Raw genomic sequence first — 66,838 nt, forward strand, 5'->3', positions numbered from 1 at the left:
ACTCTTCCAGAGCCATGGACAGGACTCTCTCCTGTGGAGATAGGTTGGTATTACTGGTTATAATGACACTACCAGAGCCATGGACAGGACTCTCTCCTGTGGAGATAGGTTGGTATTACTGGTTATAATGACACTACCAGAGCCATGGACAGGACTCTCTCCTGTGGAGACTCTGGTTACTCCCGAGTGGCACAGTGGTCTAAGGCGCTGCACTCGCAGTGCCTAGCGCTGTGCCGCTAAGGTCCTGAGTTCGTATCAGGCTCTGTCGTGAGCCGGCCGCGACCGGGGGACCCATGGGGTGGCGCTGCAGGTCGGCCCAGCGTCGTCCCAGGGTGGGGGAGGGATTTGGCCGGCAGGGGATGTAGCTCAGTTGGTAGAGCATGGCGTTTACAACGCCAGGGTTGTGGGTTCGATAAAATAATGCTATGCACTAACTGTAAGTCGCTCTGGATAAGGCGTCTGCTAAATGAATAAAATGTACAAAATGTAAAAATCGAGATAGGTTGGTATTACTGGTTATATTGACACTACCGGAGCCATGGACAGAACTCTCTCCTGTGGGGATAGGTTGGTATTACTGGTTATATGACACTACCCGGAGCCATGGACAGGACTCTCTCCTGTGGAGATAGGTTGGTATTACTGCTATAATGACACTACCGGAGCCATGGACAGACCTCTCCTGTGGAGATGGTTGGTATTACTGGTTATATGGCACTACCAGAGCCATGGACAGGATCTCCTGTGGAATAGGTTGGTATTACTGGTTATAATGACACTACCAGAACACATGGACAGGACTCTCTCCTGTGGAGATGGGTTGGTATTCCTGGTTATAATGACACTACCAGAGCCATGGACAGGACTCTCTCTGGAGATGTTGGTATTACTGGTTATAATGACACTACCAGAGCCTGGACAAGGACTCTCTCCTGTGGAGATAGGTTGGTATTACTGGTTATAATGACCTACCGGAGCCATAGACAGGACTCTCTCCTGTGGAGATAGGTTGGTATTACTGGTTATAATACACTACCAGAGCCATACAGACTCTCTCTCCTGTGGAGATAGGTTGGATTACTGGTTATAATGACACTACCAGATCCATGGACAGGACTCTCTTCCTTGTGGTGCCATAGGTTGGTATTACTGGTTTATAGCGACACTACCAGAGCAAGACTCTCCTGAGATGTTGGTATTACTGGTTATAATGGCGCTTTACTCGGAGCCATAGACAGACTCTCTCCTGTGGAGGTGGGTTGGTATTACTGGTTATATTGGCTCTACCAGAGCCCATGGACAGGACTCTCTCCTGTGGAGATAGGTTTGGTATTACTGGTTATAAAGACACTACCAGAGCCATGGAAGGACTCTCTCCTGTGGAGATTGTTGGTATTACTGGTTATAACGACACTACCAGAGCCATGGACAGGACTCTCTCCTGTGGAGATAGGTTGGTATTACTGGTTATAATGACACTACCAGAGCCATGGACAGGACTCTCTCCTGTGGAGATAGGTTGGTATTACTGGTTATAATGACACTACCAGAGCCATGGACAGGACTCTCTCCTGTGGAGATAGGTTGGTATTACTGGTTATAATGACACTACCAGAGCCATGGACAGGACTCTCTCCTGTGGAGATAGGTTGGTATTACTGGTTATAATGACACTACCAGAGCCATGGACAGGACTCTCTCCTGTGGAGATAGGTTGGTATTACTGGTTATAATGACACTACCAGAGCCATGGACAGGACTCTCTCCTGTGGAGATAGGTTGGTATTACTGGTTATAATGACACTACCAGAGCCGTGGACAGGACTCTCTCCTGTGGAGATAGGTTGGTATTACTGGTTATAATGACACTACCGGAGCCATGGACAGGGACTCTCTCCTGTGGAGATAGGTTGGTATTACTGGTTATAATGACACTACCAGAGCCATGGACAGGACTCTCTCCTGTGGAGATAGGTTGGTATTACTGGTTATAATGACACTCAGAGCCATGGACAGGACTCTCTCCTGTGGAGATAGGTTGGTATTACTGGTTATAATGACATTACCAGAGCCATGGACAGGACTCTCTCCTGTGGGAGAGATAGGTTGGTATTACTGGTTATAATGACACTACCAGAGCCATGGACAGGACTCTCTCTGTGGAGATAGGTTGGTATTACTGGTTATAATGACACTACCAGAGCCATGGACAGGACTCTCTCCTGTGGAGATAGGTTGGTATTACTGGTTATAATGACACTACCAGAGCCATGGAACAGGACTCTCTCCTGTGGAGATAGGTTGGTATTACTGGTTATAATGACACTACCAGAGCCATGGACAGGACTCTCTCCTGTGGAGATAGGTTGGTATTACTGGTTATAATGACACTACCAGAGCCATGGACAGGACTCTCTCCTGTGGAGATAGGTTGGTATTACTGGTTATAATGACATTACCAGAGCCATGGACAGGACTCTCTCCTGTGGAGATAGGTTGGTATTACTGGTTATAATGACACTACCAGAGCCATGGACAGGACTCTCTCCTGTGGAGATAGGTTGGTATTACTGGTTATAATGACACTACCAGAGCCATGGACAGGACTCTCTCCTGTGGAGATAGGTTGGTATTACTGGTTATAATGACACTACCAGAGCCATGGACAGGACTCTCTCCTGTGGAGATAGGTTGGTATTACTGGTTATAATGACACTACCAGAGCCATGGACAGGACTCTCTCCTGTGGAGATAGGTTGGTATTACTGGTTATAATGACACTACCAGAGCCATGGACAGGACTCTCTCCTGTGGAGATAGGTTGGTATTACTGGTTATAATGACACTACCAGAGCCATGGACAGGACTCTCTCCTGTGGAGATAGGTTGGTATTACTGGTTATAATGACACTACCAGAGCCATGGACAGGACTCTCTCCTGTGGTGATAGGTTGGTATTACTGGTTATAATGACACTACCAGAGCCATGGACAGGACTCTCTCCTGTGGAGATAGGTTGGTATTACTGGTTATAATGACACTACCAGAGCCATGGACAGGACTCTCTCCTGTGGAGATAGGTTGGTATTACTGGTTATAATGACACTACCAGAGCCATGGACAGGACTCTCTCCTGTGGAGATAGGTTGGTATTACTGGTTATAATGACACTACCAGAGCCATGGACAGGACTCTCTCCTGTGGAGATAGGTTGGTATTACTGGTTATAATGAGCACTACCAGAGCCATGGACAGGACCTCTCCTGTGGAGATAGGTTGGTATTACTGGTTATAATGACACTACCAGAGCCATGGACAGGACTCTCTCCTGTGGAGATAGGTTGGTATTACTGGTTATAATGACACTACAGAGCCATGGACAGGACTCTCTCCTGTGGAGATAGGTTGGTATTACTGGTTATAATGACACTACCAGAGCCATGGACAGGACTCTCTCCTGTGGAGATAGGTTGGTATTACTGGTTATAATGACACTACCAGAGCCATGGACAGGACTCTCTCCTGTGGAGATAGGTTGGTATTACTGGTTATAATGACACTACCAGAGCCATGGACAGGACTCTCTCCTGTGGAGATAGGTTGGTATTACTGGTTATAATGACACTACCAGAGCCATGGACAGGACTCTCTCCTGTGGAGATAGGTTGGTATTACTGGTTATAATGACACTACCAGAGCCATGGACAGGACTCTCTCCTGTGGAGATAGGCTGGTATTACTGGTTATAATGACACTACCAGAGCCATGGACAGGACTCTCTCCTGTGGAGATAGGTTGGTATTACTGGTTATAATGACACTACCAGAGCCATGGACAGGACTCTCTCCTGTGGAGATAGGTTGGTATTACTGGTTATAATGACACTACCAGAGCCATGGACAGGACTCTCTCCTGTGGAGATAGGTTGGTATTACTGGTTATAATGACACTACCAGAGCCATGGACAGGACCTCTCTCCTGTGGAGATAGTACTGGTATTACTGGTTATAATGACACTACCAGAGCCATGGACAGGACTCTCTCCTGTGGAGATAGGTTGGTATTACTGGTTATAATGACACTACCAGGAGCCATGGACAGGACTCTCTCCTGTGGAGATAGGTTGGTATTACTGGTTATAATGACACTACCAGAGCCATGGACAGGACTCTCTCCTGTGGAGATAGGTTGGTATTACTGGTTATAATGACACTACCAGAGCCATGGACAGGACTCTCTCCTGTGGAGATAGGTTGGTATTACTGGTTATAATGACACTACCAGAGCCATGGACAGGACTCTCTCCTGTGGAGATAGGTTGGTATTACTGGTTATAAGACACTACCAGAGCCATGGACAGGACTCTCTCCTGTGGAGATAGGTTGGTATTACTGGTTATAATGACACTACCAGAGCCATGGACAGGACTCTCTCCTGTGGAGATAGGTTGGTATTACTGGTTATAATGACACTACCAGAGCCATGGACAGGACTCTCTCCTGTGGAGATAGGTTGGTATTACTGGTTATAACGACACTACCAGAGCCATGGACAGGACTCTCTCCTGTGGAGATAGGTTGGTATTACTGGTTATAATGACACTACCAGAGCCATGGACAGGACTCTCCTGTGGAGATAGGTTGGTATTACTGGTTATAATGACACTACCAGAGCCATGGACAGGACTCTCTCCTGTGGAGATAGGTTGGTATTACTGGTTATAATGACACTACCAGAGCCATGGACAGGACTCTCTCCTGTGGAGATAGGTTGGTATTACTGGTTATAATGACACTACCAGAGCCATGGACAGGACTCTCTCCTGTGGAGATAGGTTGGTATTACTGGTTATAATGACACTACCAGAGCCATGGACAGGACTCTCTCCTGTGGAGATAGGTTGGTATTACTGGTTATAATGACACTACCAGAGCCATGGACAGGACTCTCTCCTGTGGAGATGGGTTGGTATTACTGGTTATAATGACACTACCAGAGCCATGGACAGGACTCTCTCCTGTGGAGATAGGTTGGTATTACTGGTTATAATGACACTACCAGAGCCATGGACAGGACTCTCTCCTGTGGAGATAGGTTGGTATTACTGGTTATAATGACACTACCAGAGCCATGGACAGGACTCTCTCCTGTGGGAAGGGTTGGTATTACTGGTTATAATGACACTACCAGAGCCATGGACAGGACTCTCTCCTGTGGAGATAGGTTGGTATTACTGGTTATAATGACACTACCAGAGCCATGGACAGGACTCTCTCCTGTGGAGATAGGTTGGTATTACTGGTTATAATGACACTACCAGAGCCATGGACAGGACTCTCTCCTGTGGAGATAGGTTGGTATTACTGGTTATAATGACACTACCAGAGCCATGGACAGGACTCTCTCCTGTGGAGATAGGTTGGTATTACTGGTTATAATGACACTACCAGAGCCATGGACAGGACTCTCTCCTGTGGAGATAGGTTGGTATTACTGGTTATAATGACACTACCAGAGCCATGGACAGGACTCTCTCTCCTGTGGAGATAGGTTGGTATTACTGGTTATAATGACACTACCAGAGCCATGGACAGGACTCTCTCCTGTGGAGATAGGTTGGTATTACTGGTTATAATGACACTACCAGAGCCATGGACAGGACTCTCTCCTGTGGAGATAGGTTGGTATTACTGGTTATAATGACACTACCAGAGCCATGGACAGGACTCTCTCCTGTGGAGATAGGTTGGTATTACTGGTTATAATGACACTACCAGAGCCATGGACAGGACTCTCTCCTGTGGAGATAGGTTGGTATTACTGGTTATAATGACACTACCAGAGCCATGGACAGGACTCTCTCCTGTGGAGATAGGTTGGTATTACTGGTTATAATGACACTACCAGAGCCATGGACAGGACTCTCTCCTGTGGAGATAGGTTGGTATTACTGGTTATAATGACACTACCAGAGCCATGGACAGACTCTCTCCTGTGGAGATAGGTTGGTATTACTGGTTATAATGACACTACCAGAGCCATGGACAGGACTCTCTCCTGTGGAGATAGGTTGGTATTACTGGTTATAATGACACTACCAGAGCCATGGACAGGACTCTCTCCTGTGGAGATAGGTTGGTATTACTGGTTATAATGACACTACCAGAGCCATGGACAGGACTCTCTCCTGTGGAGATAGGTTGGTATTACTGGTTAATGACACTACCAGAGCCATGGACAGGACTCTCTCCTGTGGAGATAGGTTGGTATTACTGGTTATAATGACACTACCAGAGCCATGGACAGGACTCTCTCCTGTGGAGATAGGTTGGTATTACTGGTTATAATGACACTACCAGAGCCATGGACAGGACTCTCTCCTGTGGAGATAGGTTGGTATTACTGGTTATAATGACACTACCAGAGCCATGGACAGGACTCTCTCCTGTGAGATAGGTTGGTATTACTGGTTATAATGACACTACCAGAGCCATGGACAGGACTCTCTCCTGTGGAGATAGGTTGGTATTACTGGTTATAATGACACTACCAGAGCCATGGACAGGACTCTCTCCTGTGGAGATAGGTTGGTATTACTGGTTATAATGACACTACCAGAGCCATGGACAGGACTCTCTCCTGTGGAGATAGGTTGGTATTACTGGTTATAATGACACTACCAGAGCCATGGACAGGACTCTCTCCTGTGGAGATAGGTTGGTATTACTGGTTATAATGACACTACCAGAGCCATGGACAGGACTCTCTCCTGTGGAGATAGGTTGGTATTACTGGTTATAATGACACTACCAGAGCCATGGACAGGACTCTCTCCTGTGGAGATAGGTTGGTATTACTAGTTATAATGACACTACCAGAGCCATGGACAGGACTCTCTCCTGTGGAGATAGGTTGGTATTACTGGTTATAATGACACTACCAGAGCCATGGACAGGACTCTCCTGTGGAGATAGGTTGGTATTACTGGTTATAATGACACTACCAGAGCCATGGACAGGACTCTCTCCTGTGGAGATAGGTTGGTATTACTGGTTATAATGACACTACCAGAGCCATGGACAGGACTCTCTCCTGTGGAGACTCTGGTTTGGTAGCACTGGTCTAGGCACTGCATCGCAGTGACTGGCTGCTGCCACTAGAGATCAGGTTGGTATCCAGGCTCTGTCTGACACTACCAGAGCCATGGTGAAATTGGCCTTCCGTGGGGAGATTTGAGGTGGATGTAGCTCAGTTGGTAGAAATGGCGTTTGCAGCGCCAGGGTTGTGGGATTAGATCCAAAATAATGTATGCACTAACTTGTAAGTACGCTCTGGATGAGAGCGTCTGATAAATAAACTAAAATGTACAAAATGTAAAAATGAGATAGGTTGGTATTACTGGTTATAATGACACTACCGGAGCCATGGACAGGACTCTCTCCTGTGGAGATAGGTTGGTATTACTGGTTATAATGACACTACCAGAGCCATGGACAGGACTCTCTCCTGTGGAGATAGGTTGGTATTACTGGTTATAATGACACTACCGGAGCCATGGACAGGACTCTCTCCTGTGGAGATAGGTTGGTATTACTGGTTATAATGACACTACCAGAGCCATGGACAGGACTCTCTCCTGTGGAGATAGGTTGGTATTACTGGTTATAATGACACTACCAGAGCCATGGACGGGACTCTCTCCTGTGGAGATAGGTTGGTATTACTGGTTATAATGACACTACCAGAGCCATGGACAGGACTCTCTCCTGTGGAGATAGGTTGGTATTACTGGTTATAATGACACTACCAGAGCCATGGACAGGACTCTCTCCTGTGGAGATAGGTTGGTATTACTGGTTATAATGACACTACCAGAGCCATGGACAGGACTCTCTCCTGTGGAGATAGGTTGGTATTACTGGTTATATGACACATACCAGAGCCATGGACAGGACTCTCTCCTGTGGAGATAGGTTGGTATTACTGGTTATAATGACACTACCAGAGCCATGGACAGGACTCTCTCCTGTGGAGATAGGTTGGTATTACTGGTTATAATGACACTACCAGAGCCATGGACAGGACTCTCTCCCTGTGGAGATAGGTTGGTATTACTGGTTATAATGACACTACCCAGAGCCATGGACAGGACTCTCCTGTGGAGATAGGTTGGTATTACTGGTTATAATGACACTACCAGAGCCATGGACAGGACTCTCTCCTGTGGAGATAGGTTGGTATTACTGGTTATAATGACACTACCAGAGCCATGGACAGGACTCTCTCCTGTGGAGAGATAGGTTGGTATTACTGGTTATAATGACACTACCAGAGCCATGGACAGGACTCTCTCCTGTGGAGATAGGTTGGTATTACTGGTTATAATGACACTACCAGAGCCATGGACAGGACTCTCTCCCTGTGGAGATAGGTTGGTATTACTGGTTATAATGACACTACCAGAGCCATGGACAGGACTCTCTCCTGTGGAGATAGGTTGGTATTACTGGTTATAATGACACTACCAGAGCCATGGACAGAGACTCTCTCCTGTGGAGATAGGTTGGTATTACTGGTTATAATGACACTACCAGAGCCATGGACAGGACTCTCTCCTGTGGAGATAGGTTGGTATTACTGGTTATAATGACACTACCAGAGCCATGGACAGGACTCTCTCCTGTGGAGATAGGTTGGTATTACTGGTTATAGATGACACTACCAGAGCCATGGACAGGACTCTCTCCTGTGAGAGATAGGTTGGTATTACTGGTTATAATGACACTACCAGAGCCATGGACAGGACTCTCTACCTGTGGAGATAGGTTGGTATTACTGGTTATAATGACACTACAGAGCCATGGACAGGAATCTCCTGTGGAGATAGGTTGGTATTACTGGTTATAATGACACTACCAGAGCCATGGACAGGACTCTCTCCTGTGGAGATAGGTTGGTATTACTGGTTATAATGACACTACCAGAGCCATGGACAGGACTCTCTCCTGTGGAGATAGGTTGGTATTACTGGTTATAATGACACTACCAGAGCCATGGACAGGACCTCTCCTGTGGAGATAGGTTGGTATTACTGGTTATAATGACACTACCAGAGCCATGGACAGGACTCTCTCCTGTGGAGATAGGTTGGTATTACTGGTTATAATGACACACCAGAGCCATGGACAGGACTCTCCTGTGAGATAGGTTGGTATTACTGGTTATAATGACACTACCAGAGCCATGGACAGGACTCTCTCCTGTGGAGATAGGTTGGTATTACTGGTTATAATGACACTACCAGAGCCATGGACAGGACTCTCTCCTGTGGAGATAGGTTGGTATTACTGGTTATAATGACACTACCAGAGCCATGGACAGGACTCTCTCCTGTGGAGATAGGTTGGTATTACTGGTTATAAATGACAATACCAGAGCCATGGACAGGACTCTCTCCTGTGGAGATAGGTTGGTATTACTGGTTATAATGACACTACCAGAGCCATGGACAGGACTCTCTCCTGTGGAGATAGGTTGGTATTACTGGTTATAATGACACTACCAGAGCCATGGACAGGACTCTCTCCTGTGGAGATAGGTTGGTATTACTGGTTATAATGACACTACCATGAGCATGGACAGGACTCTCTCCTGTGGAGATAGGTTGGTATTACTGGTTATAATGACACTACCAGAGCCATGGACAGGACTCTCTCCTGTGGAGATAGGTTGGTACCTTACTGGTTATAATGACACTACCAGAGCCATGGACAGGACTCTCTCCTGTGGAGATAGGTTGGTATTACTGGTTATAATGACACTACCAGAGCCATGGACAGGACTCTCTCCTGTGGAGATAGGTTGGTATTACTGGTTATAATGACACTACCAGAGCCATGGACAGACTCTCTCCTGTGGGGAGATAGGTTGGTATTACTGGTTATAATGACACTACCAGAGCCATGGACAGGACTCTCTCCTGTGGAGAGATAGGTTGGTATTACTGGTTATAATGACACTACCAGAGCCATGGACAGGACTCTCTCCTGTGGAGATAGGTTGGTATTACTGGTTATAATGACACTACCAGAGCCATGGACAGGACTCTCTCCTGTGGAGATAGGTTGGTATTACTGGTTATAATGACACTACCAGAGCCATGGACAGGACTCTCTCCTGTGGAGATAGGTTGGTATTACTGGTTATAATGACACTACCAGATCCATGGACAGGACTCTCTCCTGTGGTGATAGGTTGGTATTACTGGTTATAATGACACTACCAGAGCCATGGACAGGACTCTCTCCTGTGGAGATAGGTTGGTATTACTGGTTATAATGACACTACCAGAGCCATGGACAGGATCTCTCCTGTGGAGATAGGTTGGTATTACTGGTTATAATGACACTACCAGAGCCATGGACAGGACTCTCTCCTGTGGAGATAGGTTGGTATTACTGGTTATAATGACACTACCAGAGCCATGGACAGGACTCTCTCCTGTGGAGATAGGTTGGTATTACTGGTTATAATGACACTACCAGAGCCATGGACAGGACTCTCTCCCTGTGGAGATAGGTTGGTATTACTGGTTATAATGACACTACCAGAGCCATGGATAGGACTCTCTCCTGTGGAGATAGGTTGGTATTACTGGTTATAATGACACTACCAGAGCCATGGACAGGACTCTCTCCTGTGGAGATAGGTTGGTATTACTGGTTATAATGACAATACCAGAGCCATGGACAGGACTCTCTCCTGTGGAGATAGGTTGGTATTACTGGTTATAATGACACTACCAGAGCCATGGACAGGACTATCTCCTGTGGAGATAGGTTGGTATTACTGGTTATAATGACAATACCAGAGCCATGGACAGGACTCTCTCCTGTGGAGATAGGTTGGTATTACTGGTTATAATGACACTACCAGAGCCATGGACAGGACTCTCTCCTGTGGAGATAGGTTGGTATTACTGGTTATAATGACACTACCAGAGCCATGGACAGGACTCTCTCCTGTGGAGATAGGTTGGTGGGTATTACTGGTTATAATGACACTACCAGAGCCATGGACAGGACTCTCTCCTGTGGAGATAGGTTGGTATTACTGGTTATAATGGACACTACCAGAGCCATGGACAGGACTCTCTCCTGTGGAGATAGGTTGGTATTACTGGTTATAATGACACTACCAGAGCCATGGACAGGACTCTCTCCTGTGGAGATAGGTTGGTATTACTGTTTATAATGACACTACCAGAGCCATGGACAGGACTCTCTCCTGTGGAGATAGGTTGGTATTACTGGTTATAATGACACTACCAGAGCCATGGACAGGACTCTCTCCTGTGGAGATAGGTTGGTATTACTGGTTATAATGACACTACCAGAGCCATGGACAGGACTCTCTCCTGTGGAGATAGGTTGGTATTACTGGTTATAATGACACTACCAGAGCCATGGACAGGACTCTCTCCTGTGGAGATAGGTTGGTATTACTGGTTATAATGACACTACCAGAGCCATGGACAGGACTCTCTCTGTGGAGATAGGTTGGTATTACTGGAGTTATAATGACACTACCAGAGCCATGGACAGGACTCTCTCCTGTGGAGATAGGTTGGTATTACTGGTTATAATGACACTACCAGAGCCATGGACAGGACTCTCTCCTGTGGAGATAGGTTGGTATTACTGGTTATAATGACACTACCAGAGCCATGGACAGGACTCTCTCCTGTGAGAGATAGGTTGGTATTACTGGTTATAATGACACTACCAGAGCCATGGACAGGACTCTCTCCTGTGGAGATAGGTTGGTATTACTGGTTATAATGACACTACCAGAGCCATGGACAGGACTCTCTCCTGTGGAGATAGGTTGGTATTACTGGTTATAATGACACTACCAGAGCCATGGACAGGACTCTCTCCTGTGGAGATAGGTTGGTATTACTGGTTATAATGACACTACCAGAGCCATGGACAGGACTCTCTCCTGTGGAGATAGGTTGGTATTACTGGTTATAATGACACTACCAGAGCCATGGACAGGACTCTCTCCTGTGGAGATAGGCTGGTATTACTGGTTATAATGACACTACCAGAGCCATGGACAGGACTCTCTCCTGTGGTAGCTGGACAGACTCTCTCCTGGGGAGATAGGTTGGTATTACTGGTTATAATGACACTACCAGAGCCATGGACAGGACTCTCTCCTGTGGAGATAGGTTGGTATTACTGGTTATAATGACACTACCAGAGCCATGGACAGGACTCTCTCCTGTGGAGATAGGTTGGTATTACTGGTTATAATGACAATACCAGAGCCATGGACAGGACTCTCTCCTGTGGAGATAGGTTGGTATTACTGGTTATAATGACACTACCAGAGCCATGGACAGGACTATCTCCTGTGGAGATAGGTTGAAGTATTACTGGTTATAATGACACTACCAGAGCCATGGACAGGACTCTCTCCTGTGGAGATAGGTTGGTATTACTGGTTATAATGACACTACCAGAGCCATGGACAGGACTCTCTCCTGTGGAGATAGGTTGGTATTACTGGTTATAATGACACTACCAGAGCCATGGACAGGACTCTCTCCCTGTGTGGAGATAGGTTGGTATTACTGGTTGATAATGACACTACCAGAGCCATGGACAGGACTCTCTCCTGTGGAGATAGGTTGGTATTACTGGTTATAATGACACTACCAGAGCCATGGACAGGACTCTCTCCTGTGGAGATAGGTTGGTATTACTGGTTATAATGACACTACCAGAGCCATGGACAGGACTCTCTCCTGTGGAGATAGGTTGGTATTACTGGTTATAATGACACTACCAGAGCCATGGACAGGACTCTCTCCTGTGGTGATAGGTTGGTATTACTGGTTATAATGACACTACCAGAGCCATGGACAGGACTCTCTCCTGTGGAGATAGGTTGGTATTACTGGTTATAATGACACTACCAGAGCCATGGACAGGACTCTCCTGTGGAGATAGGTTGGTATTACTGGTTATAATGACACTACCAGAGCCATGGACAGGACTCTCTCCTGTGGAGATAGGTTGGTATTACTGGTTATAATGACACTACCAGAGCCATGGACAGGACTCTCTCCTGTGGAGATAGGTTGGTATTAGCTGGTTATAATGACACTACCAGAGCCATGGACAGGACTCTCTCCTGTGGAGATAGGTTGGTATTACTGGTTATAATGACACTACCAGAGCCATGGACAGGACTCTCTCCTGTGGAGATAGGTTGGTATTACTGGTTATAATGACACTACCAGAGCCATGGACAGGACCTCTCCTGTGGAGATAGGTTGGTATTACTGGTTATAATGACACTACCAGAGCCATGGACAGGACTCTCTCCTGTGGAGATAGGTTGGTATTACTGGTTATAATGACACTACCAGAGCCATGGACAGGACTCTCTCCTGTGGAGATAGGTTGGTATTACTGGTTATAATGACACTACCAGAGCCATGGACAGGACTCTCTCCTGTGGAGATAGGTTGGTATTACTGGTTGTAATGACACTACCAGAGCCATGGACAGGACTCTCTCCTGTGGAGATAGGTTGGTATTACTGGTTATAATGACACTACCAGAGCCATGGACAGGACTCTCTCCTGTGGAGATAGGTTGGTATTACTGGTTATAATGACACTACCAGAGCCATGGACAGGACTCTCTCCTGTGGAGATAGGCTGGTATTACTGGTTATAATGACACTACCAGAGCCATGGACAGGACTCTCTCCTGTGTGGAGATAGGTTGGTATTACTGGTTATAATGACACTACCAGAGCCATGGACAGGACTCTCTCCTGTGGAGATAGGTTGGTATTACTGGTTATAATGACACTACCAGAGCCATGGACAGGACTCTCTCCTGTGGAGATAGGTTGGTATTACTGGTTATAATGACACTACCAGAGCCATGGACAGGACTCTCTCCTGTGGAGATAGGTTGGTATTACTGGTTATAATGACACTACCAGAGCCATGGACAGGACTCTCTCCTGTGGAGATAGGTTGGTATTACTGGTTATAATGACACTACCAGAGCCATGGACAGGACTCTCTCCTGTGGAGATAGGTTGGTATTACTGGTTATAATGACACTACCAGAGCCATGGACAGGACTCTCTCCTGTGGAGATAGGTTGGTATTACTGGTTATAATGACACTACAGAGCCATGGACAGGACTCTCTCCTGTGGAGATAGGTTGGTATTACTGGTTATAATGACACTACCAGAGCCATGGACAGGACTATCTCCTGTGGAGATAGGTTGGTATTACTGGTTATAATGACACTACCAGAGCCATGGACAGGACTCTCTCCTGTGGAGATAGGTTGGTATTACTGGTTATAATGACACTACCAGAGCCATGGACAGGACTCTCTCCTGTGGAGATAGGTTGGTATTACTCGGTTATAATGACACTACCAGAGCCATGGACAGGACTCTCTCCTGTGGAGATAGGTTGGTATTACTGGTTATAATGACACTACCAGAGCCATGGACAGGACTCTCTCCTGTGGAGATAGGTTGGTATTACTGGTTATAATGACACTACCAGAGCCATGGACAGGACCTCTCTCCTGTGGAGATAGGTTGGTATTACTGGTTATAATGACACTACCAGAGCCATGGACAGGACTCTCTCCTGTGGAGATAGGTTGGTATTACTGGTTATAATGACACTACCAGAGCCATGGACAGGACTCTCTCCTGTGGAGATAGGTTGGTATTACTGGTTATAATGACACTACCAGAGCCATGGACAGGACTCTCTCCTGTGGAGATAGGTTGGTATTACTGGTTATAATGACACTACCAGAGCCATGGACAGGACTCTCTCCTGTGGAGATAGGTTGGTATTACTGGTTATAATGACACTACCAGAGCCATGGACAGGACTCTCTCCTGTGGAGATAGGTTGGTATTACTGGTTATAATGACACTACCAGAGCCATGGACAGGACTCTCTCCTGTGGAGATAGGTTGGTATTACTGGTTATAATGACACTACCAGAGCCATGGACAGGACTCTCTCCTGTGGGAGATAGGTTGGTATTACTGGTTATAATGACACTACCAGAGCCATGGACAGGACTCTCTCCTGTGGAGATAGGTTTGGTATTACTGGTTATAATGACACTACCAGAGCCATGGACAGGACTCTCTCCTGTGAGAGATAGGTTGGCATTACTGGTTATAATGACAATACCAGAGCCATGGACAGGACTCTCTCCTGTGGGAGATAGGTTGGTATTACTGGTTATAATGACACTACCAGAGCCATGGACAGGACTCTCTCCTGTGGAGATAGGTTGGTATTACTGGTTATAATGACACTACCGGAGCCATGGACAGGACTCTCTCCTGTGGAGATAGGTTGGTATTACTGGTTATAATGACACTACCAGAGCCATGGACAGGACTCTCTCCTGTGGAGATAGGTTGGTATTACTGGTTATAATGACACTACCAGAGCCATGGACAGGACTCTCTCCTGTGGAGATAGGTTGGTATTACTGGTTATAATGACACTACCAGAGCCATGGACAGGACTCTCTCCTGTGGAGATAGGTTGGTATTACTGGTTATAATGACACTACCAGAGCCATGGACAGGACTCTCTCCTGTGGAGATAGGTTGGTATTACTGGTTATAATGACACTACCAGAGCCATGGACAGGACTCTCTCCTGTGGAGATAGGTTGGTATTACTGGTTATAATGACACTACCAGAGCCATGGACAGGACTCTCTCCTGTGGAGATAGGTTGGTATTACTGGTTATAATGACACTACCAGAGCCATGGACAGGACTCTCTCCTGTGGAGATAGGTTGGTATTACTGGTTATAATGACACTACCAGAGCCATGGACAGGACTCTCTCCTGTGGAGATAGGTTGGTATTACTGGTTATAATGACACTACCAGAGCCATGGACAGGACTCTCTCCTGTGGAGATAGGTTGGTATTACTGGTTATAATGACACTACCAGAGCCATGGACAGGACTCTCTCCTGTGGAGATAGGTTGGTATTACTGGTTATAATGACACTACCAGAGCCATGGACAGGACTCTCTCCTGTGGAGATAGGTTGGTATTACTGGTTATAATGACACTACCAGAGCCATGGACAGGACTCTCTCCTGTGGAGATAGGTTGGTATTACTGGTTATAATGACACTACCAGAGCCATGGACAGGACTCTCTCCTGTGGAGATAGGTTGGTATTACTGGTTATAATGACACTACCAGAGCCATGGACAGGACTCTCTCCTGTGGAGATAGGTTGGTATTACTGGTTATAATGACACTACCAGAGCCATGGACAGGACTCTCTCCTGTGGAGATAGGTTGGTATTACTGGTTATAATGACACTACCAGAGCCATGGACAGGACTCTCTCCTGTGAGATAGGTTGGTATTACTGGTTATAATGACACTACCAGAGCCATGGACAGGACTCTCTCCCGTGGAGATAGGTTGGTATTACTGGTTATAATGACACTACCAGAGCCATGGACAGGACTCTCTCCTGTGGAGATAGGTTGGTATTACTGGTTATAATGACACTACCAGAGCCATGGACAGGACTCTCTCCTGTGGAGATAGGTTGGTATTACTGGTTATAATGACACTACCAGAGCCATGGACAGGACTCTCTCCTGTGGAGATAGGTTGGTATTACTGGTTATAATGACACTACCAGAGCCATGGACAGGACTCTCTCCTGTGGAGATAGGTTGGTATTACTGGTTATAATGACACTACCAGAGCCATGGACAGGACTCTCTCCTGTGGAGATAGGTTGGTATTACTGGTTATAATGACACTACCAGAGCCATGGACAGGACTCTCTCCTGTGGAGATAGGTTGGCATTACTGGTTATAATGACACTACCAGAGCCATGGACAGGACTCTCTCCTGTGGAGATAGGTTGGTATTACTGGTTATAATGACACTACCAGAGCCATGGACAGGACTCTCTCCCTGTGGAGATAGGTTGGTATTACTGGTTATAATGACACTACCAGAGCCATGGACAGGACTCTCTCCTGTGGAGATAGGTTGGTATTACTGGTTATAATGACACTACCAGAGCCATGGACAGGACTCTCTCCTGTGGAGATAGGTTGGTATTACTGGTTATAATGACACTACCAGAGCCATGGACAGGACTCTCTCCTGTGGAGATAGGTTGGTATTACTGGTTATAATGACACTACCAGAGCCATGGACAGGACTCTCTCCTGTGGAGATAGGTTGGTATTACTGGTTATAATGACACTACCGGAGCCATGGACAGGACTCTCTCCTGTGGAGATAGGTTGGTATTACTGGTTATAATGACACTACCAGAGCCATGGACAGGACTCTCTCCTGTGGAGATAGGTTGGTATATGGTTATAATGACACTACCAGAGCCATGGACAGGACTCTCTCCTGTGGAGATAGGTTGGTATTACTGGTTATAATGACACTACCAGAGCCATGGACAGGACTCTCTCCTGTGGAGATAGGTTGGTATTACTGGTTATAATGACACTACCGGAGCCATGGACAGGACTCTCTCCTGTGGAGATAGGTTGGTATTACTGGTTATAATGACACTACCAGAGCCATGGACAGGACTCTCTCCTGTGGAGATAGGTTGGTATTACTGGTTATAATGACACTACCAGAGCCATGGACAGGACTCTCTCCTGTGGAGATAGGTTGGTATTACTGGTTATAATGACACTACCAGAGCCATGGACAGGACTCTCTCCTGTGGAGATAGGTTGGTATTACTGGTTATAATGACACTACCAGAGCCATGGACAGGACTCTCTCCTGTGGAGATAGGTTGGTATTACTGGTTATAATGACACTACCAGAGCCATGGATAGGACTCTCTCCTGTGGAGATAGGTTGGTATTACTGGTTATAATGACACTACCAGAGCCATGGACAGGACTCTCTCCTGTGGAGATAGGTTGGTATTACTGGTTATAATGACACTACCAGAGCCATGGACAGGACTCTCTCCTGTGGGAGATAGGTTGGTATTACTGGTTATAATGACACTACCAGAGCCATGGACAGGACTCTCTCCTGTGGAGATAGGTTGGTATTACTGGTTATAATGACACTACCAGAGCCATGGACAGGACTCTCTCCTGTGGAGATAGGTTGGTATTACTGGTTATAATGACACTACCGGAGCCATGGACAGGACTCTCTCCTGTGGAGATAGGTTGGTATTACTGGTTATAATGACACTACCGGAGCCATGGACAGGACTCTCTCCTGTGGAGATAGGTTGGTATTACTGGTTATAATGACACTACCGGAGCCATGGACAGGACTCTCTCCTGTGGAGATAGGTTGGTATTACTGGTTATAATGACACTACCAGAGCCATGGACAGGACTCTCTCCTGTGGAGATAGGTTGGTATTACTGGTTATAATGACACTACCAGAGCCATGGACAGGACTCTCTCCTGTGGAGATAGGTTGGTATTACTGGTTATAATGACACTACCAGAGCCATGGACAGGACTCTCTCCTGTGGAGATAGGTTGGTATTACTGGTTATAATGACACTACCGGAGCCATGGACAGGACTCTCTCCTGTGGAGATAGGTTGGTATTACTGGTTATAATGACACTACCGGAGCCATGGACAGGACTCTCTCCTGTGGAGATAGGTTGGTATTACTGGTTATAATGACACTACCGGAGCCATGGACAGGACTCTCTCCTGTGGAGATAGGTTGGTATTACTGGTTATAATGACACTACCGGAGCCATGGACAGGACTCTCTCCTGTGGAGATAGGTTGGTATTACTGGTTATAATGACACTACCGAGCCATGGACAGGACTCTCTCCTGTGGAGATAGGTTGGTATTACTGGTTATAAGACACTACCGGAGCCATGGACAGGACTCTCTCCTGTGGAGATAGGTTGGTATTACTGGTTATAATGACACTACCGGAGCCATGGACAGGACTCTCTCCTGTGGAGATAGGTTGGTATTACTGGTTATAATGACACTACCGGAGCCATGGACAGGACTCTCTCCTGTGGAGATAGGTTGGTATTACTGGTTATAATGACACTACCAGAGCCATGGACAGGACTCTCTCCTGTGGAGATAGGTTGGTATTACTGGTTATAATGACACTACCAGAGCCATGGACAGGACTCTCTCCTGTGGAGATAGGTTGGTATTACTGGTTATAATGACACTACCAGAGCCATGGACAGGACTCTCTCCTGTGGAGATAGGTTGGTATTACTGGTTATAATGACACTACCAGAGCCATGGACAGGACTCTCTCCTGTGGAGATAGGTTGGTATTACTGGTTATAATGACACTACCAGAGCCATGGACAGGACTCTCTCCTGTGGAGATAGGTTGGTATTACTGGTTATAATGACACTACCAGAGCCATGGACAGGACTCTCTCCTGTGGAGATAGGTTGGTATTACTGGTTATAATGACACTACCAGAGCCATGGACAGGACTCTCTCCTGTGGAGATAGGTTGGTATTACTGGTTATAATGACACTACCAGAGCCATGGACAGGACTCTCTCCTGTGGAGATAGGTTGGTATTACTGGTTATAATGACACTACCGGAGCCATGGACAGGACTCTCTCCTGTGGAGATAGGTTGGTATTACTGGTTATATATAATGGCACTACCAGAGCCATGGACAGGACTCTCTCCTGTGGAGATAGGTTGGTATTACTGGTTATAATGAGACTACCAGAGCCATGGACAGGACTCTCTCCTGTGGAGATAGGTTGGTATTACTGGTTATAATGAGACTACCAGAGCCATGGACAGGACTCTCTCCTGTGGAGATAGGTTGGTATTACTGGTTATAATGACACTACCAGAGCCATGGACAGGACTCTCTCCTGTGGAGATTATGGGATAGATCAGGGGTTCTCAAACCTTTGCACCTGCCACATCTATCTCTATGGGAACAAGCACTGTTCATGACACAAACTGTTCACACCCCTCTTGTTTGGCGGAGAGAACATTTTGCAGGTTTAAAGCTTATTTCCTGCAATTCTACACATTCTGTCATGGGGTGCAGAGAAAAATGTTGCAGTTTTGTCTAATGTGTATTCATGTGATATTTGAGTGACACAAACTTTACAACAAAATATGAGCTAAAAAAAACTATCTAAAAAACGTTAGCTGACATGGGCTAGTTGATCTGGACATTTCTGACAAGTGACAAATACAGTGGGGGAAAAAAGTATTTAGTCAGCCACCAATTGTGCAAGTTCTCCCACTTAAAAAGATGAGAGAGGCCTGTAATTTTCATCATAGGTACACGTCAACTATGACAGACAAAATTAGATTTTTTTCTCTCCTGAAAATCACATTGTAGGATTTTTTATGAATTTATTTGCAAATTATGGTGGAAAATAAGTATTGGGTCACCTACAAACAAGCAAGATTTCTGGCTCTCACGGACCTGTAACTTCTTCTTTAAGAGGCTCCTCTGTCCTCCACTCATTACCTGTATTAATGGCACCTGTTTGAACTTGTTATCAGTATAAAAGACACCTGTCCACAACCTCAAACAGTCACACTCCAAACTCCACTACGGCCAAGACCAAAGAGCTGTCAAAGGACACCAGAAACAAAATTGTAGACCTGCACCAGGCTGGGAAGACTGAATCTGCAATAGGTAAGCAGCTTGGTTTGAAGAAATCAACTGTGGGAGCAATTATTAGGAAATGGAAGACATACAAGACCACTGATAATCTCCTTCGATCTGGGGCTCCACGCAAGATCTCACCCCGTGGGGTCAAAATGATCACAAGAACGGTGAGCAAAAATCCCAGAACCACACGGGGGGACCTAGTGAATGACCTGCAGAGAGCTGGGACCAAAGTAGCAAAGCCTACCATCAGTAACACACTACGCCGCCAGGGACTCAAATCCTGCAGTGACAGATGTGTCCCCCTGCTTAAGCCAGTACATGTCCAGGCCCGTCTGAAGTTTGCTAGAGTGCATTTGGATGATCCAGAAGAGGATTGGGAGAATGTCATATGGTCAGATGAAACCAAAATATAACTTTTTGGTAAAAACTCAACTCGTCGTGTTTGGAGGACAAAGAATGCTGAGTTGCATCCAAAGAACACCATACCTACTGTGAAGCATGGGGGTGGAAACATCATGCTTTGGGGCTGTTTTTCTGCAAAGGGACCAGGACGACTGATCCGTGTAAAGGAAAGAATGAATGGGGACATGTATCGTGAGATTTTGAGTGAAAACCTGCTTCCATCAGCAAGGGCATTGAAGATGAAATGTGGCTGGGTCTTTCAGCATGACAATGACCCCAAACACACCGCCCGGGCAACGAAGGAGTGGCTTCGTAAGAAGCATTTCAAGGTCCTGGAGTGGCCTAGCCAGTCTCCAGATCTCAACCCCATAGAAAATCTTTGGAGGGAGTTGAAAGTCCGTGTTGCCCAGCGACAGCCCCAAAACATCACTGCTCTAGAGGAGATCTGCATGGAGGAATGGGCCAAAATACCAGCAACAGTGTGTGAAAACCTTGTGAAGACTTACAGAAAACGTTTGACCTGTGTCATTGCCAACAAAGGGTATATAACAAAGTATTGAGACACTTTTGTTATTGACCAAATACTTATTTTCCACCATAATTTGCAAATAAATTCATAAAAAATCCTACAATGTGATTTTCTGGATTTTTTTTCTCATTTTGTCTGTCATAGTTGACGTGTACCTATGATGAAAATTACAGGCCTCTCTCATCTTTTTAAGTGGGAGAACTTGCACAATTGGTGGCTGACTAAATACTTTTTTCCCCCACTGTAGCTCTCTACGGTATGCAATGACTGACATGACAAGAGGAACTGATGATGCACTACTCAATTTCGAAATTGCAGCTTGAGCATTCTACAATTACAACTTTCAAGAGTAAGTTGAAAGCCGGACTGAGTTCCTTAAAACTCAGTCCCACAGTTTGGGAACCACTGGGTTAGATAATGAGACATAGTATTCACTCTATTACTGTGTAACTAAAGAACAGTCAGCGATCAGCCTCCACTTACCATGTTGAACAGAATCCCAGTCAACTTCTTCTCCATCAGAATTAATCAGCCCTCCAACTTCCTCTGCATCATCTGTCGCTCCCTCTTCATCCTCCTCCTCCTCTTCCTTCTCCTCTTCCACTTTAGCCTTCAGCCCCAGTGTTTGACAGAGGTCCTGTAGGTTATCAGATACCATCTCCTGCCCCTGTGACGTGTTCTCCTCCTCACAGTGGATGGGTTTCTCTGCTTCTGTTGTGTGTGACCGCTGGTGCACATTCAAACGTCCTTTTGTAGCAAACTTCTTCCCACAGTCGGGGCAGGGGTATGGCTTCTTTCCTGTGTGGATTGTCATGTGGATCTGTAGAGATGATGATGTTTTGAAATGTTTCCCACATTCTGAGCAGCAGTGAGACGACGTCTTAGTTTTCGGATTCTCCTGGTGTTGTTCAGGTTCTGCTGCTGACGCAGAGAGACTCTCCTCAACTTTTTTGCGGTGTGATTGCTGGTGTACTTCTTTCAAACTTTGAGAGTCCGGTTTCTCTCCTGTGTGTTGCAGCTGGTGTCTTTTCAAGGATGTACAGAAGGTAAACCTCTTGTCACACTCGGAGCAGGCGTAAGGCTTCTCTCCAGTGTGCAGTTTCTGGTGTTGTTTAAGATATGCTTTCTGAGTGAAGCCCTTCTTACAGATGGGGCAGCAGAAAGGCTTCTCTCCTGTGTGGGAGAGCTGGTGGGCAGTCAGGTTGGCTTTCTGGGTGAAGCACTTGCCACAGACAGAGCAGGAGAAAGGTTTCTCACCAGTGTGCACTAGCATGTGTTGGTTCAAATTTCCCTTTTGGTTGAAGCTCTTCTCACACACGGAACATTTGTAAGACTTCTCCCCGGTGTGTTTCAGCTCATGTGATTTCAAGGTGTGTAGATAGGTATAACTCTTACCACACACGGAGCAGGAGTGAGGCTTTTCCCCCGTGTGTGTCAGCAGGTGTCTGCGTAGTTTGTAGGCGCTAGAGAACTCTCTTCCACACTCCAGGCAGCAGTTCTTTGCCTGTTCAGGATCTCCTGATATAGAGGGACTGCCCTCCCCATTAGAACAGTGGAACCGCTGGTGTGTCTTCAGATGTTCCTCCCGAGTGAAACTCTTCCCACAGTCAGAACAGAAGCAGGGCCTCTCTCCTGTGTGAGTCAGAAGGTGTCGTTGTAGTTTAGATGGACAGGGGAACTCCTTCCCACAGTCCAGGCAGCTGTAGCTCTTCCTGGGTTTGGGACTGGTCTTCTTCTCTCCTGTGTGTGTTGTGTTACGATGTTTTCTTAGATAATGCTGGGTAGGGAACTCCTCTCCACACTCTCTGCAGCTGTGTGTGTTCTTAGCGGTGTGATTCTCCTCCTGTTGTTCAGGTTCTCCTGACGTAGAACTTGCCCCCTCACTTTCAGAATGATGGCTGGAACTCTCTCCTGTGGGGATATAGGAAGAGTCTGATCAGTATTGTTCGAGTGGAAACCAAGGGGTGTATTCATTAGTGTACCCCGTAACAAACGAAAACAAGTGTTTCTTATAGTCCCTTCCCTGTTTCGGCCATTTGCTTCCTAATGAATACACCCCAGTTTGTGTAATTGTTGCACTGTTTTGTTACGCTGTACCCAACAACACAGTCAGATCGTTTAACATTCAGTCTGCCTCAGCCTCCACCTACTAAAGTCAACGGAAATGTCTCAACCAACTTACCTCTCAATCTTAGAAAGTCACTGAAGTAGTCAAGGCTCCTAGGAACCATCTCTGGAACGCTTGTGCTCTGGTTACCATGGATACAGTCAGGAACCAGTGGATTTGACTGGTTTGGCTGGGGTTCATCAAAATCCTGAGAAAAAGTGAAAGTACAGTCAGAGATAGGCCTAGAAGACAATGACATGTAATTGGCTTTGGTCTTAATAACGAACTGACTTGATAAAGAAAGTCCTTACTACTTGACAAATGCATATCAACTTCTACAAATGACAAGCTAGCCTTGAACAAGACAATGACAATGGAGTTGGCTAAAGCAGAGCCATGTATTTACGTATCTAGCTAACCAGCTATATCTATACCTACTGTATCTATGGCTTTGGGCTCAAGCACAAACAGGTCTTAGTTTCAGGGCAACTAGCTAGCTATAGCTGACTTCTCACCTCATACATTGCCGACGCAACAACAAAATAAACTGCCGAGAAAATGTTGTTCTCTGGCTGTAGCAAGCATTCAGTTCAAATTATGCATTGCTAAGAGAAATCACAGCTATTTCGCAAAAATAGATAGCAGGCTAAGTTAGCATAGCATACAGAGCTAGCTAACGGTACCTAGCTAGCTAATAATGTTAGCTTAACTTGTCGTTTATAACGTTATGTCTGTCTGGTTTAATAGTTTAATATCTACGTTATCACTGGATGGAAATAATCTACGACAATTATAGTTTAGATATATTTGTAAATAACTCTAGCTACAATGCTTTGGAGTAAGGTTTATCTAAACAGGTTAGCTATGTTGACAGAACTGCCTGGAACTACTTCCGGGGCAGCAACTAACCCGGAAGAAGAAAGTTGATGTCATCACTGGACGCCATTCCGCATAGTTGGATTTGGCCATTCTTTGATTTTATTAACGGGGAGGGGAGAATGGAAATATGTTAAAAGAAAGCTGGTCAGTAAAGCATTAGGTAGCGAGGTTGTCCAAACAATGTAGTTTGCTAGTCCTTACGGTTGCATAACTGTTAGCTAGGTACCTGCTCATCAGACCGCTAACGTTATATTTTTAGCTTGGTACTGTTAGCTAGCTAATAGTTCCTGCTAACTAATTTGAAGCTCTGCTTAAACAGAGTCGATGTAGGAGTAAAACGACGATTGTTTTCTATCTGGTAAGTACAGGCAGAGCGATTGTACATAGAATCAACGAGTTACTGTTGTACCTAATGTTCGTGTTACATTAGTTAGCTTCAAAATACAAGCCCTGATCGTGGGAAACCTTGTCATTTAATATATATCGTAAACAAATGTTTTTATGATCACTAATATTGTTTTATTATATCGTTCTATTAAGTAAAAATGAAATAGTGAGAGTAAAATATTTAAAAATGTAAACGTTTGACGGACTTGACCAAAATAGTATGCCACTATACATATTGGACGCCTGTATAAAATGTTTTTGTCTTACACCATGTCGTCCTATTTACACAGGTGACCTCACAAGAATTTCCGCTGTTCTGGTGACAGGAAGAAGATCGGACCCTGAAATAACTTGTCTTTGACATAGACTCATAATGCAGCACTTCCTGAAGCTCCCAGTGTGGAGGGAGATCTAGGAGACCTGTGAATACACAGGAGAGACACCTCACTCTAGTGACAGCTCCATTCAATCATTTTATTATTTAGAAATAAACATTCTAAGTGCTGAGACAAAATGAGTTCTGAGAAGGAAACGTTGATGGATGAAATCGAAAAGAGTTTATGGAATTTAACTGAGGACAATTTACGCCACCTGTGTGAACGTCATGGTCAAGATGGCAAAGACGGCTCCGAAGTTAGAGGGATGAATCATCGCTTATTACGGCGTAAAATCATGGAGGAAATGTGGGACAATACGGATTCAATGAAATCAGAGGAGCAGGGAATGTCTTGGTTACTCCAACTGAAAGAGGACATCAGGAGGATACTGGAGGATGCTAGCAGCGCACTAATGAGTCCCAGCCAAGCCGATGATGCTGAAGACTGTGACGAAGAATGGAACGAAGAGGGAGGAGCTAGGTTGCTTAGCAACACACCAGAAAAGAGACCCATCAGATCTCACACTGTTAAACAACACACAGTGAAACCTCACCACTGCTCGGATTGTGGGAAGCAATTCATTGTAAAATCAAGCCTTAAACATCACCGGCTAGTTTTTCACACAGACCACCCTCACCGTTGTGGTCAATGTAAGAAAAGCTTCATAACTGCAGCAAGACTGGAATCGCACATTAAAACACGACACCCGCCAAGTGATCCTCTGAAGAACCCACATGTGTGCTCTAAATGCGGAAGGGCATTCCCTGTGGCTGCCAGTCTTAAGAGACACCTGAGAACTCATACTGGGGAGAAACCGTACGTCTGCCCTCAGTGTGGAAAGGACTACAGTGACTGTGGAAACTTGAAGAAACACATGAGACGAACTCACCCAGGAGAGGAGACGGTTGTGGAGAGTTTCGCCACTCAGAGGAGCATCCCTACAGGAAATGTGGAGGGAATGCGTGACAATACGGATTCAATGAAATCGGAGGAGCAGGGAACGTCTTGGTCACTCCAACTGAAAGAGGACATCGAAGGGATACAGGAGGATGGTAGCGTTGTACCAATGAGTCCCAGCCAAGCCTATGATGATGGTGCTGATGATGATGATGATGATGCTGTAGCTGTAGACTGCAACGTTGAGGACCGGGATTGGTTGCCTAGCAACGGACTGAAGGCGGAGCCCATGAGTCCCAGCCAATCCGATGACGCTGCAGACTGGGACGAGGAGGACAGGGATTGGATGGCTAGCGATGGGCTGGAGGTGGAGTTATCTCCAGAGAGGGACACACCAGAGCAGAGAGTAAGAGGGGTGAGTGCTGAATTTCCCAGTGTTAAACAGGGGTCGCATTAGCTTTTACAAATCTGCCTTTTCAAAACACAGACCATAAAAATGTGTTTTAAACCATTTCACCTGCGTTTTATATTGAAAGTCAAGTGTTTTAAACCATTTCACCTGCGTTTTTATATTGAAAGTCAACAGTGTTTTAAACCATTTCACCTGTGTTTTATATTGAAAGTCAACAGTGTTTTAAACCATTTCACCTGCGTTTTTATATTGAAAGTCAACAGTGTTTTTTGCTTCAATGGAGTGATCAATAGGCATACAACTATAGTTTTTCTTCAGATGTAATACATTAATGCAACACATTCTGCAGAAAATAGCTTTGTTTTAGCACTTTGTGACATCTTCTGATGTTAAAAGGGCTTTATAAATACATTTGATTGAATTTGATTGATTTTCATCAGATGACAACGGGAGTGCAACGCTATTTGGCTAGCAGCCACACAAGTAAATTAGCTTACAATAAAAACACAAGGTATATTTTACCAAAACGATGAATGGCCATCATATTTCTAATGTTTATCATTGAAAGAATGGAGCCAGCTACATTTCCTTATGTTTTGCTTGAAGTTCATCTTTAAGCATTGTAACTGAACTAAAGTACACAGCAGTCAGAGTGTTGGAATGTGATTGGTCAAGACGAAAGCAAAGATATTTCATCCGAGTGGAGAAGTGCAACTGAAGCACAAAATTAGTCCTTTTAAATTCATGATTTGGCGTGAACCCGACTGAAGTTTTACAAAACACATTTTAATGCGTTTTATCTTTCCTTTTATGCATGAAAAACTCAGAATCCTGCGTTAATGAGACCTCCTGCTTGAAGTGTGTTTCTCAAGTCTTTCCATGATACCTCTCATCCTCGATTCCTTGACCTCTTTCTATAAATGCATTGGAGGAGAAGTTTCTAGGTTCTTCCCCTCAGACTTTTCCTCCAATGTACTTTAAGAAGGATGCCGGGTAATAATAATAATAATAATAATAATAATATGACATTTAGCAGACGCTTTTTATCCAAAGCGACTTACAGACATGCGTGCATAACATTTTATTTTGTGTATGGGTGGTCCCGGGGATCGAACCCACTACCTTGACGTTACAAGCGCCGTGCTCTACCAGCTGAGCTACAGAAGATGATGAGAGGAATCAAGGAAAGACTCGATTTTCCCTGCAAAGGTTTTAAGATTCCTTGACCGGTAGGAAAGTGTTTCCCACCCTGATTCATTCCATCTCTATTTTTATGATTTTCTAGGACAGGCCTCCCCCGCCCCCCTCTGCCCTCCCAGAGTCCCCTTGTCGTGCCTCTCCCGGTAGTGCCTTACTGTGGGGTCTGAAGAGGGTGTCTGTGCGGCTGGTGGACTGCAGGAAAACACCGGGGCAGAGTGGCCATATAATACACAAGACAACACAGACAGGAGAGAAACCCCACAGCTCGTCTAATGCTGGACAACACAAGACCCTCTCAGGAGACAGGCCTAGCTCCCATATCTGTGATCACTGTGGGAAGAATTTTGTCACAGCAACCAATCTGAAAACACATTTACTGTATCTGACTGGAGAGAAACCACACGTGTGCTCTGAATGCGGAAAGAGATTCACACAGGCCGGCTGTCTTAAGAGACACCTGAGAATGCATACTGGGGAGAAACCGTACGTCTGCCCTCGTTGTGGGAAGGCTTGTACTGATTCTGGAAACTTAAAGAGACACATCAGAAAAACTCACCCAGGAGAGGAGGTAATTGTGAAGAGACTTGCCTATCAGAAGAGCGTTTGTAATGCTAAAGAACGCAAGCAAACCCACTCCGGAGATGGCTTCCATATCTGTGATCACTGTGGTAAGAATTTCACCACAGCAAGAAGTCTAAAACTACACACACAGTCCCTGCAGAGAAGGAGAGAGAACTTGAATGCAGAGAAAGCTCACGTGTGCTCTGAATGTGGAAAGGGCTTCCATCAGGCTGGAAGTCTTAAGAGACACCTGAGAACTCATACTGGGGAGAAACCGTACGTCTGCCATCATTGTGGGAAGGCTTGCAGTGATTCTGGAAACTTACAGAAACACATCAAAAGTCACATGGGGAAACAACACACAGTGAAACCTTACCTCTGCTCTGAATGTGGGAAACAATTCATTGGAAAACAAGGCCTTGAACATCACCGGGAGGTTTTTCACACAGAACACCCTCACCGCTGTGGTCAATGTAAGAAGAGCTTCATAACTGCAGCAAGATTGGAATCACACACAAAAACACGACACCCGCCAAGTGATCCTCTGAAGAATCCACACGTGTGCTTGGAATGTGGAAGGGGATTCCCTGTGGCCGCCAGTCTTAAAAGACACCTGAGAATCCATACTGGGGAGAAACCGTACGCTTGCCCTCAGTGTGGAAACGGTTACAATGATCGTGGAAACTTAAAGAAACACATGAGAACTCACACAGAAGAAAAACCTTACCACTGCTCGGTGTGCGGGATGAAGTTTCGTCATACGAAAACGTTACAACGGCATCACCAGGAGAACCACAAGGGGGAGACACTGGGTCCCATCCGCAAGCATCAAGACCCTCTTCCATGCGCCCACTGCGGGGAGAAGTTCTCTACCAAGGCTCTTCTAAAGGATCACCTACGGACCCACTCTAGCCGGGTCCACTGCTCCCAATGCGACAAGACCTTCTCCACTAAAAGTAACTTACTGGTTCATCAGAGGATACACACTGGAGAGAGGCCTTACCTTTGCCCTCAGTGTGGGAAGAGTTTTTCTCTGGCAGGGAGTTTAAAACTTCATCTCCGGATTCATGCGGGTGAGAAACCTTACTGCTGTACTTACTGTGACAAGAGATTCACAAGTAAGAGCCACTGCAATCTTCACCTGCGAATCCACACTGGAGAGAAGCCGTACCAGTGCCCTGACTGCGGGAGACATTTCGCTGACGGGAATGTCCTGAAAAACCACCGGCGGACCCACACAGGAGAGAAACCGTTCCAGTGCCGCTTGTGCGATAAAGCTTTTGCCCAGTTGAGCAGTCTGAAGAAACATCAGGAGACACACAGGCTAACTCAGCCTGTCTCTGTCCCAAGACTCCCTAATCCCTATCTACCACACAATCAGCATGTACCTTATCCCTACCCACCACAGACTCAATGGTAACCTGGTTTACACCAGTCCAAGATAGGATGATGCATTTCTAACATATTGGGACAGGACCCTAGACTCAGTCCATCCCAAAACCCTACCTACCACGCACTCAATAAATGGTAAGTTTCTTAAACCTGTCCCAATCCCTTTTAGTTAACTAGATGGAAGGATCCATTTATTTTATTTTTATTTGTTATGATTTTATTGAGACGGGTTAGCAGTCGATGAGGATTGATATACTGTATATAGATCTTGGAATAGAATGGTATTTTGTCCATCTGTCTCAAACTAATTATATATTTTAGCCCCAAGAGTTTTTGTGTTAACAGTTGATTTTTGGATACGTTGTCCATTTTTTAAAAGGTGTTTAAAATTCATGGCCGAACCTCAACTGGTAGAAATAAAATGGTGACAAGGATGTGTTGTTGAAGTAATTATTTTTTTCTAATTCTTTGAGTAAGAAGTGCATTAATAAGGGTCTTAGGCAAGGGTGAAAGTAAGCCAGTACGTTCCAGTGCCGCGTCCCTGAAAAATAAATAGCGGGGGTACGCCGTGTACCGGTAAAATGTGAACCTATCACAATAATTAAAAATGAAATGCCAAGAAAACTATAGGCAATTACACCATTATTTAACATTACCACATGTCAGCTGCATAAAAATGAGCTATTTGACTTGAAAACTGGCCGTATATTACATTGTAGTTCCATGAGAACACTAAAACGTTGCCAAAGGGGAGATAAGTGGTCGAGACGTACAGCAGTGGATGCATCAATTCAGGCTACAAGTGTACTGGGCCTAATGACTACAATTTAGTAACAGATGTCTCTTTCCAGTCATCAAATTGTGGGTGCACAGTGCACTGTTTGGATGCTGGAATTATTGTGTGAAAATCAAATACAAATTGTATTTGTCACATGCGCCGAATACAACTGGTGTAGACTTCACAGTGAAACGCGTGCTTACAAACCCTTTCGCAACGATGCAGAATGTTTAAAAATAATAATAAAAAATTAAATAGTGACTAACACAAGAGGAATAAAATACACAATACTTAAGCTATATACAGGGAGTACCAGTACCACATCAATGTGCAGAGGTACAAGGTACTTGAGGTAGATACAGTATGTACATGAAGGCAGGGTAAAGTGACTAGTATGTGTGCTTATGTAGTGTTTGTGAATGTGTGGGAGTGACAGTGTAGTGTGTGTGTGTATATGCTGTGTATATATAGTCTAGTGAGTGTGCAAAGGGTCAGTGCGAGATAGAATTAGTGCATTGTCGTGACTTGACTTTAACATTAATCCGAAGACTGTTATTTCTCTAATTAACTAAGTATGTTTAATTGTTACCCGATTTTAAATTAATCATGTAAAAATTAACTCATTAGGATCTGGGGCACCACGAGAGCGATTCTTTAAAGAGTCACCATCTCCTGAATTAAACTCTAAAAGGGCTTTACCTATCACATCTATAAACAGTCAACTTATTAATCATAACCTCGTATCATATCATCATTCTGAACAGTCGTATCCTCCTTGCATCTGCAAAAAACCGAGCCTTACTTATGATTCAGTACTACACAAATTGGTTTAATTATTTATTTACTAGCTAATTAAATGGGAACACAGGATAAACACACACTCTGCACCGGTTATTGACTGGAGACTTAATATGTTGAAAACAGGTCCCTAGTGGAATGACAACAACATGGACGTAGTTAAAGAAGAGAGGGAGAGCGCGGGACTGAGACACTTAACGTTGCCACATTCAGAAAACTACTCTCACCTACAGTAACCATATACTTTGTATACGAACCGCCTCCCGCTTTGAGCAAGAAATCATGAATGTATTTACGTGGGGATCTCTCTGTGAACGGGGCAGCCTTGGAAAGGGGTTTGGGCCCTTTCGCGGCACGCTTGTAAGGCTCTGATTGTCCGAAATGGTTCCAACAACTCTTCTCCCGTTGTCCTTCTTCGTAGTTGTCCGGTATCCGGTGACTTGTCGTGTAGTCCTGAACAGAACTAAAGAGTTGATTTTCCTTCCATTCGGTCTTGAAGATGCTTCTTTGAAAATAGGCTAGCCAGCCGTATCCATGGTTCCCCAGTGGGGTGATGAGAGTAGCGTAATATGATATTTTGAGCAGAGTAACAGGATGATCCAACTTGAATTCGCTTTCAAAGATACTTTACTTACGACAGCTAATCAGCCGTACCAGTGATTGTCCGGGAGGTGAGTTTATCGATTCAAAGTTCAAACCATTTTAAACACGCAGCTGCAGCTTCATGTTTTTCTGGTCTAATGTGTTAATTCGTAACCCATCATTTATACCTTTTGCTCGAAAGGGGCGGTTCCAGCAGGCTGGCACACTCCCTGACCTCACTTCGGGGCGGTGATTACTCGCTGTGCAAAGTTTTGGAAAACAATAATCTCTTATAACTTCTCAAATCACATCCCTCTCTTAACAAAAACACTTTCATCATTTTTCATATTACAACCAATAGTATGGAAACTTCATCTATGTAGTGGGTATAATTTCCAAGTTACAGTATTTCCTTTATAACATTTTTAATGACATCACAAAATAACAAACAAAATAACATTATTGTGGTCATGACAGCATATAGTTCAGGTACCATTAACTGACTATCAGTCTGGCTATTTATCAGTCTTATGGCTTGGGGGTAGAAGCTGTCTCGGAGCCTGTTGATCCGAGAGCTGATGCTACGGTACCGTTTGCCGGATGGTAACAGTGAAAAGTCTATGAATTAGGTGGCTGGATTCTTTGGCAATTCTTTGGGCCTTCCTCTGACAACGCCTGGTATAGAGGTCCTGGATGGCAGGTAGCTCGGCCCCAGTGATGTACTGGGCTCTCTGCACCACCCTTTGTAGCGCTTTGTGGTCAAGGAGCGGTGCAGTTGCCATATCAAGCGGTGATGCAGCCAGTCAAGATGCTCTCGATGATGCAGCTGTATAACTTTTTTGGGATCTGAGGGCCCATGCCAAATCTTTTCAGCCTCCTGAGGGGGAAAGGCGTTGCCGTGTCCTCTTCACGACTGAGCGGTTGTGTGTGGACCATGTTAAGTCCTTAGTGATGTGGACGCTACGGAACTTGAAGCTCTCGACCCGCTCCACAACAGCCCTGTCGATGTGGATGGGGGCGTGCTCTCCTCTCTCCTATAGTCCATGATCAGCTCCTTGGTCTTACTGATGTTGAGCGAGAGGTTGTTGTCCTGGCACCACACTGCTAACATTTTGTTGTGTTACAGCCTGAATAAAAATTGTATTCAATTGAGATTGTTTGTAACTGGCCTACACACAATACCCCATAATGTCGAAATGGAATTATGTTTTTTGAAATTTTTACAAATTAATTAAATTAAACATTAGCTTAACAAGTCACATAATAAGTTGCATGGACTCACTCTGTGTGCAATAATAGTGTTCAACATGATTTTTGAATGACTACCTCATCTCTGTACCCTAAACATACAATTATCTTTAAGGTCCCTCAGTCGAGCAGTGAATTTCAACCACAAAGACCAGGGAGGTTTTCCAATGCCTGGCAATGGAGGGCACCTATTGGTAGATTGGTAAAAAATATATAAAAAAGCAGACAGAAAGACTCACAGCTGTAATCACTGCCAAAGGTGCTTCTACAAATTATTGACTCAGGGGTGTGAATACTTATGTAAATGAGATATTTCTGTATTTCATTTTCAATAAATTTGCACACATTTCTAAAAACATGTTTTCACTATGCCATTATGGGGTAGCTGGGTGAGAAATATTTGTTTTCATCCATTTTGAATTCAGGCTGTAACACAACAAAATGTGGAATAAGTTATGGGGTATGAATACTTTCTGAAGGCGCTATGTACTCTATGCATCTATATGTAATGATATGAATAGACAAGTAAAAAGACATGGTAGGTCTCATACCGGTAAGAAATGGAATATCCGTTCACCACTGGTCCTAGGTACAGCTTCTGGCAGTGCACTAGTGTTGACTGTAATCACATGCCTTGTGTTGTCTTTATCATGGAACAGCGGGGACTGTGAAGCAACACAAACATAGACACATGCATACAAACACACAATAATAACATACGCACTATACTGTACACACAGGTACACATGGATTTTGTGTTATCGATATGTGGTAGTAGAGTAGAGGCCTGAGGGCACACCCTTAATATGTTGTGAAATCTGTTATGAATGTATTGTAATGTTTTTTAAATGTATAACTGCCTTAATTTTGCTGGACCCCAGGAAGAGTAGCTGCTGCCTTGGCTGCAGCTAATAGGGATCCATAATAAATGCAAATACAAATGTCCACCTAATAAACAGGTGATTGTTGTTAAATTGGTTCGGTCATTTAATGGGGAGCTTCTACTGTCTGGTAGTACATTTATAACTCCCTATATCATTCCTCGGAAGAGAGAGAAGGGATGGAGTTGGTGTGAAGGTTTGAGGAAATGTCTAGTCTTGAAATAAGGGCTTTTATTTTGAAGGTTTTCTTATTGCCATACCGGAAGTGACACCATCGACATGTTGCCGGAGGTCAAATGGTATAGGTTAGAACACATCGGAAGGAAAGTCACAGACGATATAATAAAAGTTATTAAGAGTAATCAGGTATTTCGTATGCGTATATAGCGAAATTTTATTCGCTTTGTAGATAGGTATAGCCAGAACCATGTAGTCGTTAGCTAGCTAGTTCCACATGGATAGCTAGCTACATTAGCACACGCTGATCTAGCTAGCTACGCTAACGTTAGCTGCTTTGTACACCGCTATCTAGCTATAGTTGTTGTAGTGTGGACTGTAAGGTTTATTATGCTTGCTAGTTACGTCCCAAACATTGGTGCAAGTTCAAGTTGAAAATGATTATAGGTGCTGTAAATTGATTTAACTGATTTGGGTCCCTTACAGAACATGACTAGAATAGCTAAGGAACTAGCTAGCCAGCTAATTCGAGATAACAGATCAATGGCCACGTTCCAGGCTGATCTCACAACTAATAATGACATTTAATTACAGATGCGAGTGTTTTTTATGTATATGTCTTTTTTTTTTACAGGTACTCTAAAGTCCTGCCATTGACTGCATTGTTGTTGTTGCTACGCAAACAGGACAAAATGAATCCACTCAGTTCAGAGAAGGAAACGTTGATGGATAAAATCGAAAAGAGTTTATGGAATTTAACTGAGGACAATTTGCGCTACATGTGTGAACGTTGTGGAATAGAAGGCTCCGAAGTTAGAGGGATGAATCATCGCTTATTAAGGCGTAAAATCATGGAGGAAATGTGGGACAATACGGAGGCAATGAAATCAGAGGAGCAGGGAATGTCTTGGTTACTCCATCTGAAAGAGGACATCAGGAGGATACAGGAGGATGCTAGCAGTGCACCCATGAGTCCCAGCCAGTCTGATGATGATGATGATGACTGCGAGGAAGAATGCGACAAGGGGGACAGGGATTGGTTACCTAGCAACAGACTGACAGCAGAGCCCTTGCATCCCAGCCAATGTGATGATGAAGAATGGAATGAAGAGGGAGGAGCTAGGTTGCCAGGCAATGGACTGGAGGTGGAGTCAGCTCCAGAGAGGCACACACCAGAGGAGAGGGAGAGTTGCGTGAGTATTTCCCAGTCAGAAATGGTTTTGTTTCTCAACAGTCTTTCCTTGATTCCTCAACCTCTTTTTATAAATGCATTGAAGGAGAATATCCGAGGTTCCTCCTCTTGGACTTTATCCTCCAATTTATTTTAAGAAGGCCAAGTAATCAAAGATGATAGGAAATAAGGAAAGAGCTTTGAGATCACCTTTTTAAAAGTTTACATTTTAGTCATTTAGCAGAATGCTCTTATCCAGAGCGACTTACATGAGCAATTAGAGTTAAGTGCCTTGCTTAAGGGCACATTGACAGATTTTTCACCTAGTTGGCTCAGGGATTCGAATCAGCGACCTTTCGGTTACTGGCCCAACGCTCTTATCTGCTAGGCTACCTTTTGAGACTTCAAAATTCCTTGACAAGTATGAGAGTGTTGCTCACCTTGATTCTTTATTTTTATGATTTCCAGGACAAGCCTCCACCACCCCCCTCCCCTCTTCCAGAGTCCACAGGTCATGCCTCTCCTGGCAGGGCCTTATTGGGCGGTCTGAAGAGGGTGTCTGTTCGGTTGGTCAACTGCAGGAAAACACTGGCGCACAGTGGCCGTATAAAACACAAGACAACACACACAGGAGAGAAATCCTACAGCTCGTCTAATGCTGAACAACACAAAACCCTCTCAGGAGACAGTCCTAGCTCCCATATCTGTGATCACTGTGGGAAGAATTTTGTCAAAGCTTCCAATCTGAAAACACACTTACTGTGTCTGTCTGGAGAGAAACCATACATGTGCTCTGAATGCGGAAAGAGATTCACACAGGCCGGCAATCTTAAGAGACACCAGAGAACTCATACTGGGGAGAAACCGTTTGTTTGCCTTCATTGTGGGAAAGACTACAATGATACTGGAAACTTAAAGAAACACATGAGATCTCACACTGTTAAACAACACACAGCGACCCCCACAGTGAAACCTTACCTCTGCTCAGATTGTGGGAAGCAATTCATTGGAAAACAAAGCCTTGAATATCACCGGGAAGTTTTTCACACAGACCACCCTCACTGCTGTGGTCAATGTAAGAAGAGCTTCATAACTGCAGCAAGATTGGAATCACACATAAAAACACGACACCCGCCAAGTGATCCTCTGAAGAATCCACACGTGTGCTTGGAATGTGGAAGGGGATTCTCTGTGGCCGCCAGTCTTAAAAGACACCTGAGAATTCATTCTGAGGAGAAACCGTACGTTTGCCCTCAGTGTGGAAACCGTTACAATGATCGTGGAAATTTAAAGAAACACATCAGAACTCACACAGAAGAAAAACCTTACCACTGCTTGGTGTGCGGGATGAAGTTTCGTCATACAAAAACGTTACAACGGCATCACCAGGAGAACCACAAGGGGGAGACACTGGGTCCCATCCGCAGGCATCAAGACCCTCTTCCATGCGCCCACTGCGGGGAGAAGTTCTCTACCAAGGCTCTTCTAAAGGATCACCTACGGACCCACTCTAGCCGGGTCCACTGCTCCCAATGCGACAAGACCTTCTCCAATAAAGGTAACTTAATTGTTCATCAGAGGAAACACACTGGAGAGAGGCCTTACCTTTGCCCTCAGTGTGGGAAGAGTTTCTCTCTGGCAGGGAGTTTAAAACTTCATCTCCGGATTCATGCGGGTGAGAAGCCTTACTGCTGTACTTACTGTGACAAGAGATTCACAAGTAAGAGCCACTGCAATAGCCACATGCGAATCCACACTGGAGAGAAGCCGTACCAATGCCCTGACTGCGGGAGGAGGTTTGCTGACGGGAATGTCCTGAAAAACCACCAGCGGACCCACACAGGAGAGAAACCGTTCCAGTGCCGCATGTGCAATAAAGCCTTTGCCCAGTTGAGCAGTCTGAAGAAACATCAGGAGACACATAGTACTAATCATCCTGTGCGATAAAGCCCAGTTGAGCAGTCTGAAGAAACATCCGGAGACACAAACTCAGCCTGTCTCTGTCAGGGAATCCCTATGTACCACACAATCAGTCCGTCCCAAATACTTACCAACACACGCCCCTTTGGCCGTCTCCTTTCCATGTTGGCAGTTCTAGGGAGGGATTTGGGACCAGGTGACTGAAGTTACCGAAGACAAACAGCTGGAAATAGAACTCTATATATAGCCGAACTTCCTCTCATTGGGGCCATCGGAAGGCATTGGATCAGGCGTGTCTTGATCTCTGGTTTTAAAGACTTGTCAGCAATCTTACCACCATGACCAGTTCATTCTAAATGACAAATGTGGGTATGCTGTTAGTATGAAATCCAGACCCGTTTTGTGTTAACATTCTCTATGCCATGTTTGACATATTAGAATTAGAAAAACTGGTACTGTGTACAAGGAGTGGAATGTAAGCATAAGTAGACTGGTACGCAGGCTAGTATTTTGTATGTATAACAAATAATATATTTTCTCTCAAACTGAAATGATGCTGCTCGGCTCCCCGTTCAAGTTGAGTTCACGTTTTAGCCTGGGAGTTTTTCTATTAACAGTTGATATTTAAATAAGTTGTCCGTTTCAAAGGGTGTTTTGAATATATGTCCGAACCCCAACTGGAGTTAATAAAAAGGGTGACAGCAATGTGTTGTTGGAGTATAACTTTATGAGTAAGAAGGTTTATGCATAACCTAGGGTCCTAGTATATATAACCTAGGGTCCTAGTATCACCTAGGGTCCTATAGGGTCCTAGTATCACCTAGGGTCCTAGTATCACCTAGGGTCCTAGTATCACCTAGGGTCCTATAGGGTCCTAGTATAACCTAGGGTCCTAGTATCACCTAGGGTCCTAGTATCACCTAGGGTCCTAGTATAACCTAGGGTCCTAGTATCACCTAGGGTCCTAGTATCACCTAGGGTCCTAGTATAACCTGGGGTCCTAGTATCACCTAGGGTCCTAGTATCACCTAGGGTCCTAGTATAACCTGGGTTCCTAGTATCACCTAGGGTCCTAGTATAACCTGGGGTCCTAGTATAACCTAGGGTCCTAGTATCACCTAGGGTCCTAGTATAACGGGGATGTAGTGGAACAGGTTGAGAGGGTTGAGAGTTCCTTGGTGTCCACATCACCAGCGAACTGTCATGGTCCAAACACACCAAGACAGTCGTGAAGAGGGCACGACAAAGCCTAATCCCCCTCAGGAGACTGAAAAGATTTGGCATGGGTCCTCAGATCCTCAAAAAGTTATACAGCTGCACCATCGAGAGCATCCTGACTGGTTGCATCACCGCCTGGTATGGCAACTGCTCGGCCTCCGACCGCAAGGCACTACAGAGGGTAGTGCGTGTACGGCCCAGTACATCACTGGGGCCAAGCTTCCTGCCATCCAGGACCTCTATACCAGGCGGTGTCAGAGGAAGGCCCTCAAAATTGTCAAAGATTCCAGCCAACCCTAGTCATAGACTGTTCTCTCTGCTACCGCACGGCAAGCGGTACCGGAGCACCAAGTCTAGGTCCAAAAGGCTTCTCAACAGCTTCTACCCCCAAGCCATAAGACTCCTGAACAGCTAATCAAGGCTACCCGGACTATTTGCACTGCCCCCCACCCTCACCCCATCTTATCTTTTTACGCTGATGCTACTCTGTTAATTATTTATGCATAGTCACTTTAACTCTACCCACATGTACATATTACCTCAACTACCTCAACTAGCCAGTGCCCCCGCACATTGACTCTGCACCGGTACCCCCCTGTATATATAGCCTCCCTACTGTTATTTTATTTTACTTCTGCTCTTTTTTTCTCAACACTTTGTTGTTGTTTTATTCTAGTTTTTTATTAAAAAATAAATGCATTGTTGGTTAAGGGCTGTAAGTAAGCATTTCACGGTAATGTCTACACCTGTTGTATTCGGCACATGTGGCAAATAAAATTTGATTCGATTTTAACCAAGGGTCCAAGCATAACCTAGGGTCCTAGCATAGGGTCCAAGCATCACAGGCAAAGTGCATGTAGTACCTCATAAAAATGTAGTGAGGATAGAAATTATTCTATTGTTATTGTGTATTATTGATCAATAATGCCATGAATGGTGTAATTCTAGCTACAGGGTCATTCCATATAATTTCAGTAAGCCATGACACCCACCATCTCAGATTGTTCTGAAATTGTTTCAGCAGTTAGAAATAGGTAAGATAAGCATTCCTGCAACATTCTGTTGAAATATAATTTGATCTCTGATAAATTAAGCTAATTGATTGCACCCAACTTGGCCATTTTAATTTATAGGATTCATATAATAATATTAAATAAATATAATACCCAAAATCCGATTTGAACCAAACTTTTTTCTACCAATGAGTAAGACATGAGGAATCCCCAAGAAAGTGTGATAAAAACCACCCGCAGACCCCCCACGCCCAACAACCAGTATACAGTATCAGTATCAACTTGTTGTTGGGCGGCTTGGAGTATTGTTTCTTCATACTATGTAATGTATTCCCAGTGGATTTGGTGATGGTTATTTTCACCTGTTCAGAGAAATTAGTCATTGAAGTTGTTTGGTTTATGTCTGTTCCTGCTATTAGGTGGAAAAATATTGAATATTAAAGGGATAGTAACTTAATACAGTTACACAATAAAATGTTTGATACTTTAGGATGATTTGGACATGAAGTGTGAAAATGCTCATATAGGTACCATTGACTTGAATTGGATTTATGCTACAAATGCTAAAAAGTTAGCATTTGAAACAGTGGCCAGTTAAACAACACCAAAGCGTGGAGTGCTGTCATATCTTGTCCATAGACTGCTAACAGCGTAAACCAATACATCATTTTGTAATTAGGGTGAACTATCCCTTTAAAGGGGAACTGCACTCTCTATTTGGCCTCTTTTTTGTTGATGAGGCAGAAGCCAAACGTTGGCTTGGGGGTGTGGGTGTCCTTGCCACCACCAAGACACACCTATCTATCAGAACGTTGCCCGCAGCTGTTTCCCCCAGTCAATCACAGCAAACAAACCTCCTGCAGGTTGAGTTCAATAACTACAGGCGGATGTATGGTGAGATGTCGGAGGAAGCTTTGAATAGGTCAGTAGTCTACAGAGTAATATGAGAAGAATGCAATTGCTGAATTTTTAAGTGTTTTGATCACTTTTAAATGTAGTAACAGGTCCATGTAGAATAAACAACCCTTTACATAAAACCATAGAAGATATAATATAACAATGTGCACTTTTCACCTTTCATTGTTATTCCCAGCTGATACAGATACAGTGTCTATGCATTATGTCTGGTGGTAATGGGGTTACCTTGGTAACATGTCAGAGTGGTCATACCTTCCTGTCTGGTGGTAATGGGGTTACCTTGGTAACATGTCAGAGTGGTCATACCTTCCTGTGTGGTGGTAATGGGGTTACCTTGGTAACATGTCAGAGTGGTCATACCTTCCTGTGTGGTGGTAATGGGGTTACCTTGGTAACATGTCAGAGTGGTCATACCTTCCTGTGTGGTGGTAATGGGGTTACCTTGGTAACATGTCAGAGTGGTCATACCTTCCTGTGTGGTGGTAATGGGGTTACCTTGGTAACATGTCAGAGTGGTCATACCTTCCTGTGTGGTGGTAATGGGGTTACCTTGGTAACATGTCAGAGTGGTCATACCTTCCTGTGTGGTGGTAATGGGGTTACCTTGGTAACATGTCAGAGTGGTCATACCTTCCTGTGTGGTGGTAATGGGGTTACCTTGGTAACATGTCAGAGTGGTCATACCTTCCTGTGTGGTGGTAATGGGGTTACCTTGGTAACATGTCAGAGTGGTCATACCTTCCTGTGTGGTGGTAATGGGGTTACCTTGGTAACATGTCAGAGTGGTCATACCTTCCTGTGTGGTGGTAATGGGGTTACCTTGGTAACATGTCAGAGTGGTCATACCTTCCTGTGTGGTGGTAATGGGGTTATCTTGGTAACATGTCAGAGTGGTCATACCTTCCTGTGTGGTGGTAATGGGGTTACCTTGGTAACATGTCAGAGTGGTCATACCTTCCTGTGTGGTGTTCTGTATACAACAGGAGTTCTCTGATCCTGGTGCAGAACACACAGGATTTCTCCTTCCCCATATTGACTGATATCATTCAATTCAATAATAAAAAAAGACAATACAACGGAAAGTTGTCTAGTAAAATATGAATGCCGAGTGCCAGGTCTCATCTTCATTCATAGATGTCAGTATATCAAGCCTGTCTGTCAGTCAGGACTCCATCACATCATCTCGCAAGTCTCCAAGTACTGGCTCCATAGATTGTGAACACATACATACAGTCACTGTTCTATTACCAATGGCAGTTAGGATAGGTGGTATCTGACAAACAAACCAGTGGCGGTCGGTGCCGTTTAAGATGGGGGAGGATGATTTTTATTTTTATGAGCTCAACGTAACATCGATAGGTTTAGGCTACTACATGATACTCTAATTTTCCCTGTACCCATCATGAGGTTGCTACAACCTAGCCTACTAATAAAAGTTTACAACGTAGAGAATTTTGAGTAATCAAGGTGACAGATAGTGACACATTCAATACCACCTTGCGCACTCTTGCCTGCATCTAGCTGATTTAGGGTGTAATCATTAGTCCAACAGTTGCAAATGTGAATTTCTATTGGACAAATTCAGGTATCCCCGTTTCATTTGCTTCCATTTAAGAAACATTTTCGGCGGAATGAATACACCCCTGATCACACGCAAACAAAGTTCACTTTCATAGTAGCCACATGAAAACAGCGTGATCACTTTGCTCGTTGTATATAGAATTCCATCTCGCAACTATCTACGCGCTCTCCTCCTCTCACCTTTTCCCTTCGGTTGTGGACTTCAGTGCACAACACATCAGCTGTCTGTGACCAGGCGAAGAAACCTTTTCCAAGCCAAACCTATGACATCGTTGTCATGTCATAGTCACCATAGCTACTAGAACTAATGTGTTAGTAAACCTGCTAGCTACAATCATGCAGTACAGTGTACAGTCAGAAAGCAGTTTAGCAGTTACACCGGTGGCAACAAATTAATAAAACCAAAAGCTTACCTTGACTTGGAAGTGTTCCAGTGTTGGATAGCCATAGCCAGCTAGCTAACATAGCATCCCTCTTTGTTTGTGCCGGGTGTTTGAGTAGGCTAAACTAGCTAGCTGCATTCTCTAGCTAAGTGAACGTTTTTAAAAAATACAACCAGATATAGCTAGCCCTCTCTCTCTCACTCGCTTCTACTTAATTTAGGAAGAAATTAATTTGTTCAAAACTGTTCAGCTATTGTCTTTCACTCTCTTTGAGTCAACTACTCACCACATTTTATGCACTGCAGTGCTAGCTAGCTGTAGCTTATGCTTTCAGTACTAGATTAATTCTCTGATATTTTGATTGGGTGGACAACATGTCAGTTCAGGCTGCAAGAGCTCTGATAGGTTGGAGGACGTCCTCTGGAAGTTGTCATAATTATTGTGTAAGTCAATGGAAGGGGGTGAGAACCATGAGCCTCCTAGGTTTTGTATTGAAGTCAATAGCTGCATTTCAAACTCAGGGTCGACAGCCCTCGGCCCTAAACCCTCAGCCCTTGAATGAAGTTTTACATCGTCACATCCGAGTGTACCTTAAAAGTCCCTTGCCCAAGCGAGGGAGAGTGATGATCGGAGAGGCAATGTCCTTGGTGGGAAGTTGAGCTCAAAAACAACCAACCTAAAGCTATTAATGTACCTAGTAAGCTAACATAGCTAGCTACAGTTACCCATAGCTGGCTAGCTAGTTTTATAGTTTGGTAATTTATTCCAACACATTTCAGAATTCCCCAAAAAAATTATGAATCTGGCTACGTTTTATATGCTCCTCACTACGAGACTAAGCCAATTTGCCAATGCTAAAATCAATGTCGTTTATATGTATTTTTTAGCAAGCTAGCTTCATAATTTTTTCTGACATGCCGAAAATGCAGCCTTGTTGATTAAATTTGACACTTCGCTGCCACTGGAGTCTAACGTGTGACTACAGTTTGCATTGAATTGTGGGTCACATCAACCCCGCAAGTGACCAAAGTTCTTCACTCGCTCCCTCGAGCTAAATCGAGGGCCGAGGGGGCAACGTTTGTGAATTGGACCTCCACTTAAGATGGTAATCAAACTGCATCCGGTTTCAACATGGGATTCACCCGAGGGAAAGTGGCTAGTGCAAGGGCTGAGGGGATAAAAAAGAACGTGTTTGGACTGCAGCCAATGTACCCAGAGGAGGACAGAAGCTAGCTGTCCTCCGGCTACACCATGGTGCTGCTGAGGCTACTTTAGACCTTCATTGCAAAACAGTGTGTTTTAATCAATTATTTGGTGACGTGAATATATTTAGTATAGTTTTATCTAAAATTGATAACTTTTTTTATGTTTCACTATCCTCATCTGAGGAGCCTCCACTGAAACAAACATATACCATGTTGAAGTTTGAACAGGTCATACTAAACCTACCTAATTTTGGTCTCCCCGTCGACGACCTTTGGTGAGCAGGCAAGATGTGAGGCTGTAGGTAAGGTGTTTGCCAGCACGCAATTGATGGGCACGGCAGCGTAGATCAGCTCCTGGCCCCTCATCAAAGATATTGGTCGGTCACACACAAACACACACACAGAGCACTGATTACATTATCAACGGTGGTTATGATTAGCACGGTGGAACCAACCTGATCGCTGCATTCACCTTTCTATTTCACTTCAGATATCATGATACGTGAAGTGAAATAGAATGGTAAACGCGGCAGTCAGGCTGGTTCCTCCAGGCTGGTTATGAAAGTGAATTGGGACAAAACTCGAAACTGTTTTGACCAGGTCAAAATGTCACCAACCTGATTCAAGTGTCCTCCCTGTTGCATTTCTAGGAATGCTCACAGCGAGGGCATGTCTGGTGATGCCCACAGCGAGGGCCTGTCTGGTGATGCCCACAGCGAGGGCATGTCTGGTGATGCCCACAGCGAGGGCCTGTCTGGTGATGCCCACAGCGAGGGCATGTCTGGTGATGCCCACAGCGAGGGCCTGTCTGGTGATGCCCACAGCGAGGGCCTGTCTGGTGATGCTCACAGCGAGGGCATGTCTGGTGATGCTCACAGCGAGGGCATGTCTGGTGATGCTCACAGCGAGGGCATGTCTGGTGATGCTAAGGGTCCCCTTGCTGGTCTTCACTATGTAGCATGTTCGCTCGCAAACTGGACATCTCTCGAACAACTGCAGCAGGCAATCCTCATAAACAATGCACTTCCTCATCTTATGAGGTGGTGTTGACTGGGAGGGCCTGTGACAGAGTTATACAATAGACAGCCAAGTGGTTGTAGTATCGAGTAAATGCTGGCAATTATTGCTGATAAACAAAGGAGTCTGCTCATACTGAACCTTTGATCATAAGTTTATTCATATCACAAGATTCCAGCATAAGTGACGGATGTCATGACCACCCGGAGAGCGACTTCCCAGATTGCAATGGTCGCTCTAACCTCTTCTTCGCTTTTTACCCAGTATATATTAATCTTCCCAAGATAGGGGTGGCTCACTCTACTGTCCAATCCCCTGTCTACAACACACAGACTTCTCTGTCCTATCCGGGGTGTCACATTAAAACCATTCCCTCTGACACTAAAATAAACGTCCTCTCCGTTTCCACTTAAAAACATTAACAACGTCATAATCTTCATATACGACATTCCCCCCTTCGAGACTAAACAGTCTCGAAAACAAACAGAATAGGATTATGACAAGTAACAATTTATCTTATTGAGTATCTTTAACATTAAACCAAAAACATTTCCCTCTGGAGTGTAAATACCTTTCTATGAAATATGAATAAATGTTTATGAAGTGTGAATACATTACTATGAAATATGAACAAATCTTTATGGAGTGTGAGAGCGAAAAACTGTCTGGCAACCTTCGTTCCAAATCCATCCATCAATCAAGACAGTAAAATTCTCTCACGGTCCCTCTGCCCCAGGCAACCACCTAGGTACTCCCGATGAATTCATAAATCTTTATCAATGCATTTGAAACTATGATGCAATTAAATACACATGTAAGCCCCTGCAAACAAAATACTATCCAAAAAATGTCCACTCTAAGGCTGGTCAACCCATCGGACCCTATAGTGAATCTCTATCCCTGCCTAGACTCCCTGTCCCTAAGCATTCATGAAATAAACAAAAACATCTAAGATCCCCACATGTATTCAATAACATCAAATATCCTTCTACAAAAATTAATACCTAAGAATATGACACAAATTATGTATTACACATGCAAATATGTCTATATTTCATTGCAGACACTGGAATGTAGTCCACTACACTTCATCTCCCCCGTAGTCTCCTCTTCCAATGCATCGTTGATGATGGAATCGGAATCTTTCCACACCTTCCTTGTTCCATCTCCTCCAGTCATTCTCCTTTCATATTGTCCCTTCATATTGTCCTTGTTTGAGTATTTCAATCTTTACATTTTCCCCCAAACGCTTCTGGAAGAAAATAAAAGACCAAACAGTATCTTTTGCAAAACAACACTTTCAAATTAAACATCAATATCAACTAAGAATATAAAAATTATATATAAATGATGTATGAATCACATTATCCTATTTCCCCCCTTTGATTCATAACATCATACTAAAATCACACTAATATCGAATTAAAAAAAAAAAAAAGATCAAATAATCAAAAAGGATATTTATCCATCAATCCAGTCCCACTTGTCCATCTTCATCCAGATCAGGAACAGTCAACAACGGCATCTGAGCATTGTCTCCAGGCATCACAACTCCAACCTATCTCAATATCATAGCTTTCTCAAAGGTCAGTAACAAATTACAAACATCACACACAGTGCTATCAAAACTGCCATTAAAATCTAATCCATCACTGCTCCTACTGGGCCTAACTGATCTTGCAACCAAGTCTTCGCTGACCATCCAGCTCCTTCAGATCTACCAAACGCATCCCTTATATTCTTCAACGCATAGTGATACTATCTGAACTATCTGGAATCAAAGTATAGCTAATATTATCAATATGATCTGCCAAAAATGTTACACCATACCATGGAAAAAGTCCCCCTTCTCTCTTAGACGTATCCTCCAATTATAGGCTTCAAGACTATGAAATGTCGCCATGTCCCTTTTCACCCTACTTCCAAACCTAGATTCAGATTTATCTGTGTCCGGTGCTACCCCTCTTTTAATGGTAGAAACCTCATATGGAAGCTTCAACGTTGACATGTAACAACATCCTGTCCATCCATAGGGTAAGAATATATATGCTTTATCACCACAAACCCACCAAATATCTCTAAAATTCCCAATAGTCACATTGTCAGGCAAAAGCTAATCTTTCACCATCAAAGTCCTGCTCTTCTTACTAACTGGAACATAAAAAGTAACATTATATTTCTCATTACTAACCTTATGTTAATGCTTACCCAAAGTCATCATATAATCATCACAATCTGATATTCCCATAAACATACCCCTTACTTCGCGGCCACTGGAGTCTAACGTGTGACTACAGTTTGCATTGAATTGTGGGTCACATCAACCCCGCAAGTGACCAAAGTTCTTCACTCGCTCCCTCGAGCTAAATCGAGGGCCGAGGGGGCAACGTTTGTGAATTGGACCTCCACTTAAGATGGTAATCAAACTGCATCCGGTTTCAACATGGGATTCACCCGAGGGAAAGTGGCTAGTGCAAGGGCTGAGGGGATAAAAAATAACGTGTTTGGACTGCAGCCAATGTACCCAGAGGAGGACAGAAGCTAGCTGTCCTCCGGCTACACCATGGTGCTGCTCAGGCTACTTTAGACCTTCATTGCAAAACAGTGTGTTTTAATCAATTATTTGGTGACGTGAATATATTTAGTATAGTTTTATCTAAAATTGATAACTTTTTTTATGTTTCACTATCCTCATCTGAGGAGCCTCCACTGAAACAAACATATACCATGTTGAAGTTTGAACAGGTCATACTAAACCTACCTAATTTTGGTCTCCCCATCAACGACCTTTGGTGAGCAGGCAAGATGTGAGGCTGTAGGTAAGGTGTTTGCCAGCACGCAATTGATGGGCACGGCAGCGTAGATCAGCTCCTGGCCCCTCATCAAAGATATTGGTCGGTCACACACAAACACACACACAGAGCACTGATTACATTATCAACGGTGGTTATGATTAGCACGGTGGAACCAACCTGATCGCTGCATTCACCTTTCTATTTCACTTCAGATATCATGATACGTGAAGTGAAATAGAATGGTAAACGTGGCAGTCAGGCTGGTTCCTCCAGGCTAGGTTATGAAAGTGAATTGGGACAAAACTCGAAACTGTTTTGACCAGGTCAAAATGTCACCAACCTGATTCAAGTGTCCTCCCTGTTGCATTTCTAGGAATGCCCACAGCGAGGGCCTGTCTGGTGATGCTCACAGCGAGGGCATGTCTGGTGATGCTAAGGGTCCCCTTGCTGGTCTTCACTATGTAGCATGTTCGCTCGCAAACTGGACATCTCTCGAACAACTGCAGCAGGCAATCCTCATAAACAATGCACTTCCTCATCTTATGAGGTGGTGTTGACTGGGAGGGCCTGTGACAGGGTTATACAATAGACAGCCAAGTGGTAAATTGCATTTTTGTTATAAAGAAAGGACAAAGCATTTTGATAATGCACTTCAAAACCAAAATGACTACTAATTGTATCTGCTTGGCTGGGTAATTAACCTACTAGTTTATCAAACCGGGTATTTTTTAATACAACTTTTCACATAACACACGTTAATGTTGTTGATTAAGCCTTCTGTGTCATCAGGGCAGTAACCACTGAGGTAGACAGTCACTCGAGTCAAGCTAATTCTAAGCCGTCAATAGTTACCACAGCTACAAAGTCATAAAGCCCGCCTATTTATACAATTTATCTTCTTAAAATATGATTTTAAACCTTAACCACTCTGCTAACCTTATGCCTAACCTCTGACCTCTGACCCTAATCTTAAATTACGTTTTTATAAATTTTTACAATAGACCGTTTTGACTTTGTGGCTGAGGTAACTAATGAAAACCCAGATTTAGACGATAGCTACAAATCATTCCAAGCAAACAGTTTGAAGCACACTTATTCAACTTCCACCCTCCCCCCCAAAAATATACCAAATAGTTTATTTCATTTTCGCGCCACGGGTAGAGTGAGGCTGCAGTAGCCTACTGCAGCCTTTATACTTTTTAGTTCTTGGCTACTTTTGGTTTATGTCCAATGATACATAAAACGTTGCTTCAACACAAGACCTGAACATGTTTCTGACTTGCCTTAATAGACAGGTTGGTTGTTTAGCAACAAAACTGACAAAACTAAACTATATTTCGTCTCCAAATGTTTATTGAAAACATAAATACATTTGCACAATGAACAGTTTTTGTCTCTCAAATACATCTTTATGGTTGTTGGTTGGCTAGCTAGCGCATTTTTGCCATATTAGGGACAGATCGACATTTACTGAGGGTGAGGAGCTGGTCCAACTCAAAGTGTCATAAAAAAAATGTACCTCCTCCCCAAAGTTAAACATATTTTCACATCACCCTCCCCTTGTACTATTAAATAAATTGAACCCCCTCCCCCCTCATAGAATTAACTCAAAATAATGTTTACGACCCTATGTTTATAAATGTGGATATCGACTTTGCCACTTCAGCATGCTTTTGTGGTAGAGTCGATGCCACGCAGGGCTACGGGCCAGAAGGTTGAGGGTTCACCGACCACCACAGACGAGCTCCCTCTCCCTGTCTGTTTCATTACACTACGATCAGAGCCGGCTGCAGACAATGATCAGCTAGGGGGAAATCTGATTTTCAACATTTTGATGCCATATATATAATTATATAAAATAAATGTATATGCAACAGATTTTCCACCAACAGGTATTTGTGCCAATGCGCCTGTCACGACTTCCTCCGAAGCTGCCACCTCTCCTTGTTCGGGCAGGCTTCGGCATTCGTCGTCACCAGCCTTCTAGCCACTGCCGCTCCTCATCTCATCATTCCATTTGTTTTGTCTTGTTTATTACACACACCTGGTTCATATCCCCTCATCAGTACCTGTATAAGTGTTCCCTCTGCCCCCTTGTCTTTGTGTGTGATTCTTTATTGTGGAGAGTAGTGAAGCCCGGTGGAGCTCCTTGTATTTTGTATCGCTGGGATATTTCCCAGAGTGCCTTGTATTTTCCAGTGCGCCTGTTTTGCGCACTGGAGTGTTTTGACGCGTTACTGCCTAACTCTGTGGTTGCGGAATAAAGCCTGTTATTCTGTGATTTACCCTCCTGCGCCTGACTCTTTCAACATCACCTCATCACAGCGCCACACAATAAACAAAGCATACCGACTTCGGGCACTTCATTATCATGGTTTGCATTTTCAACACCACAAGAAATAGACTGTCAATCTGGACAAACAGAAAATACATCCCTCCCTACCATGTAGGCTTACCCAGTATCGAAGTATTGGATTGACAATCTCAGAATGTCATTCAACTTTTTGGTGTTTTGTAACAGATGTTTCTTTCCATTCATTAATTGGTCACTGCACAGTTTGGATTGATTGATTGATGGATTTTATTTGTCAGTAAAAAAAATTGATATATAAACAAATACTTTTTAAAGTGACCGGGATTGCACAATAAAGTTGGGGATTTATTTCCATTGTGGTCCCTATTCATAAGTACAGTGTCTTTCGGAAAGTATTCAAACCCATTGACTTTTCCACATTTTGTTAGGTTACAGCCTGATTCTAAAATGGATTAAATCGTTTTCCCCCCCTCATCAATCTACACATAATACCCCATATGACAAAGCAAAAACTGGTTTTTAGACATTTTTGCAAATGTATTAAAAATAAAAAACGGAAAAATCAAATTTACACAAGTATTAAGACCCTTTACTCAGTACTTTGTTGATGCACCTTTGGCAGCGATTACAGCCTCGAGTCTTCTTGGGTATGACGCTACAAGGATCTCTCTGTACTTTGCTCTGTTCATCTTTCCCTCGATCCTGACTAGTCTCCCAGTACCTGCCGCTGAAAAATATCCCCACAGCATGGTGCTGCCACCACCATGCTTCACCGTAGGGATGGTGCCAGGTTTCCTCCAGACGTGACGCTTGGCATTCAGGCCAATGAGTTCAATCTTGGTTTCATCAGACCAGAGAATCTTGTTTCTCATGGTGTGAGAGTCCTTTAGGTACCTTTTGGCAAACTCCAAGCGGGATTTCATGTGCCTTTTACTGAGGAGTGGCTTCCATCTGGCCACTCTACTATAAAGGCCTGATTGGTGGAGTGCTGCAGAGATGGTTGTCCTTCTGGAAGGTTCTCTTATCTCCACAGAGGAACTCTGGAGCTCTGTCAGAGTGACCATCAGGTTCTTGGTCACCTCCCTGACCATTTTCCCCCGATTGTTCAGTTTGGCCAGACGGCCAGCTCTAAGAAGAGTTTTGGTGGTTCCAAATGTCTTCCATTTAAGGATGATGGAGGCCCCTGTGTTCTTGGGGACCTTCAATGCTGCAGCAATTTTTTGGTACCCTTCCCCAGATCTGTGCCTCGACACAATCCTGTCTCGGAGCTCCACGGACAATTCCTTCGACCACATGGCTTGGTTTTTGCTCTGACATGCACTGTCAACTGTGGGACCTTATGTAGACAGGTGTGTGCCTTTCGAAATCATGTCCAATCAATTGAATTTACCACTGGTGGACTCCAATCAAGTTGTAGAAATGTCTCATGGATGATCAATGGAAACAGGATGCACCTGAGCTCAATTTCAAGTCTTATAGCAAAGGGTCTGAATACTTATGTAAATAAGGTATTTCTGTTTTTTATTTTTAATACATTTGCAAAAATGTTTTTTTAAAAATCTGTTTTCACCCTGTCATTTTGGGGTATTGTGTGTAGATTGGTGAGGGAAACAAATATTTTATCAATTTTAGAATAAGGCTGTAACGTAACAAAATGTGGAAAATGTTAAGGGGTCTGAATACTTTCCGAATGCACTGTACATATACAATTACATAGATATAGACACATTACAGAGATAGAGATGAAACAATTCTCAACCTCCAGATAAGTACAAGGGGGGAGTTTAAGTACAATTCTTACAAGCTTGGGGCTGTTGGTGAACCATGTGCAGGCATAATCAAAGTGACACTGGACTAACGTTGGGGCTGTTGGTGAACCATGTGCAATGTTAGGAAAATTTGGCACCGGACAACATGTCAGGGAAGATATTAATTTACCGGTTATTTGAGAAATGTTATGGACATCCATATGCATTCAGATCCAACCTGGCACAGCCAGTGCCATCAATAAACAAGGGATGTTGGCCAAATGAGCCACATTTACGTGTCCTTAAAAACACTTTCCTATTGTTTTAGGCTACTTTTCTAAAACAATCATTGTCCACCTCACGGTTCAGCTGTCAGATATTTCAGCACTAAATGTATCAGGGCATTGCATGCAAAGCTCTATAGGCTTAGGTGTCCACTGTATGATATATATGTGGACACTACCTTCCCCAATGCATAGTAATGTTTGGTGGAGGAGGAATAATGGTCTGGGTCTGTTTTTCATTGTTCGGGCGAGGCCCCTTAGTTCCAGTGAAGGGAAATCTTAACGCTACAGCATACAATGGCATTCTAGACGATCCTGTGCTTCCAATTTTGTGGCAACAGTTTGGGGAAGGCCCTTTCCTATTTCAGCATGACAATGCTCCCGTCCACAAAGCGAAGTCCATACAGAAATGGTTTGTCCCCATGAGGGAAAATGTTCCTTGTTTTACTATTGAGGACTTTTGGGAATTTTAGGTCCCCACAAGGATAGAAGAACCACACACGCACGCATGCACGCACACACACACACACACACACACTCACACACACACACACACACACACACACACACTCACACACACACACACACACACACACTCACACACACACACACACACACTCGCACGCACTCACGCACGCACGCACACACACAGACACACACACACACACACACACTCACACACACACACACACACACACACACACACACACACACTCACACACACACACACACTCACGCACGCACGCACGCACGCACACACACACACACACACACACACACACACACACACACACACACACACACACACACACACACACACACACACACACACACACACACACACACACACACACTCACACACACACACACACACACACACACACACACACACACACACACACACACACACACACACACACACACACACACACACACACACACACACACACACACACACACTCACACACACACACACACACACACACACACACACAGACAAACACACACACACACTCACACACACACACACACACACACACACTCACACACACACACACACTCACACACACACACACACACACACACACTCTCACACACACACACACACACACACACACACTCACACACACACACACACTCAAACACACACACACACACACACACTCACACACACACACACACACATACACACTGAAATCAGTCCATGGACAGCCACATGATATTTAGCAACAATGTTTGGACTAAAATGTTTTTGGTATCGTAAAGTTTGTTTTCACTGTATTAAACTAAGCATATGTAGCCTAGTTGATTTGATTATGTTTAAATGTTGAAGTTGAAATGCTGGTGGAATAGCGGAGGGAGGCAGCTCCTGTTGTCTTTTGGCTGACTTGGGAGGCAGCTCCTGTTGTCTTTTGGCTGACTTGTGGTATCTCTGTGGTTCTAAATCAGTAGTTGTTTAGTAAACTGTTGAAAACATTAACTTGACTGTAAGTCATGTAGGCCTAACTGTTTGTTACATGCAGTATTTGCTTTGTGGACTTCACCGGACAGATGTTGCTCTCCTGTTTTGTGATGACACAAACATATGTGTAGTTGAATTTATGCTGAACAAAAATATAAATGCAACATGTAAAGTGTTGGTCTCATGTTTCATGAGCTGAAATAAAAGATCCCAGAAATGTTCCATACGCACAAAAAGCGTATATTTCTCTCAAATGTTGTGCACAAATTTGTTTACATCCCTGTTAGTGAGCATTTGTCCTTTGCTAATACAGTGGGGAAAAAAAGTATTTAGTCAGCCACCAATTGTGCAAGTTCTCCCGCTTAAAAAGATGAGAGAGGCCTGTAATTTTCATCATAGGTACATGTCAACTATGACAGACAAATTGAGAAAAAAAAATCCAGAAAATCACATTGTAGGATTTTTAATGAATTTATTAGCAAATTATGGTGGAAAATAAGTATTTGGTCACCTACAAACAAGCAAGATTTCTGGCTCTCACAGACCTGTAACTTATTCTTTAAGAGGCTCCTCTGTCCTCCACTCGTTACCTGTATTAATGGCACCTGTTTGAACTTGTTATCAGTATAAAAGACACCTGTCCACAACCTCAAACAGTCACACTCCAAACTCCACTATGGCCAAGACCAAAGAGCTGTCAAAGGACACCAGAAACAAAATTGTAGACCTGCACCAGGCTGGGAAGACTGAATCTGCAATAGGTAAGCAGCTTGGTTTGAAGAAATCAACAGTGGGAGCAATTATTAGGAAATGGAAGACATACAAGACCACTGATAATCTCCCTCGATCTGGGGCTCCACGCAAGATCTCACCCCGTGGGATCAAAATGATCACAAGAACGGTGAGCAAAAATCCCAGAACCACATGGGGGGACCTAGTGAATGACCTGCAGAGAGCTGGGACCAAAGTAACAAAGCCTACCATCAGTAACACACTACGCCGCCAGGGACTCAAATCCTGCAGTGCCAGACGTGTCCCCCTGCTTAAGCCAGTACATGTCCAAGCCCGTCTGAAGTTTGCTAGAGTGCATTTGGATGATCCAGAAGAGGATTGGGAGAATGTCATATGGTCAGATGAAACCAAAATATAACTTTTTGGTAAAAACTCAACTCGTCGTGTTTGGAGGACAAAGAATGCTGAGTTGCATCCAAAGAACACCATACCTACTGTGAAGCATGAGGGTGGAAACATCATGCTTTGGGGCTGTTTTTCTGCAAAGGGACCAGGACGACTGATCCGTGTAAAGGAAAAAATGAATGGGGCCATGTATCGTGAGATTTTGAGTGAAAACCTCCTTCCATCAGCAAGGGCATTGAAGATGAAACGTGGCTGGGTCTTTCAGCATGACAATGATCCCAAACACACCGCCCGGGCAACGAAGGAGTGGCTTCGTAAGAAGCATTTCAAGGTCCTGGAGTGGCCTAGCCAGTCTCCAAATCTCAACCCCATAGAAAATCTTTGGAGGGAGTTGAAAGTCCGTGTTGCCCAGCGACAGCCCCAAAACATCACTGCTCTAGAGGAGATCTGCATGGAGGAATGGGCAAAAATACCAGCAACAGTGTGTGAAAACCTTGTGAAGACTTACAGAAAACGTTTGACCTGTGTCATTGCCAAAAAAGGGTATATAACAAAGTATTGAGAAACTTTTGTTATTGACCAAATACTTATTTTCCACCATCATTTGCAAATAAATTCATTAAAAATCCTACAATGTGATTTTCTGGATTTTTTTTTCTCATTTTGTCTGTCATAGTTGACGTGTACCTATGATGAAAATTACAGGCCTCTCTCATCTTTTTAAGTGGGAGAACTTGCACAATTGGTGGCTGACTAAATACTTTTTTCCCCACTGTATAATCCATCCACCTGACAGGTGTGGCATATCAAGAAGCTGATTGAACAGCATGATCATTACACAGGTGCACCTTGTGCTGGGCACAATAAAAGGCCACTCTAAAATGTACAGTTTTGTCACACAACACAATGCCACAGATGTCTCAAGTTTTGAGGGAGCGTGTAATTGGCATGCTGACTGCAGGAATGTCCACCAGAGCTGTTGCCAGAAAATTGAATGTTCATTTCTCTACCATAAGCCATACCATATTCAAAAAAGATGCAACAATATCAATATTCAAATAAAAAAAAGCAGTAGCAACAATATTGCAGAACATAATAAACCTAATCTGGATAGGAGCCAGTCAAACTACTGTATTCCCAGACCAGTGATTCACAATATGGGCAATAGCAACAGCTCCCCCTATTGGTCAGATAAGGACATTGTGGTCCTCTGTAGCTCAATTGGTAGAGCATGGCGCTTGTAACGCCAGAGTAGTGGGTTCGATCCCCGGGACCACCCATACGTAAAAATTTATGCACACTTACAAGTCGCTTTGGATAAAAGCGTCTGCTAAATGGCATATTATTATTATTATTATTATTGAAGAGGCTCCCATTTATAGATCCAATGTCGTTTTACAGAATTTGGCAGTATGTCCAACACAGGAGGCTGCTGAGGGGAGAACGGCTCATAATAATGTCCGGAACGGCTCCAGCCATTACCACGAGGCCGTTCTCCCCAATTAAGGTGCCACCAACCTCCTGTGATGTCCAACCAGCCTCAAAACCGCAGACCTGTGTAACCAAGCCAGCCAAGGACCTTCACATCCGGCTTCTTCACCTGCGGGATTGTCTGAGACCAGCCACCTGGACAGCTGATGAAACCTAGGAGTATTTCTGTCTGTAATTAAGCCCTTTTGTGGGGAAAAACTCATTCTGATTGGCTGTGCCTGGCTCCCCAGTGGGTGGGTCTACGCCCTCCCAGGCCCACCCATGGCTGCGCCCCTGCCCAGTCATGTGAAATCCAAAGATTAGGTCCTAATGCATTTATTTCAATTGCTTGATTTTCTTATATGAACTGTAACTCAGTAAAATCTTTGAAATTGTTGCATGTTGCTTTTTATATTTTTGCTCAGTATATTTAGCCACTGTGTGACTGTTGTCTTTTTGTCGTCTCGGCCTTATTGTATTGTCACGGTGGCATATGAACGAATGGGTTGTAGAGCAAACAACGCAATTATCACAACATAGGTTGTAATATGGCTTTTTTTACTGGCCCCAGTGATTTTACCCACTCACCTCTCTACTGCTTTAAGAGCCGCGAAATGAGCAGCGACGCTCGTCTGGGTGTAAACTCTGTGGATTTGGAAAGTAGAAGTGCTCCTGAGTAGAATGGACAGCCCTTACTGAGACACAACGTACAATGATGTACAGTCCAATAAATTATAGGAGTACACACACACAAAAAAAACATTGTTGACCATTTTAATTGTGCACCTTTTCCATCATTTTCTCCCAGATTATTGATTTACAAAGTATACAGGACGGGACTCTTATTCTGAAAGATTCCAAAAATCGTGACACGGAAGTGCTTAGTTATTCCAGAGCAATTAGAGAATGAGGAGATAAGAATCTCAGTGGGATATAAATGTCGACCAACATATAGTGGTGTAAAATACTTAAGTAAAAATACTTTAAAGTACTACTTAAGTCGTTTTTTGGGGTGTCTGTACTTTACTTTACTATTTATATTTTACTCCCGAGTGGCGCAGCGGTCTAAGGCACTGCATCTCAGTTCTTGAGGCGTCACCCTGGTTCGATTCCAGGCTGTATCAGAACCGGCTGTGATTGGGAGTCCCCTATGGCTGCGCACAATTGGCCCAGTGTCTTCCGGGTTCGGCCGGTGTAGGCCGTCATTGTAAATAAGAATTTGTTCTTAACTGACTTGCCTAGTTAAATAAAGGTAAAATAAAAAATATATATTTCGACAAGTTATTTTTTTAACTAAACTACCTTCCTAAAGAAAATAATGTACTTTTTACTCTGACACGCAAAAGTACTTGTTACATTTTGAATGCTTAGCAGGACAGGAAAATTGTCCAATTCATGCACTTATCAAGAGAAAGTCCCTGGTCATCCCTACTGCATCTGATCTGGCGGACTCACTAAACACAGATGCTTTGTTTGTAAATTATGTCTGAGTGTTGGAGTGTGCCCCTGGCTATCCGTACATTTAAAAAACAAGAAAATCGTGCTGTCTGGTTTGCTTAATATAAGAAATTTGAAATTATTTACACTTTTGATACTTAAGTATATTTTAGCAATTACATTTTAGTCATTTAGCAGACGCTCTTATCCAGAGCGACTTACAGTTAGTGAATGCATACATTTATTTATTTTTCCATACTGGCCCCCCGTGGGAAACGAACCCACATCCCTGCCGGCCAAACCCTCCCCTACATTGGACGACGCTGGACCAATTGTGCGCCGCCCGTGAGTCTCCCGGTCGCGGCCGTCTGAGACAGAGCCTGTACTCGAACCAGGATCTCTAGTGGCACAGCTAGCACTGCGATGCTGTGCCTTAGCCACTGCGCCACTTAAGTATGTTTAAAACCAAATACTTTTAGATTTTTACTCAAGTAGTATTTTACTGGGTGACTTTCACTTTTACTTGAGTCATTTTCTATTAAGTTATCTTTACTTTTACTCAAGTATGACATTTGGGTACTTCTTCCACCACTGCCAATATGAATGTCGACCAATTGCGTTCACGTTGTCATGCTGCGTCACGTAATTGTAAAACTAATCGGCACGCAATCCCTTCTAAAAGTCAGGGTATGAGTCGAGAAACCTGCCTATTTTCCTCAATAGTACGTAATGTCACGATTTCAAAGCTATACGATATTACAGAGAACAAGTTAATTATCCCATACCCCGATAAAAATGTTTAATGTTGTACTTCTTGTTCACGTAATTCATGCTAATGTTGGGTTTTTGAGCTAGCGCCCAATGGACTGCCGTTTACTTCTTGAAGGAGTGAGTTCCTTGTCCCAGAATCACCCAGAATGCACCGCGCGGCCCATTGACGAAGCATGGGCAACGTACACAATGTGCCTTAATACGATTCCATTGGAGTTTACCATCTCCATAAAGGTATCTCTGGTTACTCTTGCCCGCTTCACAACGGTATCAATACCACAGGTCAATACCAAAGATGGTGGACGCCATTCTTCTTTGATTGAGGCAAGAATGGGAAAATGTTGGAATATAGCTGGTCGGTAAAGCATTAGGTGTCGGGGTTGTTCAAACGATGTAGTTACCTAGTCGTTAGGGTTGCATAACTGTTAGTTACTGTTATATACCTGCTCTTCAGACTGCTACTTTTTTCAGTTTGGTAGCTAGCTGCTTAATAGCTCCTGCTAACTAATTTGAAGCTCTGCTCAATCATAGTCAATACAGGAATAAAACGACTATTGTTTTCTGTATGGTAAGAACAGGCAGAGCGACTGTACATATAATGAATGAGCTGTTGTACCTAATGTTCGTGTTATGTTATTTAGCAAGTTTGCTTCCAAAATTCCAAATTTGAACCTTCAAAATAAAAGTTCTCATTTTGGGAACCTTTCAATTTAATTATAATGTTGAAACATTTTTACTTATTTTAATGATCACTATATTGTTCTATTATATTGTTCTATTAAGTAAAAATGAAATAGTGACAGTAAAATAGAGAATATTTAAACATTTGATGGACTTGACAAAAATAGAATGTCACTTCATATTTGACTGGTACAAATCCCTATTAGGACGGGATTAGTTTTACTGGGGATCACCTAGACAAGTTGAAATATCTGCACGCCTAGAACAGCCTCCAGGCTTCCATCATAAGGGTCAATTTGAATGAGACAAAAACATATTACAGGGGGCAGTTTGGTCAAACTAATCCCGTTCGACTCAGTCCTTTACACTATGTCTTCCTGTTTACACAGGTGACCTCACAAGGGATTCCACTGTTCTGGTGACAGGAAGAAGATCTGGTGTTGTTTCTGACCCTGGAATAACTTGTCTTGGCCGGAGACTCGCAAAGCAGCACCTACCTAAAGTTCCCAGTGTGGAGGGAGATATAGGAGACCTGTGAATACACAGGAGAGAGACACCTCACACTAGTGACAGCTCCGTTCAATAACAAGTTGTTATTTTAATTGTATTATTTAGAAAGAAACATTCTAACTGCTGAGACAAAATGAGTTCTGAGAAGGAAACGTTGATGGATGAAATCGAAAAGAGTTTATGGAATTTAACTGAGGACAATTTACGTTACCTGTGTGAACGTCATGGTCAAGATGGCAAAGACGGCTCCGAAATTAAAGGAATGAATCATCGCTTATTACGGCGTAAAATCATGGAGGAAATGTGGGACAATACGGATTCAATGAAATCAGAGGAGCAGGGAATGTCTTGGTTACTCCAACTGAAAGAGGACATCAGGAGGATACTGGAGGATGCTAGCGGTGCACTAATGAGTCCCAGCCAAGCCGATGATGCTGAAGACTGCGACGAAGAATGGAACGAAGAGGGAGGAGTTAGGTTGCCTAGCAACAGACTGGAGGCGGAGTCATCTCCAGAGAGGCACACCCCAGAGCAGAGGGAGAGTGGTGTGAGTACTTCCCAGTCAGAAAGTGTATTTCGCAAACCACACTTGTGCTCTACATGCGGTAAGGGATTCAAAATGTCCGGCTGTCTTAAGAGACACCTGAGAACTCATACTGGGGAGAAACCGTACGTCTGCCCTCGTTGTGGGAAGGCTTGGAGTGATTCTGGAAACTTAAGGAGACACATGAGAAAAACTCACCCAGGAGAAGAGATGGTTGTTAAGAGGCTCGCCAATCAGAGGAGCAACCCTACAGGAAATGTGGAGGAAATTAATGTGGATTCAATGAAATGGGAGGAGCAGGGAACGTCTTGGTCACTCCAACCGAAAGAGGACATTAGAGGGATACAGGAGGATGGTAGCGGTGCACCCGTGAGTCCCAGCCAGGCTGATGATGATGATGTGGACTGCAACGTTGAGGACAGGGATTGGTTGCCTAGCATCGGACTGAAGGCGGAGCCCATGAGTCCCAGCCAATCCGATGATGGTGATGACGCTGCAGACTGCAAAGAAGAATGGAACGAAGAGGGAGGCGCTAGTTTGCCTAGCAACAGATTGGAGGCGGAGTCAGCTCCAGAGAGGCACACAGCAGAAAAGAGGGAGAGTGGCGTGAGTACTTTTCAGTCAGTATGTATTTGGTTTCTCCACAGTCTTCCCTTGATTCCTCTCATTCTTGATTCCTCGACCTCCTTCTACAAATGCATTGGGAGGAGAATAACTGAGGCTCCACGTCTTGGTCTTTCTCCTCCAATGCATTTTGAGGAGGCGGCAGAGTAATTCGAGGATGAGAGGAATCAAGGAAAGACTTTTGAAACTTCAAACTTCCTTATTAGGTAGGAGAGTGTTTCCCTCTAGGGATTTATTCCTTGATAGCTAGGAGAGCGTTTCCCACTTTAGGGATTTATTCCTTGATAGGTAGGAGAGCGTTTCCCACTCTAGGGATTTATTCCTTGATAGGTAGGAGAGCGTTTCACTCTAGGGATTTATTCCTTGCTAGGTAGGAGAGCATTTCTCGCTAGGGATTTTTCTGGATCAAAATGGGGTTTAGGTGGTGGGCGTGGCATAGGGGGTGTGTCAATGGGGGCGTGTCAATGGGCGCTGCATGGGGGCGTGTCAATGGTCGGCCCATCGGCGCAATTGAATTTTGGACAACATTTTAGAGGCCCCCCATCTTGGTGGTGTAGAGAATTCTTAGCATTTTTAAGGAAATGTTCTGCAACTCTACAAATTTCTCCATGGAGCTGAGCGATATATTAACACATTTGTAAAGCAAATTTCCTGTGTTTCTATGTATTCTGCCACGGACCTGAGAGAAGATGTTGCAGTTTAAAGCTAATTTCCTTGAATTCTATGCATTCGTCCATAGTTAAGTTATTTTGCTCAAACATAATAGCAAAATCAATACTGCTAAATTAATTGTTTTTGGCATTGTTTATTCTCCCTGACTGTCTAGCTTTTATTTTGATGATTATTCGTTTTCAAAGATGATATTATTTAAAATGTATCGCTCCATTATCTTTTCTCCATGTATATTTTTCTGATTTCCAGGACAAGCCTCCCCGGCCCCCCTCCAGCCTCCCAGAGTCCCCGGGTCCTGCCTCTCCCGGTAGTGCCTTACTGTGGGGTCTGAAGAGGGTGTCTGTGCGGCTGGTCGACTGCAGGAAAACACCGGGGCAGAGTGGCCATATAATACACAAGACAACACAGACAGGAGAGAAACCCCACAGCTCGTCTAATGCTGGACAACACAAGACCCTCTCAGGAGACAGGCTTAGCTCCCATATCTGTGATCACTGTGGGAAGAATTTTGTCACAGCAACCAATCTGAAAACACATTTACTGTATCTGACTGGAGAGAAACCACACGTGTGCTCTGAATGCGGAAAGAGATTCACACAGGCCGGCTGTCTTAAGAGACACCAGAGAACTCATACGGGGGAGAAACCGTACGTCTGCCCTTGTTGTGGGAAGGCTTGGAGTGATTCTGGAAACTTAAAGAGACACATGAGAAGTCATACTGTTAAACAACACACAGTTAAACCTCACCACTGCTTGGATTGTGGGAAGCAATTCATTGTAAAATCAAGCCTTAAACATCACCGGCTGGTTTTTCATACAGACCACCCTCACCGCTGTGGTCAATGTAAGAAGAGCTTCATAACTGCAGAAAGACTGGAATCACACATAAAGACACAACACCCGCCAAATGATCCTCTGAAGAACCCACATGTGTGCTCTGAATGTGGAAAGGGATTCCATCAGGCCGGCTGTCTTAAGAGACACCTGAGAACTCATACAGGGGAGAAACCCTACATCTGCCCTCTTTGTGGGAAGGCTTGGAGTGATTCTGGAAACTTAAGGAGACACATGAAAAGAACTCACCCACCACACAATCAGATAATCCCTAATCCCTACCCACATCAGACTCAATTGTAACCTGGTTTAAAACCTGTCCAATCCCTTATAGATCTGTTTACTACTTCAAGGAAAGAAGATGGGAAGGATGTGTTTTTTTTAGGGGGGTATAATTGATGTTTTTAATTGAGACAGGTTAGAAGTAGAGGGGGAGACAGATGAGGAGGGGAGACAGTGAAGAGTTGATGCAGGGATTGAACCCTGGTCTCCAGTGGGGAGGCTGAGGCGTACATAGAGCATCCAGCTGTGTTACCACAAGACCACAGGCTATGCACAGAAGGGAACATGTCTAAAGTATTGGAACACTGCCCAACTAGCACCCTATGCTCTATATAGTGCACTACTTTTGACCTTGCACGGCCCAATGGCGTGCACTCTACAGGGAACGGGGTGCCTTTTGGGACTCAGCACATCCCAAACCCCTACCTACCACGTACCCTTGCTTGGCCCTCACTAGGGCTGTGGCGGTCATGACATTTTGTCAGCAGGTGATTGTCAAGCAAATAACTGCCGGTCTCATGGTAATTTACCGTTAATTAACATAAACATGTTTAGCATCTCCCGATGCTCCTGAGTGGCGCAGCGGTCTAAGGCACTGCATCTCAGTGCTTGAGGCGTCACTACAGACCGAGTGGCTCAGCGGTCTAAGGCACTGCATCTCAGCGGTCTAAGGCACTGTATCTCAGTGCTTGAGGCGTCACTACAGACCCCCTGGTTCGATTCCAGGCTGTATCACAACCGGCCGTGATTGGGAGTCCCATAGGGCGGCGCACAATTGGCCCAGCGTAGTCCGGGTTTGGCCGGTGTAGGCCGTCATTGTAAATAAGAATTTGTTCTTAACTGACTTGCCTAGTTAAATATAGGTAAAATAAATAAATACAAAATCTCCTGGCTTCCACGCATAGCCTAAAATCCACTGACGCAGACCTTTTGGAACGTCTACAGTGTAATACATTAATTTAATATAGCCTACAACATCACAATAAATCCATTATTTATTTTAGACAGTTCTAAAGAAACATGATATGAAGAAAATGTAGTCTATTTCAGAAGAACAGAATAGCATACTCTGAGTTGTCTTTATGTTAGGCCCTGATCTGGCTATGCCATATGGCTGTGGGCTACACTAGTTCATTTAGCAGACAAGATTTGCTTAGAATTCCATGGCATTATTTTTTACATTATTTTATAGTATGAAGAATACAGTTGAACATAGCTTAATAAAATAGAAAGGATATTTTTTCAAAGGAAGTGCTCACATGCGGCTATTCTGTGTTAAGCGGTTAACAAAGGAAACTGGTCCTCCTATATGCTTCATTTAGAGTTATTTATTCAACTTTAGTTGTGATACAAACGTTGCGCTATATATTATATTTTTAATACATTCTAAGGCTGCATGATGGGACTCTAAGGATGATTTGAAAAAAGTCGCAAGCTGCACACACTTCATCAGTCTCTCATTCACAATTTACAATCACTTGATAATCACCAGGCCTCGAATTTCCATGCAGCATCCCCCTTGTGTGACCATAATGCCCACTAAAAAAATAATCATGCCTTTTGTGACCGTTGTGCCCTTCGTCTGAATATATTAATAATAATTATCCTGGCTGCGGTGCTCCGAAACACCTCTCACTCACATGGTCCTTCAGATGTAGCCAATGCCCGTCACATGATCAGTTCCATACTCACAGTCATTTCAGCTAGGAAGTAGGCTACAAGTGAATAAAGACGGACACATCGGCGGCGCAACTGCCCACGTCCCTCTTATCGAATCCCGAGGCGCATATTGACGATGTTAGAACCGTCTACCTTTAGCCTACTTCAAGTCAGCCAACCAGATGAGTCGGCCGAACGAACAGCAAAAGCACTGGCTTATGTCAATCTACTATTTACATTTGACATTTCAGTCATTTAGCAGACACTCTTATCCAGAGCGACTTACAGTTAGTGAGTGCATACATTTTTGTGTATGGGTGGTCCCGGGGATCGAACCCACTACCTTGGCGTTACAAGCGCCGTGCTCTACCAGCTGAGCTACAGAGGACCACAGTTAGTGAGTGTATACATTTTCATGCTATCCCTGATAGTGCAAAAGTTGACCTATGCTATTGGTCAACTGTTCTTTTGTGCAATAAATAAATATCCAAACATACTCTTGGGACAGTTGTGGGATGCGATAGATCCCAAATTAATACAACCACTCGCATAAAAAAACAAACATTTTTAAAGCAATGAGGCTGATGCAACAGATGAGAACGTTTAGTTTAAAATGTTGGTAAACTATTAGGCTATTTATTCACATTATAAACGCGTCAATGCGCACACGGCTGTAGGCTATAAGCGCGAAAGTTCCAAAATGGAATCAATTCGCGGGAAAACACTGTTCTCGAAAGTGAAGGCAAATGTGATTATACATGTAATGCTTTATTAAAAAGGTGCATATTTATGGTGAAAATGATCTTCCCCAAACTTGAAACTCATGAGCAGCATACAGTGGGGGAAAAAGTATTTAGTCAGCCACCAATTGTGCAATTTCTCCAACTGAAAAATATGAGAGAGGCCTGTAATTTTCATCATAGGTACACGTCAACTATGACAGACAAAATGAGGAAAAAAATCTAGAAAATCACATTGTAGGATTTGTAATGAATTTATTTGCAAATTATGGTGGAAAATAAGTTTTTGGTCAATAACAAAAGTTTCTCAATACTTTGTTATATACCCTTTGTTGGCAATGACACAGGTCAAACGTTTTCTGTAAGTCTTCACAAGGTTTTCACACACTGTTGCTGGTATTTTGGCCCATTCCTCCATGCAGATCTCCTCTAGAGGAGTGATGTTTTGGGGCTGTCGCTGGGCAACACGGATTTCAACTCCCTCCAAAGATTTTCTATGGGGTTGAGATCTGGAGACTGGCTAGGCCACTCCAGGACCTTGAAATGCTTCTTACGAAGCCACTCCTTTGTTGCCCGGGCGGTGTGTTTGGGATCATTGTCATGCTGAAAGACCCAGCCACGTTTCATCTTCAATGCCCTTGCTGATGGAAGGAGGCTTTCACTCAAAATCTCACGATACATTGCCCCATTCATTCTTTCCTTTACACAGATCAGTCGTCCTGGTCCCTTTGCAGAAAAACAGCCCCAAAGCATGATGTTTCCACCCCCATGCTTCACAGTAGGTATGGTGTTCTTTGGATGCAACTCAGCATTCTTTGTCCTCCAAACACGACGAGTTGAGTTTTTACCAAAAAGTTATATTTTGGTTTCATCTGACCATATGACATTCTCCCAATCCTCTTCTGGATCATCCAAATGCACTCTAGCAAACTTCAGACAGGCCTGGACATGTACTGGCTTAAGCAGGGGGACACGTCTGGCACTGCAGGATTTGAGTCCCTGGCGGCGTAGTGTGTTACTGATGGTAGGCTTTGTTACTTTGGTCCCAGCTCTCTGCAGGTCATTCACTAGGTCCCCCCGTGTGGTTCTGGGATTTTTGCTCACCGTTCTTGTGATCATTTTGACCCCACGGGGTGAGATCTTGCGTGGAGCCCCAGATCGAGGGAGATTATCAGTGGTCTTGTATGTCTTCCATTTCCTAATAATTGCTCCCACAGTTGATTTCTTAAAACCAAGCTGCTTACCTATTGCAGATTCAGTCTTCCCAGCCTGGTGCAGGTCTACAATTTTGTTTCTGGTGTCCTTTGACAGCTCTTTGGTCTTGGCCATAGTGGAGTTTGGAGTGTGACTGTTTGAGGTTGTGGACAGGTGTCTTTTATACTGATAACAAGTTCAAACAGGTGCCATTAATACAGGTAACGAGTGGAGGACAGAGGAGCCTCTTAAAGAAGAAGTTACAGGTCTGTGAGAGCCAGAAATCTTGCTTGTTTGTAGGTGACCAAATACTTATTTTCCACCATAATTTGCAAATAAAATCATTAAAATCCTACAATGTGATTTTCTGGAATTTCTTTCCTCATTTTGTCTGTCATAGTTGACGTGTACCTATGATGAAAATACAGGCCTCTCTCATCTTTTTAAGTGGGAGAACTTGCACAATTGGTGGCTGACTAAATACTTTTTTTCCCCACTATGTATGCCTGTTAGGCTCTACACCGGTTATAAAGCGGATTCATGTGCTTCATTTTAAGGAGTTATTTGGTCACTTTAGTTGTGATACAAACCTTATCAAAACATATAGGCCTATTATGGTCTAAGCTACATCAGGTGTGCGACTATGATTTGAAAAAGTCACAAAAAAAGGCATGAGCTATTCCTTGCCTTACTGCACAAGCTGGGCATAATAATAATAATATGCCATTTAGCAGACGCTTTTATCCAAAGCGACTTACAGTCATGCGTGCATACATTTTTTTGTGTATGGGTGGTCCCGGGGATCGAACCCACTACTTTGGCGTTACAAGCGCCGTGCTCTACCAGCTGAGCTACAGAGGACCACAAGTGGCATCATTCACAAGTGATAATACATCATCCACAAGTGATAGGCTAA

General features: G+C 44.0%; 3 protein-coding genes across 4 annotated transcripts; 2 read left to right on the forward strand and 1 right to left on the reverse strand.

Moving 5' to 3' along the window:
* Positions 1-19,946: 19,946 nt before the first annotated feature.
* Positions 19,947-24,653, reverse strand: LOC121553881 (zinc finger protein OZF-like; the record flags this gene model as incomplete). The annotated part of the gene is made up of 4 exons (XM_045218690.1): positions 24,285-24,653; positions 23,845-23,977; positions 22,146-23,573; positions 19,947-19,970 (listed from the first exon to the last, which is right to left on the reverse strand). Coding segments are annotated over exons 1-4 (1,594 nt in total), but the record flags the coding sequence as incomplete, so codon positions are not given.
* Positions 24,654-24,693: 40 nt separating this feature from the next.
* On the forward strand, positions 24,694-35,230 carry LOC123480990 (zinc finger protein 420-like). Of its 2 annotated transcripts, XR_006659788.1 has the most exons (4): positions 24,694-25,006; positions 25,326-26,724; positions 28,007-30,009; positions 34,973-35,230. XR_006659788.1 is itself a non-coding variant. In XM_045218687.1 (3 exons), the coding sequence occupies exons 2-3, from the start codon at positions 25,549-25,551 to the stop codon at positions 29,900-29,902; spliced, it is 3,072 nt and encodes a 1,023-aa protein (XP_045074622.1). In that variant the 5' UTR covers positions 24,694-25,006; positions 25,326-25,548; the 3' UTR covers positions 29,903-30,308. The 2 variants fall into 2 exon arrangements, 1 of the variants encoding a protein (XP_045074622.1); XM_045218687.1 differs by lacking the exon at positions 34,973-35,230 and having other exon boundaries at positions 28,007-30,308.
* Positions 35,231-58,466: 23,236 nt separating this feature from the next.
* Positions 58,467-62,849, forward strand: LOC121554037 (zinc finger protein 629-like). Its single transcript, XM_041867478.2, has 3 exons — positions 58,467-58,537; positions 59,253-60,523; positions 61,463-62,849. Exons 2-3 carry the CDS (start codon positions 59,507-59,509, stop codon positions 62,348-62,350), a joined length of 1,905 nt encoding a protein of 634 aa, XP_041723412.2. The 5' UTR covers positions 58,467-58,537; positions 59,253-59,506; the 3' UTR covers positions 62,351-62,849.
* The last annotated feature ends 3,989 nt before the right edge of the window (positions 62,850-66,838 follow it).

This window comes from Coregonus clupeaformis, unplaced genomic scaffold (assembly GCF_020615455.1).
Source record: "Coregonus clupeaformis isolate EN_2021a unplaced genomic scaffold, ASM2061545v1 scaf1726, whole genome shotgun sequence".
NCBI lineage: Eukaryota > Metazoa > Chordata > Actinopteri > Salmoniformes > Salmonidae > Coregonus > Coregonus clupeaformis.

Bases quoted from the DNA above. Each gene is read 5' to 3' on its own strand.
- LOC121554037 (XM_041867478.2), top strand. From the start codon at position 59,507: ATGAGTTCTGAGAAGGAAACGTTGATGGATGAAATCGAAAAGAGTTTA. The intron at 60,524-61,462 runs GTGAGTACTTTT...TCTGATTTCCAG, and splicing joins CAGAAAAGAGGGAGAGTGGC to GACAAGCCTCCCCGGCCCCC.
- LOC123480990 (XM_045218687.1), top strand. From the start codon at position 25,549: ATGAGTTCTGAGAAGGAAACGTTGATGGATGAAATCGAAAAGAGTTTA. The intron at 26,725-28,006 runs GTGAGTGCTGAA...ATGATTTTCTAG, and splicing joins CAGAGCAGAGAGTAAGAGGG to GACAGGCCTCCCCCGCCCCC.